At 27.9% G+C, this 72,089-nt stretch overlaps 5 protein-coding genes and 1 long non-coding RNA gene across 22 annotated transcripts; 3 read left to right on the plus strand and 3 right to left on the minus strand.

Annotated features, from left to right (window-relative positions):
• Positions 1-9,790: 9,790 nt before the first annotated feature.
• LOC124956195 (hemocytin) lies at positions 9,791-27,178 on the minus strand. Its single transcript, XM_047511666.1, has 46 exons — positions 26,195-27,178; positions 25,945-26,064; positions 25,723-25,850; positions 25,434-25,593; positions 25,235-25,362; positions 25,046-25,141; positions 24,602-24,921; positions 23,951-24,533; positions 23,589-23,870; positions 23,005-23,435; positions 22,644-22,905; positions 22,333-22,563; positions 21,985-22,210; positions 21,671-21,876; positions 21,225-21,590; positions 20,766-21,104; positions 20,329-20,667; positions 19,873-20,207; positions 19,539-19,775; positions 19,232-19,460; positions 18,841-19,149; positions 18,637-18,759; positions 18,313-18,550; positions 17,956-18,228; positions 17,436-17,833; positions 16,876-17,316; positions 16,595-16,769; positions 16,104-16,450; positions 15,788-16,001; positions 15,291-15,649; positions 14,764-15,179; positions 14,335-14,633; positions 13,943-14,228; positions 13,738-13,845; positions 13,397-13,648; positions 12,965-13,301; positions 12,528-12,881; positions 12,303-12,413; positions 11,992-12,216; positions 11,601-11,899; positions 11,198-11,476; positions 10,841-11,104; positions 10,587-10,742; positions 10,367-10,481; positions 10,142-10,294; positions 9,791-10,018 (listed from the first exon to the last, which is right to left on the minus strand). The coding sequence occupies exons 1-46, from the start codon at positions 26,293-26,295 to the stop codon at positions 9,864-9,866; spliced, it is 11,805 nt and encodes a 3,934-aa protein (XP_047367622.1). The 5' UTR covers positions 26,296-27,178; the 3' UTR covers positions 9,791-9,863.
• On the plus strand, positions 23,841-24,960 carry LOC124956197. The gene is made up of 3 exons (XR_007103157.1): positions 23,841-24,244; positions 24,334-24,756; positions 24,912-24,960. It is a non-coding gene; the product is annotated as an uncharacterized LOC124956197 (long non-coding RNA).
• A 1,761-nt stretch (positions 27,179-28,939) lies between the features above and the next one.
• LOC124956196 (calponin homology domain-containing protein DDB_G0272472-like) lies at positions 28,940-54,497 on the minus strand. 14 transcript variants are annotated; one of them, XM_047511675.1, is made up of 9 exons: positions 53,153-53,234; positions 43,162-43,222; positions 40,793-40,849; positions 37,632-37,696; positions 37,180-37,303; positions 35,649-35,805; positions 34,884-35,472; positions 29,223-34,793; positions 28,940-29,042 (listed from the first exon to the last, which is right to left on the minus strand). In XM_047511675.1, the coding sequence occupies exons 5-8, from the start codon at positions 37,208-37,210 to the stop codon at positions 30,462-30,464; spliced, it is 5,109 nt and encodes a 1,702-aa protein (XP_047367631.1). In that variant the 5' UTR covers positions 37,211-37,303; positions 37,632-37,696; positions 40,793-40,849; positions 43,162-43,222; positions 53,153-53,234; the 3' UTR covers positions 28,940-29,042; positions 29,223-30,461. The 14 variants fall into 14 exon arrangements, with proteins under 14 accessions (XP_047367631.1, XP_047367635.1, XP_047367633.1 ...); XM_047511679.1 differs by having other exon boundaries at positions 37,180-37,306; XM_047511677.1 differs by having other exon boundaries at positions 53,149-53,230.
• Positions 54,498-57,519: 3,022 nt separating this feature from the next.
• LOC124956275 (ATP-binding cassette sub-family F member 2) lies at positions 57,520-62,906 on the plus strand. Of its 2 annotated transcripts, none has more exons than XM_047511833.1 (9): positions 57,520-57,676; positions 58,396-58,583; positions 58,763-59,166; positions 59,282-59,445; positions 59,518-59,745; positions 59,825-60,212; positions 60,285-60,476; positions 60,612-60,815; positions 60,915-62,906. In XM_047511833.1, exons 2-9 carry the CDS (start codon positions 58,403-58,405, stop codon positions 61,056-61,058), a joined length of 1,905 nt encoding a protein of 634 aa, XP_047367789.1. In that variant the 5' UTR covers positions 57,520-57,676; positions 58,396-58,402; the 3' UTR covers positions 61,059-62,906. The 2 variants fall into 2 exon arrangements, with proteins under 2 accessions (XP_047367789.1, XP_047367788.1); XM_047511832.1 differs by lacking the exon at positions 57,520-57,676 and adding an exon at positions 57,869-57,984.
• Positions 62,907-64,438: 1,532 nt separating this feature from the next.
• Positions 64,439-66,409, minus strand: LOC124956279 (transmembrane protein 98-like). Of its 2 annotated transcripts, XR_007103199.1 has the most exons (5): positions 66,033-66,409; positions 65,816-65,925; positions 65,587-65,719; positions 65,108-65,474; positions 64,439-65,067 (listed from the first exon to the last, which is right to left on the minus strand). XR_007103199.1 is itself a non-coding variant. In XM_047511837.1 (4 exons), exons 1-4 carry the CDS (start codon positions 66,186-66,188, stop codon positions 65,199-65,201), a joined length of 675 nt encoding a protein of 224 aa, XP_047367793.1. In that variant the 5' UTR covers positions 66,189-66,409; the 3' UTR covers positions 65,075-65,198. The 2 variants fall into 2 exon arrangements, 1 of the variants encoding a protein (XP_047367793.1); XM_047511837.1 differs by lacking the exon at positions 64,439-65,067 and having other exon boundaries at positions 65,075-65,474.
• A 408-nt stretch (positions 66,410-66,817) lies between these two features.
• Positions 66,818-69,717, plus strand: LOC124956278 (ubiquitin-conjugating enzyme E2 J2). Of its 2 annotated transcripts, none has more exons than XM_047511835.1 (4): positions 66,818-67,392; positions 67,517-67,649; positions 67,867-67,995; positions 68,184-69,717. In XM_047511835.1, the coding sequence occupies exons 1-4, from the start codon at positions 67,268-67,270 to the stop codon at positions 68,409-68,411; spliced, it is 615 nt and encodes a 204-aa protein (XP_047367791.1). In that variant the 5' UTR covers positions 66,818-67,267; the 3' UTR covers positions 68,412-69,717. The 2 variants fall into 2 exon arrangements, with proteins under 2 accessions (XP_047367791.1, XP_047367790.1); XM_047511834.1 differs by having other exon boundaries at positions 66,819-67,392; positions 67,517-67,751.
• Positions 69,718-72,089: the final 2,372 nt, after the last annotated feature.

A 72,089-nucleotide genomic window follows, 5' to 3' on the forward strand; every position in this document is an offset into this window, starting at 1 on the left:
GAGACGAAGAAAAATTCTATGCATCTGTCAGACGACTTAGCAATTCGTACGACAACGTCGTCCGGTAATACAAAAATATTTTTATGAGAATAAAAATAATAAAATAAATAAATAATAATGATGACGATGATGATAATGATGACGATGATGATGACGATGATGATGACGATGATGATGATGATGATGATGATGATGACGAAAAAATCTCGAATCACTTGTTTAAAAGTATATTTAATAAAAAAAATAAAATTGATTATAATATTTAATTGACAATAAGTATTATATTATAAAATTATTAATAGAAATATGATATTATGATATTTAATTAATAGTAATTATTTATTATAGGCTTATTGACAAGAAGGATAGTTATGATTATTTAATTATTAATAAATATTGATCGTGAGTCTATTAACAAGAATACAGAATAATATTGACTACTTAATATGTAATAAATATTTATTACAAAAATAGTATTCAATTGTCAATTATGATATATATATATATATATATATTATAGACTTATTAACGAAAGAATAAAACTTTGTATTAATTAATAATAAATTAATTGATAATAAATATTTAATGTAGTCCTATAATTGATAACAGGTCTATGATAACGACAAAATAGTATTGACTCCATTAATAGACAATAAATATTCATTATAGGATCTCATTGACGACAAAAAAAAAGAAAAAAAAAAAAAAGAAGAAAAAAAGAAAAAAAAAAGAAACCGAAACAAATTTCGATAGAAGGAAGAATTCGTGGGTGTTGGATAAAAGTGTCGTAAAAAGACAAAAAAAAAAAAACAAAAAAACAAAAAACAAAGAAGAAAAGTTAATGAAACGGATAACGTCCAATGGTACTTCAACAAGATTTCTAAATAAGAAAATATGAACAAGTTAAAATGAAACAGTTTTACGACGTCGTTATTTACTTAGAGAACAAGAATAAACGTTTTCCCCTTCCTTTAGTAGTAAGAATGGATTTTAACGAGCGAACGAAGCACACCTGGAATCATTTTCAACCAACTTAGAAAGAAGGCAAAAAGAAAGGAAAGAGAAAGAGAAAGAAGAAGTAGAGAAGGAAGAAGAAGAAGTGGAGCGGGAGGGGAGGGGAGAAAAAAAAAAAGAGGAAAGGGAAACATAAGGTACCTATCGAGCACCATAAAAAACACATTTCTGTTCCTATCGACTATATTTTATTCGAATAAAATAATCTAGAAAGAAAGAAGGAACGTTAAAGTTGATTCTAAGAGCTCTCTCTCTCTCTCTCTCTCTTTTTCTCTCTTTCTCTCTCTCTCTTTTTCTCTCTTTCTCTTTCTCTTTTTAACTCTCGAATGGTCTAAACTATTAACAGGATGGTTTTGATCTGGACAACCATAAAAACTTATGTGTTTCACGATCCTCTTTTATGTATCCATTCTAACTTTCAACCATCTAAACATTTCAACGGACAAATTTTATTTTCTAATCTAATGAAATCGTTTTAGAAACTATTCACTATGCTCCTTTTCTTTTTATTCTTTTATATATATATATATATTTATATATATATATAAAATATTTATTATGTTATAAAATAAAATATTTAAAAAAATGTATTCTTTTACATATATATAATTTATGGAAATAATTTATATAGAAATGTATATGTGTGTACGTGTACGTGTGTGCACGTGTATGTGTACATTTTAATTAAAATGATAACACAATCGAAAATAGAAGTAATTTAAATTGAATGTTTTTAAAAATGATTGAAATTAGAAACGTTTATATTTATTATTATAATAACTTGAATTAAAATAAAAGAAGAAAAAAAAAAAAGAAAAAAGAAAATTGTAATTATATATATACACACATACACACACACACACACACACACACGCGTACAAACATATACTGTATAATAAAAATATTAGAAGCATTTTGAATTTATTCCAATACGATGACGCAATTAAAATTTTTTTAATAATACAAATCGAACGTATGAATCTTCGTATGTACGAAAGAAAAGAAAAGAAAAGAAAAGAAAAGAAAAGTAAAAAAAAAAAGAAGAAGAAGAAGACGAAAGAGAAAGAGAAAGAGAAAAAGAAAAAGAAAGAGAAAAAGTAAACTCGACGAGAGATTCAATTAGCAATGTTCCGATACCCGTGTATGATGTATAATAATTGACAGAGAGAGAGAGAGAGAGAGAGAGAGAGAGGAAACAAAAGAAAAGGAAAAGAAAAGAGAAAACGAAAAAAACAAAACAAAAAAAAAGAGAGAGAAAAGAAAAGTTACAACGCTTTAGTTATTCCTTTGAAGTTAACAAGGGTGGTGAGAGATAAGGGTTGCGTCAGGGTTGGGAGGGAACGAGGCAAAGGGAAAAAAAAAAAAAAAGAAAGAAAGAAAGAAAGAAAGAAAGAAAGAAAGAAAGAAAGAAAAAAAAAAAGAAGAAGTGTCATCATCTTGAACACGATCGTCAACGATGTACACACGGTCGCTGGCGATGTACGGTGCGGTGTAAATAAGCCCGGTGGCTATAACAACGTGGCAGAATGTCGTCCCTTCGACCGGTAACCTGCATTCTACGTGCCGTGCTCGTTACGACCCTGTTGGCCGTGCGATAACTTTCAGGTTACTGCCACCACTTACGTACGTTCTGCCCATGAACGACACGCCATTCGTACCACCATTGGACCATTGGTGCCGATTTCAAAATGAAAACGCGTAACAAGCCTCGTGATCGTGATTATAGGAGATCGTTAAAATTATCTCTCTCGTTCTAATCGACATTAAATAATAATAATATTTTCCTTTTTCTTTTCTCTTCTTTTTCTTTTCTTTTTTTCTTTCTTCCCTTCTTTTTTTCTTCTGTATATATATATACGTCCAATATCACGTGGTATAATCTGTACAGATAAAGTACTCATATATTCAAATTGAAATCTAATATATGATATATATATATACGCAGAGTGAATGAAAGGTTTAGGTAAAATTATTTAAAATTAATTAATTATTATATTTCCTTATTGCTTTGATTCATAATTAGACTCGTAGTGTTAAAAGATACGATTTGGAAAAAAAAAATATATATATATATATATATTAAATATACTTTATATTAAATATATATTAAATATACGTATTTCTACGATTTGGAAAAAAAAAAATATATATATATATATTAAATATACATATAAATAAAATATATAATAAAAATATACATACATATATACATATATATATAATCAATAAGTTTTATATATTATATATAAATATTATATATATATATTTATTTATTTATTTATTTATTTATATAATCAGAAAATTTTATACATTATATATATATATATATTATATATATTATATATATTATATATATATTTATATTTACATATATAAATATTTACATATAATATATGATATATATATATGCAATATATATAATATAATTAACAAGTTTTATATATTATATATATTACATATATTTATATATATCAAAATAAAATAATGAAAAGATCGAAGTTGATCTGATAGATACAATAATTTGATAAATGTAATGAAAGATCGATTGATATGATAAATTAACGATAATATATATATATATATATAAGACGAAAATGCGTATGTATCATATAGAGTCACATACCATCTAAGTCCACGTGCGGTCGTCCACGAGTTCGGTTTAGGCGCGTGCGAGTCGGATTTATGGTCCCCCATTATGACGTTGACGTATCGCCTTCGCGCGCGAAGGGTCCTAAACCAAAACCCAAGGCGTATCTAAGCGCCGTGTATCTAAACCGAAACAGGCTAGCCACACAGTTCGGTCACGACCACGATGAGAATATTCCAATGTGATCCTGGCTTTTAACCATTATAAACCGACCCTGTGTGTGTCCCTGACCGATAAAGTTGAATTCGACTTTGACCTATCTATGACGTTTGACGTGTATCATCCTCGTTATCCTCTTATAAACTAATTCTAATCTCTCCTTCTAACATAAATTATCACATATATTATTCACTTTTTATATAAATGATTGATCTATTAACGTCATCTTTCTTAACGATATTTTAACTACTTATAGACTTGAAAATTATGACACGATTTATATTAATATAAATTGTATTAACGATAACGAGAACGATTGGAATTAAAATTTTTCAAGATTTCTTTAGCTTTTTCAAGCTTTACGAATTAATTCGTGAAACAATTTAAAATCATTATCCATGGGAAAGAAAAAAAATGTCGAAGAAAGAAGAAGAAGAAGAAGAAGAAGAAGAAATTAATTTTTACAGATAATATTTACAATTACAAGATAACATATCTATAATTTTCTCGTGATATGTACATAAAAAAAAAAAAGAAAAAAAAAAAACATAATTTTTTGAAAAAAAAAAAAAACGCGATTAAATAATAAAAATAAAAATAAAAATAAAAAAATTAAACCTAAGAATTACGAATCGGAAAGAAATAATCGAAGAAAAAACGAAAAACAAGATAAAGAAGAAGAAGACGAAGACGAAGAAGAAGAAGAAACGGATTTGATAAATAAGATTTACGATAGCGTAGAAAACTATATCAGTTATATATCCTAGGGAAAAATACGTGAAATAGAAGTAAGAGTGGAAAATCGTGAGGGAGAAATTTAAGTGGCCCGTCGCGCCAAAGTTATTGGCATTTTCCGTTCTGTAATGGTTGTCCGGCTTTGCAGTAAAACCAGAATCGAAAAGGGATGAAAAAGAAAGAGAAAGAGAGAGAAAGAGAGAGAAAAAGAGAGAGAAGAGTTTTATAAGGAGAAAAGGAGAGGAGAGGAGAGAGGATAGAGGGACGTAAGGAAGGGTGGTCGAAGGGACTTACGTCACGGTCTCGCGTCGACGATTTAAAGGGCGTGCGAAGTCGGTTTTGAACGTTTTGGGACGAGTGCAATGCGATCCTGATTCAATTTATATTCTTTCTCTCTCTCTCTTTCTCTCTCTCTCTCTGTTTGGCGACTTCCGGTTGATGGGACATATCTTACGGAATTGCGCCACTCAGTCTGGTTTCCGTTAAAGATCTCCTTGACATTTCTTTCTTCGTACGATGAAATACGAGGAATGGATTTCGATCGGTTTATATATATATATATATATATATGGTGTTACCATAGAACAATAAACTATTTTCGAAAAAGGGGAGGGTGGGAAAAATAACGTGGGAAAGGACGGGAATAAATCTTGAAGCATAAAGGACAACAAAAATCTATCTCGAACGATAGATACGAGTATAACGGCGACGTTATAATTGACCAACGTCACGCGTCGTCGGTTATCAAAACACTATGTCGGATCGATCAATCCCATTTTCGAAATGATGATGGACCGAACATTGTAAAAAGATAAATACGTCGTATATAATCACAAAGTTAATCGGATTACTGAGAGATCATTATCGTCGTTCTCTCTATCGTTCTCTCGATTTATTTTGTTTAAGGAAAAAGGAAAAAAAAAAAAAAAAGAAGACAAAGAAAAGAAAAGTAAAGAAGATTTAAGTATTGTTACGAGTGTTCCCTTCATTTTTGTTGAAAGTTATTTTTTAATGTGTGTTTTTATTTTTTTGTACTTTTTTCTTTTTTTTTTCTTTTTTTCTTTTTTTTTTTTTTGTCATTTAATATAAATTTATTTTAAATATGTATATATATATATATATTTTTTTTTTAAACATATATTTTTTTATTTAATTTATTTTTATTTTGTTTAATATATTTAAATATATATATATTTTTTTTGTTCCAATTTTGTAAAACTAAAAGTATAATTTGTAAAAGTTCTATTTCTTCGATAACCATTATAGTATAATTACTTTACAGGATACAAATACACGAACATTATACTTTTACGTTTGTTGTTTATAAAAAAAGAAAAATAAAATGAAATAAAATAAAGTGAAAAAAAAAGAAAAGGTAAAAAGAAAAAGAAGAAATTAATTCATATATAAATGCACGTGTACGTTCAACAAAAGGATAAGAAAGAGGAAAAAGAAAGAAGAGAAAAAAAATAATTTCTAAACGTAAAAGTATATAAATTGATGCCGATCACATAAATGATAATAATAAAAGATGAATAAAATGATATCGTCGTTCAAGACAATTTGAAATACTTCAGCTTAAATCAAAAATAACAATCGAAAAAATCCTTTTCTTTCCTTTTTTTTTTCCTCTTTCTTTTTTTTCTTTTCATTCTCAGATCTGTCATCCGTCTTGCGAAGAGAAAGAGAGAAAGAGAAAGAGAGAGAGAGGAAGAGGGAGAAAGAGAGAAAGAGAGGAAAAAAGGAGAGATTCGAAAGTTGCGGAAAGTGGATAGAAAACGTACGCTGACTCGAAGCCAAATACTCCCATGGGGAAAAAGCTGGAGGATATTGAATATCAGATCGCGTGTCTCCGACGTGTATCTTCGTTCGACGTTGAATCCCGCGTCCCGAGGAAACAAAATCCAATGCCCGAGGGTATTGGACACGTTAAAAACTCTAGTTTTTAACGTGTTAAAGAATTGATAATGTATCATATACATTAAACTCTAATATCAATATTTCAACTATATCACTGAAAGTCTTATCTCTTTACGACAGTTTTTAAAATCAATTTTCTTTTTCCTTTTTCTTTTTTTTTACAGTTTATAAGAAGGATAAACGTTTCTTCTTCTTTGACTTTTTTATTATTTTTTTTTTTTTCTATCGAAGGAAAATAAATAAAAAAATTGTCTTTAAATAACATCGACGATCGACGAAAACTCGAAGAAATAAACCAATCGATTTTACGATGTTCATGGTCACGATGAATAAAAAGAAAAAAAAAGGAAGAGAAAAGAAGAAAAAAGATAAGAGGAAGCAAGAAAAAAAGTTTCGTTTAAATAATAGAAATAATAAGGCAAAACAGAAAATAATAAACTATTCGCCATCAATAAATAATACTTTCCATTGACAATAATAAATATAAATATGAATTAAATTCGAATAATTTTAACGAATAATCTTTACGAATAATCCTTACGAATAATCTTTACGAATAATCTTCACGAATAATCTTTACGAATAATCTTTACGAATAATCTTTACGAATAATCTTTACGAATAATCTTTACGAATAATCTTTACGAATAATCTTTACGAATAATCTTCACGAATAATCATTATGAATAATCATTACAAATAATCTTTACGAATAATCTTTACGAATAATCTTTACGAATAATCTTTACGAATAATCTTTACGAATAATCTTTACGAATAATCTTTACCAATAATCTTTACCAATAATCTTTATGAATAATCTTTACGAATAATCTTTACGAATAATCTTTACGAATAATCTTTACGAATAATCTTCACGAATAATCATTATGAATAATCATTACAAATAATCTTTACGAATAATCTTTACGAATAATCATTATGAATAATCATTACAAATAATCTTTACGAATAATCTTTACGAATAATCTTTACGAATAATCTTTACGAATAATCTTTACGAATAATCTTCACGAATAATCTAAATTCTCGTTTAATTTTCAATGTGATTAATAATAGAACAGAAAGAAATAAATCCAATTGACAGATTCAACAAATTTCATTGTAGCGAATTACTCCAAGAACGTTCTCAATTCCATTAAAAAAAAAAAAAAGAATAAAAATAAAGATAAAAAAGAAGAAGAATAACAAAGTAAAGAGTTGCAAAAGATAGAAAAAAAAGGAAAGAAAAAAAGAAAGAAAAAAAAGAAAGAAAGAATGAAAGAAAGAAAGAAAGGAAGGGATTAACGCTCGTTCGGTATCGCGGCCGCTAAAAGTCCATAAAAGGACGAACGTTAAAAGGAACTCATGGTAGTATCGCTTAAGGTAGACTTTTATTCGCCCTCTTCTCGCGGGATCACCGAACAGAAGGACAGAGTTAGTCCTCAAACGATCTCCCGTTGTTGGAATCCAAGCTCTATCGAGAATCGACCCTCTTCGAAAGGCATCAAATCGAGCTTTCTACTACGTTTTTACGGAAAAAAAAAAGGAAAAGGAAAAAAAACAGGAGGGGTAGAGAGGAGGAAAAAAAACGTACGGTAACTCGCATCTTGTCGCTTATATCTACGCGACGTATATGTGTCTGTCAGTGTGTGTATGTATGTGTGTATATATATATATATATTTATATACGGGGGGAGACAAATGGCATCGATTATTTCGAAAGGTCGACATGAAAGTAGTAGTAATAGCAAAAGAAGGATAGAAATATGGGTATAGTGTGACTGAAGAGAAAGAGAAAAAGAGAGAAATAGAAATAGAAATGGAAAGAAAGAAAGGGATGAAGTACTCGAAGTTGTAATAGTAATAGTAGTCAAAGTAAGAGAGAGAGAGAGAGAGAGAGTACATGGAGATAGATAGATAGATAGATAGATAGGTAGATAGATATAAAGAAAGAGAGAGACAAAGAGAGAGAAATGTTAAAGAAGGAGAAAACGAAGAGAAAGGGCGTGGGCGGTGCTGGGTAAGGAAGATGGGATGAAAACATCGATTGCAGGGACTTGTAACACCGCGGTACGAACAGAGGGATCAAGTTGAACGATAAAGCAACCGGCCTGGAAAATGCCGGATCAGCCGGCCGATGTTTCAGCAAAAACTGTCTCCAATCGAAACGAAAAGACAATGTAATAGACATTGCTGCTATTCTATTGGATTTACTTCCTAAATTCTAAAGGAAATATACAAGATTTAAAGATAAAACTTTATAGATCTTTTATCCCATTTTAGATACTCTTCGATCATTCTTATCTTTAATTGTGTTCTATCGTTAATTCGAAAATAATACCTTAGTTCTAAATATCTATGATTATTTTTACAATGTTATTTTTATTATGAACAATAAAAAAAGGACAAGAAAAAAAAAAAGAAAATCTTAATACGATTGGAATAATAAGAATGTTTTATTAATGTTTTGTAATATATGAATAAATGAATGATTGAAACCTAAAAATGATTGATACCTAATCTAAACTAAAGTTGAGATTAAAGTAATAACATTGTAAAAGATAAATTTAAAAAGATCTTCTTTCGGAATGATAAAAAAAAAACATTCTATTTTCTTGATATTTCATAATTTATATTACATTACGTTTATATTATTAATTATAATCAATAAAATTAATTGCATGAATGAAAGAATAAATTAAAGAATTAGAAGATATACATATATATAAATAAAAATTAATCACAATCGACAATAGGAAAAAAAAAATTATAACATTATTGATACTTACTACGGTTATATTTTAATTTGAATAAATGCTATATTTAAGTAAAATATATAATCTCTTAATAATAACTTACGAAGATGAGAAAAAAAAAGAAGCGCTACGTACGGAATAAATCTATACTATATCATTGTTAGTCGGTATATTATCGACCAGTGTAAAATAGAGTGTATTCACTTAATCGATAAAACAGTTATCTGTAATAATCAAAAAAATTTACCGACCGAAGATAAACACCCTTTGACATTTTTTTGCTCGAAAGGTAAATGAATTTGATGATAAAGTAGAACAAAATATCAACTACAAACGCAATGAATGAACACTATAAAATTATAGAATAGATCCATAAACCTACGTAGATTACAGCTCTCTATGAATATATGAAATATAACGATCGAGTTTGTGTGAGATAATAAGTAATATATATTAGGATGGTGCGAATGAAATGTCGGATTCTTAAGTGAATATATTAAAGAAAATCCGACATTTCATACGCACCAACCTAATATATATATATACGATGCATCAATTTGTTTTATTATTCATATATTATATAAATAAAATATATTATATAAATGTATTAAATGATCTTAAATCGTTAACTATTTTATTGATGTACACATATTACAGGAGCACGATATCGGTAGAGTTACTTTCTTTGAAATCTTTCTTCCATTTTCACAAGTAAGCTCTACAATAGAATCACTATATTCTTTGGGTTGACAACAATTGCAATCATTAGACTGACTCCATGTCTCTATAATAAATATATATATATATATATATATATACATATATTATTAATAATTAATAAATTATTAATAATTATTATTAATAAATGTAATTTATTCTTTGAATATATCAAATTGATTTACTTTACCTTTATCAAAATATGTTCTAGAGAGACAAGTTCCAACACAATTTGTAATTCCTTCTATAGGCTCTAAATTTTTACAAATACCAAATACACCATTTTCTTCGATAAGAATACCAATGGTATCGTTCAAATTCATTTTGTTAACAGTACAAGTACCTATTGAGAATTATTATAATTGAAAAATTTTCAAATAATGTCAATTTGCAATATTTCTTTTATTATACTTACCCATTTGATTAAGACTTGTTAAATTACATCGTTTGCAACAGCCATCATTGTATATTGATTCTTCTGGACAATTTGTAATCTTAGGACAATCTACGGAACTCATACTGACCATAAACTGAAATTATCCAAAGAAATATTTTCTACTCGTTTACGATAGAACTTATAAAAAAAAAAAAAAAAAAAAAAAAAAAAAAAAAAAAAAAATGTTACATTATAATACCTGATCATCTTTTTGCATACACGTATATGTTGTACAATTATTATTCAATAATGACCATGTTGCACCTGGCTCGTAAAGAATACTTTCATAAACGCAATATATCTGTTTACAATCACCACAACATTTGTCCTCTATTGGTGCTTGATAATTCCAACCCTTTTTAAAGATATAACATCGAATATGAAAATTACGTAAATTAGATTTATACTTTTATAATAATAAAAAAAAAAAAAAAAAAACTGATATAATCTTACCATAGGACATTCTTCGGAACAAGTTTCAATTTCTTGTTTTTTCGTAAGTCCATTTGTTTCTAATACGCATATTTCAGTGATACAATTATTATTCGATTGTTTCCACTTTTCACCTGGTTTATATATTTGATCATTATGACGACAAGCTGTTTTAACAATATCCGGACAACATTTGTCAGGTAAAGAATATCTCTCAATTACAAATTCTTGTTCATCCATTGGATCGATAGGAGGACAGTATACAGTTGCTGAATTTATATATATCTAAAAGATATTATGTCAAATGCAAATGTTTATGTTAGTGTACGTATTTAAAAAAAAAAAAAAAAAACCAAATTACTATTTTTATTCACTTACACTTCCATTCATAGATTGACAAGAATAAGTGATACAACTGTCATTGGAATACCATTGTTCGCCAATATTTTTAATTTCTTCATTTACAACACAACCAATTGGTATACACTCTCCGCAACAATAATTACTTTTATCATTAGATGGCCGATACTCGTAACCATAATCACAAGAAATATTACAATCCTGTATTATTATTTGTTTTTGTATAACACTTGCAACTTCTACACACTCTTTTGTTATACAAGCATTATCCTGATCAGGTTTCCACATTTCACCAATCTAATCAATAAACATAGAATATATTATATATATATATATATATATTGTATATTAACTAAAAATGAAAATCTAATTTATTATACTAATTTTAATGTGACAAGAATCATGAGAAATAATCTCTTACATTATAAATTTGATCCCCTTCCTTGCATGCTACACGTTTTAAACTTGGACAACAATCATCGTTTATCAAAACTTCTTCCATTACAAAATCACTTATATCTGGATGAATTTTAATGTCAGGACATTTTATCATTGTACATTTTATGTCAGGACCCATATCTGTCTTCTCGCAAATGCACGTACGACAATTATTTTCTTTCCATTCTTCTCCAATTTCTTTTGGTGTTACATATTGTGATCCTGATATATTTTTCATATTTGACGACGTTGTATTGTAAAGACAAATATCTTTTGGAGGATCTAAAATTAACACAATTATTTTTCATAAATTTATTACATATCTATGTATATATATATATATATATATATATTTATTATATACATATACTTACTACACTCATAATCTGGACAGCATGCATTTGTTAATTGATTTTTATTTAATGTATAATAATCTGGACAAACTGGTATTGAAGGACATAACTGTGGATTACAAATCTCATCGAATTTTGGACAACAACCACTTGTATTCATAACTTTCGTCATACCAGGTTCCTCCAATATTTCAACTTCTGTATCAACGTATTCAAATGTAGGACATTCTTCCGGTGGTAAACATTCTATAACAATTTATTTCTCCATCAATATTAAATGTAATTAAATCCAATAATATATACATATAATATATATATTATATATTACATACCACACACGAATTTTTTACATCCTTTAGTATCCGTATGCAATTTCATAATCTGTCCATATCCACAATCAGGTTGCAATGTATCTTCGCATAATGGAGACTCTGTTGCTGCAACTAATATTATTATATAGAATGAAAAAAGAGGAAATTTTATGAGACAATTCAAGAAAAAAAAAACAACAACAACAACAGTAATAATAATAATAATAATAATTTGTGTATACTTACTACAGGAATATTTTGGGCAACATTCTGTTTCCGTACCGGGAACAAGTTTAGGCGTCATACTTTCTTCACAAATTGTATCTAACGTCGAGCATTCTATCTTCTGACAATTAACTCGATTATTATGACAATTGCATGTAGTACATTTGTCCGAATACCAAATATCTCCTTCTATATGACCGTCTTCGTCGCAAATAGAACATTTTTTTCTATTAACACATGTGCCATTATAAAGTACATAATTATCTGGACAAAAGCATCCTTCCTCAAATTGTCCATGACATTTTTCTTTACTTTCTTTGTTAATATCGTCACAAGTTTCAATGCAACCCGAACCGCACGTTTTATATTTTAAATCTATTAAAAGAATAAATAAGAAAATAATTATAGATTTCAATTAATTTTAAATTCTTATATTCTATAAAATATAAAATTCATACATGATGGACATTTATACGGGCATATATCATCTGTTCTCCAATCAATACATAAACTTGCTTCTGAACATTTTCTTGCATATGCCGCTATATTAATACAATAATCACCACCTATGCATAATGTATCCTGACATATAGCTAAATATGGATATGGATCAACAAGTTCATGACATTGTGCAAATATTGTATTTAAAATTTGATTACACGGATCATCTTTTAATATTGTTTTATTACATATAGAATCTTCTATAGAAATGCAATTGTCAATTTTCAGATCAATATTAATTGGTATATTATCGACCAACCAACTTTTTCCAAATTGTTCAATATTATCTGTAATCTAAAAAAAAAAAAAATTGTAATGAATAAAAATTACATATACATAGAAATTGATTATATTCATTATTAATTATTATCCATTTCTTCTACGTATACCTTTCCGTCTTGTTGTTTCAAATCATCCTCTATATCATCATTACAATTTCCACATAAACCTTCAACGGCATCACCAAATATACGAGAGGCAATTCTAACTGTAAAAGCAAAATTAGATTGCATACTAATTATTTCTAATTGAATAGCTGGTATTAATAATTTCATATCTTTCCCAGGTGTTTCTTCCAATTTCACCCAATGCGTTTTATATGGCAATTGTTCCACTTTAATATTATCAATATTTATTTCGAACTGTTATAAAATAAATAATAAATAATAAATATTGTAATAATTTTTAAATATGTATATCAAAGATATTTCGTAAATTAACAAATGCGTACCATTTTTGTAACAGGTGTTCTTTCAATTTGGATAACATGCGATTCATACAAAACAATAATCGCCTTTGTGCAAATACCAGTATCACAAATAGTATTGGAAACTAAGACCTGTTATATACATATATTAGTCGTATATATTAATTATGTTACTAATATTTATTTATAAATATATATATATATATAAAAAAGAAACCATCTATTTTACCTGATATGTATGATTTTTATATTGCGAATTTGTTTTGTCAATAATATCCCTCGACAAAATGTATGTACAATTTCCTTGGAATGTGAAATTTTTTCTATCGAAACTAATAAACTTTGAATTACCAAATCCTTCACAAATACAATTACGGCATTCAGTTGTAAGAACGCAATCATTACCATTACGTACTGTACCCTCTGGACAAAAACAACCCGAGAAACATACACCTTCCATAATCGGACAAGGATCAGCTTCTTGTAAATCGTTGCAACTACGTTCACATTTATTCCTATTTTTTTTTTTGTGTTTTTTTTTTTATAAATAAATAATTAGTAAAAAATATTTATTATTAGGAATTATTAAACGTATTATTATAATATATGAAAATTCTTTACCGGAAACAATCTTTATGTACGTATGGTGCCAAACAATTGTCAGGACAATCATAAATATTTCTCCAAGTTGACAAATCAATATTTTGATTGTTAGCCTGACATTCTGTAACGAAAGTTGTCAATGTACGACAACGACAATTATCGTACGTAGAATTACTGCGTAAACATGTGCAGACAGTCTCTAAGCATCTTGAAAGGAATTTTTCAAAATCTACCACACCAGAACAAACAGCCAAAGATCTGTCTTTTATCATATTACAAATTTTCCATCCCTTTTCTTGAATATCACGTGGACATACCTGTAAAATATAACAAAAAAAAAAAATATATATATAAAATTATAACGATTCATTATATATGAAGGGATTAAATTGAATTTTATATATTTTAAAATAATAAAATAATCGTATTAAAAATTTGTATACAAACTTGAGATTCACATTGCGATGCACCTTCCATTATCCAACTATTTCCAAATTCAATTGTACTTTTAGATTGTTTTCCATCAGGCATTTGTTTATCATTTAATATATATCCATCAAAGTAACCACAAAGTCCATCGACAAGGCTATGCAATTTTTTATTAATACCAATTTTAACATTCATATCTGCATTCCACATAACCCAAAATCCATAATGCTTGCAAGTAAGATATATAGTGTCACCAACGCATGACACTTTAAATAACTTGAATTTTTCACCAAGATATCCAACCTGATTTGATGTAAAAGTATAATCGTTGATATCCATATGCATATCTGGATATAAAACTATTACTTCATCGTCAATAAATATTACTAAATTTCGTGAACATTGGATACCATATTTGTCACACTCTTTTTCCACTGAAAGCAAAAAAGAAAAAAAGAAAAACAAAAAAAAAATGTAATATAAAAATTAAAGAAATCAAATGATCATGATATAAATTATATAATGAAAATATTATATATACTCACACGTTATATACCATTTATTTTCATACATATCTCTTGCTAAAATATGATTGCAGATATCATATTTATATTCTAAATCATCAAATGTATTAAATGTTCTGCCCGTAACGTTGCAAATAGCTTCCAATGGTACTGGTGGCTCGCACGTATACTTTGGACATTTTTCAATCTTATACATACTCATTTTTTCATATTTTATCGTATAATTCGGAGGACATGTTTCTTTTGGACAATATTCCGTTTTTGTTTCATTAATTAAAATCGGTGGATTTATAGGGACACATGTAAATTGTTGACAAATCATACTTTCCCCACTGTTATAATTTTTATAATCAACAGTATGATGACGCGTCCATGATTCTCTAAAAAAAAAAAAAAAAATCATAATTTATAATATCAAAAAAATTAAACAGATTAAAGAGAAAAAGAAAAAAAAAAAAAAGGATAAAAAAGAAAGAAGCCACTTAGTATAAAATATATTATGATAAATTTATATTTACCTGTTATTCTTCTTTTTTATTAACTGTTTTGTTGGTTTTCGTTTACCCTTTACATAACTATTATAATTACTTTTTGTTTTATGAATGTAATTGATTTCTTTATAACTATTACTACTGGTATAAATTGTAGATGTATAATGTAAACTCCACATGTCCCTTATAACTATCTTATATCCAGGAGAACATTTTGGTTCTTCGCATTGGACCGAAGGAACTAAATATACTTTTTTCTTATTATTTATCTCAAGTATATTACTTAGATAATTATTTACCTAAGTTAATCATATGGATTAAAAAGAAATAATTAATAGATTACCTGAAACTGTGTTTATGGTAGAAATTGAATTGGTTGTATATTTAATCGTAGATTCAAAGTGTCCAATAGATGATGTTTCAATTTTTGGACAATTCTTTTCATCGTCAGGACAATCTTGTACCCCGTTACACCATAATGTTTCATTTAAACAGACATTACTAGTTGGACAATATCTTTTACCAAATGGGCAAGGTTTACAAACGCAGCTGCATAATTCTGTGACGACTACTTGCATTCCTGGCTCGGTACATGGTTCACATTTCTTTGATATACAAGAAGATATACCACCTAAGGTACAAGAACATTTTTGACAATCTTCTGATTCATAGATTGATCCAACAGCATATCTAATATAATTAAAAAAAAATATATATATATATATATATATATATATATATATATATATATATATATATATATATATATATTAAAATAATTATCTGTGCACATTATTAGACTTTATATTATATTATTATTTTTTTTTTCCTTACGTAATATGACCAACAACGCATGGACAATTTTGTTTTGAAACGCAAGTTTCTCCATTCCACCATAAAGATTGATCGCATTTACATTTAACATTGTTCTCTGTTAATATACCCTCGCATATATTACATACGGATATATTTGGTTCCGTTGGACCAGGCAATTCTGTTGTTACTATGGCTGAAGAGAAAGAAAAAAAAAATCAAAGATTATTTTACTTTAACAATAAAAATAGTTTTTAATTTTTTATAATAAAAATGTCTGTAGAAAAAAAAGAAAAACATACGATACGGTAAGAAACATCCGAGTAATTCAACCTTTAATCCTATATGATCGTGCCATTTTATCGGTTGTATACGTAAAAATCTTGTTCGCAATGGTTTTTCAAATAAATTCGTTTTAACATTGTTGGAATCGAAATTTCCTAAAAATTCTATTTCATTGTCATTGTCATCAATGATTGGATTCCATTGACGACCATCAATGCTATAAAAAACTTTATAAACAGTCGTCCATACATTATTATCTCCTTTTGTTATAATTCCTGTTACATTTCGTGGTTCCAAAAAGTCAAATTGAACGTATTGATTTAAATTATCCAATCTTGGCCTCCATAAACCTGATCCTGATAATCTGATATTTGGTAAAAGATTATCGAACGAAGAGGATGCTGAGATTTGTGCATCTGACAATAATCCATCATCCAGGCCCATGGTATCATTGCACACTGTTATAAGATTTAAATCAATTTCTTTTCTTAAGTATATATTATTAAAGGGTAGGAGAGGGGAGGGTGAGAGGAGGAGGGAGGGGTTAACAATAACAATTAATAAAAACATATTTTACCTGGTTTTATAACTTTTTCGGTATATCCAATGGTCGTTGATCCAAAGAATTCTTTTATAGTTGTTGATAATTGTTCGGTCACAATTGTACTTTTAATCGTAACTTCCTCGCAACCAAGTATTTCGGCTTTAATAGCAATACCATTGTGCCATGTCAAAGGATATATTCGAATAATTTTTGCTTCGATGGGTTCATAAAATTTTTGTTCAACCGGCTTAATGCCATCGACAGGTCCTCTAAATATACGTGGTTGTTTTGTAGTATCCATTACGTATGAGAATGCATGGCCATCATCAGAGAAAAGAATTTGATAACTTGTTACAAATTTGTCGTCACTTGGTGAACCTTTCAAAATGATACCATAAATTGGTAGAGGATGTTGAAATTCTATAGCAAGCCTAAAAATATATATTAGATTTTAAGAAATCAAGAGAATATTTTTTTTTTTAAATACTTGAGGGAACGGGGGTGGGGAAAGAAAAAAGAAAAAAAGAAAAAAGAAATTAGTAAAATGTCAAACCATTGATTTCTGTCAACAAATTCTGGTTGCCAACTTTTAACAGGCTCCATTGATATTTGACTATCGAATAATGCATTTTCAGGCTGAAATTCAACACCATTACTGCTACTAGCATAAAAAGAAATTTGATTTGGCGTAGATTGTTGAATTAATGGTATATATCTATCACTATCACATTGTTCGGGTGGAGTTACTGTACTGGATACAATAATTATATTCTTTTCTTCTGGCTTAGAAGTTGAAGATTCTGTTTCGTAATTGTATATAAGTGTACTAAAAAATCAATTATATTTTATTAATAATATATTATTATCTTTTATAATAATAATAAAATTTTTCAATATGAAATTTACTCACGACGGTGATGTTTCTTCTTCGATTTGATGAGTAACATTCGTACATATAGTTTTATCGCAAGTATAATAATTATTAATACATTGACATATTTCACATTCGGTTTCTTTAACAACGGTACCTGCTTTTACACTCTGTCCCTCGTGAGATTTGCAAGTGCAATCAATTTGATCAACGCATGTATCATAGTCCTTCCAAAATTTGTACAAAGGACATTCTGTTCTTTTTAATGATACACATCCTATTTATGAAAATTCATAAATAATATTTATCCATTAATAAACAACAATTTGAAATAAAAATAATTTATAATTAAGTTTTCTTTACCTGGAATGCAATCTGTATCTCCTTTACAAAAACCTTGCTCTAATAAAGAATAACGATAATATTCGCAAGTTTGACTACATTTAATAGAACAATCGTTCCAATTCTCACCAATTTCACATAATCCTATTGAAGAAATAAATTTTAATAAAAATAATATTAATAGAAATAAAAGTAAATTATATACATTTTATTAAATTTGTATACTTTTAGTGGTAACGTTTTTCTCATAAATTGTTGTGAACGTGCTTTCATAAGATGTAGTAATCTGTTCAGTTTCATTACTTGAGGTTGTTTGTTTAAGAGAACATTCAGGTTTTATGAGTCTAACATTTGCTGGCCAATCACATATTTTAAGATTCGGATTGTAAAACATATCTGGACCACATGTTTTTTCAACCCATACATTTTGATTAATTGTAGGAGTACAATGATAAAAAATATGACAATCCGTTGGATGTGCTTTATAAGAATTTGCCAATTCGCAAACGTTCTCTTCTGGTTCTTCGGTAATGGCTAAAAATTATATTATTTTTAAGAATTTAAAATATATCAACTTTTTTATACCTATCATAACAATTATGATATTATTTCTTACTTGAAATTATAATTGATGTTTCTGTAGTTTTTGATGTACACTGGCACAAAACACTAATTTCAAAATCTATGCATGGAAAATCTGGTTGTGATTTACAATGAAGGCCACGTTCCAAGCTACATTCAACATCTAAACCAGTTTCTTTTGGAGTTAAATGATTCTTTACGGATCGACATTTTATATCAATCATTCGTTCCTTTGTACAAACGGCTGATCCCTCAATCGATGCCTTTAATATATCATAATGTAAATAATATCTTTAGATTGACATTTATATAAATATAATAATATCATATTTATTTTTTACCAAATCAGTCCAATTTGGTAATTGTTCAATGTCATTGACCATCTGTCCTTTTACGTTTTTATCTTTATTTATCCAAGCCGACCAGCCATCTATACATTTTTGTGGTTCTTCCATAGGAATCGTAGGTAATGTTGGAGTAGTTGTACATGGTCCACCTTGACATATTATTTTACCACGACTACAGAAACAAGTTTGACAATTATCACTGCTAACTTCATCGCCTTCCAAGAAAACAGTCTGAATATATTAAAAAATATACGAATTAAAATACATTAGAATTTTTCTATTCTTAAAAAAAAAAAATATATATATATATATCAATTAACAAACATACCCCATTAATTTCTGTGCATATTGGCTTACATGTTGATTTAGGAACACATTCTGTATAATTATTATCTTTGTAGATATGATCATTGGCGCATGCTTTAAATAAACAACCTTCTATACAAGCGTCTTGTGAACATAAATGTAAATTATCTTTAATAGTTAAAAGATTATCACAAGTTTCATAGGGACATGTTGAAATACATGGAGAATAGGTACTACATTCTTTATCGCATTGCATTGGACATAGATCCTGGGAACGCCATTTTATAGGAACACCTTTTGCATTACATTGTTGAGCATATGCTGCTAATGATGTGCAAAGGCATTCACAGTCGCCACCTAAATTAAATAATTATTATTTAATACATTCTAGATATTTTCTTTTTCTCTCTTTTTTTTTCCTTTTTTTTTTCTTTTTTTCATTCGAAAATATAATAATTAATAAAATAAATAGAATTACCTGTATCGCAACCGCATGCATCGAAAATACAATTTCGTATATAAAATTCAATATCCACTTCAGAGTGACATGGCCGGAAAAGATCAGATTTCAAAATATTACATTTTTCAATGGCCCATATTTTTCGTTCTGGATGTTGTTCGCATGGATCTTCAATATCTTTAGGTTCAGGACAAAAATCGTTTATTTTCCATGAGTCTCCAAATAAGATAGAAGAAACTTCAGAAATGCCACCAGAAGGTGTTTTAAAATCATCCTTGCTATTATCATTATAATCACCACAAAGACCTATTGTATGCCCTTTCCATTTTGGATCTAATCTAATATAAACCCTAGTACCTAAATTAAAACGACGATTTAGAATTAAAATTTTCTAAAAATTATATTAATCGTAATAACAAAAAAAAAAAGATATATATATATATACATATATTTACCTTTATCCCATTGTAATACTAAACCTAAATCAGGCACATCAAGGAACACGTATAAACCTATTGTCCTAATAGCAATCCTTTTAAAATTTTCTTTAGGCAATCCTTTTCCTCTTGTTAATGTAATTATTTCTTGATTAGCACTATGTCCCACTTTAAGTGTTACGGACTTAGAACAGGATACTCCGGTTGTTCCACAAGGAACATTTTGAATAGAAATATAAAATGTTTCTTCTTTGCTCAAAACACCTTTCGCTAAAGTATAATCGCATACACCTTGGAAATTAAATAATTTGCCATCAAATGTTTCATAATGAGAATCACCCCATGCGGAACAAACGCCTGGAAAAAAAAAAAAAAAAAAAAAAAAAAAAAAAAAAAGAATTAATTGTATAACTTTTGACAATTTAAAATTAACATATCTCAAATAAAATAAAATATTAAATATTCTAAAATGATTACCTGCGCATATTCTGTCCGTACAATTCCATTTTCCGCTTGTACATTTGCAGGTATTACAATCACTCTGTATAATCGATCCCTCTTTATAACTTTTTCCTCCATGATGACAAGGGCATTCTTCTTCTTTGATACAAACGCCATTTATTACATCCAAAACATAACCAGTTTTACAAATACATCCTGGTTTACAAGTACTACTACTTTCTGTAATTGGTATATGCATATTATGACATGTTTTTGATTGTACTGGCTCACAATCCGTTAATATTAAATTCTTAGTTGCAGAACAACTAACTGATGTATTATTAAATAATTGATATTTTTCAATCTCATTTGATGTAGCAAGTCTGCAATTCCATTTACCACCTGTAAAAAAAATAATATTTATATTTATGAAAATTCATCCTCACAATAATTGTATGTGTGTGTGTAATTAATTAATATACCTGTACAAGTACATAAATCCTGTCCTTTTTGTCCAGGTCGTAATTCTTGATAACCAGCTTTAAATTCAATATTTGAATGAATACAAGGACATTGACCAATTGGGATACATTCACCCATAATATCTAATGTTTGACCTTCAGGACAATTACAACCTTCAACACATTCTTCTTTACAATCTGGATTAAAAGATATGTCACTGCACGATCTAAAAATAATATCATTTTATATATCAAATATATTTTCATTTCACTTTCGATTCATTATAATCCAAACTTGTGTGTGTGTGTGTGTGTGTATATATATATATAAGTACCTTTTACAACTATTTCCACAAATTTGATATTCTTGACCTCCAGAGCAATGAATGCTACATTCTTGAATTTCTTGACGCCATAATAATTTTATTCCTGCTTCTGAACAATCCTTTGCATATGCCGATAGCATAGGACAGAAACATGTCTTAATATCAGCTGTACATGCACACATATCATATAAACAATCTTTGTAAAATACTTCAGGTTCAACATACCAATGACAATCTAAAATCGAATTTAATTATCATTATCACTATTATTATTATTATTATGTTTGTGTACTTATAAATATTATTTTCTATAAATCAAAATAACCAGATATAACAAAAAGAATAAAAGAGAATTACCAGAAAATATATCAGTATATAATTTAGAACAATATTCTTTTGCAAAAGCACGCTTTTGTGGATTCAAATCACAAGGATGCATTGGTTCACTATCATGAACATCTAAACATTGTTCATTTGTTTTCCATTTATTAGCAAACAGAGTTACTATTTTTTCTATATCACCATCTGGCGTTATAAAATCATCTTTTTGATTATTAGAAAATGTTCCACAGAGTCCTCTTGTATTACCTGATAAGTAAAATTAAAAAAAATTATTCCAAAAAAAAAAAAAAAAAGAAAAAAGAAAAAAAAAATTAGATATAACATACCATGAAATTCTGCTGGTGCATTAATGTAAACACGTGACATACCATCCCACCAAACTTCTAAACCATTTAACATACGAACCACTAGAAATATGCTACTAGCAGCTTGTATTTTTATTCCATTAATAAAAAGTGGTAATTTATTTACATCTTCACCATTGATTACTATTTGCTTATTTTGTTTTAATTTGACAGTATCTTGATTTATTTTTATTGTTACCGTTTTTGTACAAGAAGGTGTATCTGACGTAATGAAGCCTAAATACTAAAAAATGAAAAAAAAAAAATAATGTTTTAATCATTTGTATAACTACATGAATGAAATGTGTATGTAATATCTATATTTATATAAAAGAGTACTAACCTCTGATATTGCTCCAGAGCATGGAACATTTTCACTTTCAATGCTATAATTCTCACCTTTTAACAGATAATATTTACATTTACCCATAAAATCATAGTGTTTACCATCAAAAGTTGTATAATGCGGATCGCCAATGATAGCACATCTAGCAGCACATTGTATTTGTGTGCAAATCCATTTGCCAGAAGTACAAGTACAAGTATTACAATCTTTTGCCACGCTTTCTCCAGGTTGAAATAATTTTCTTCTTAATCTACAAGGACATTCTTCTTGTGGTATACATTTATCTTCATGCATTAAAAAACCTTCAGGACAAAAACAACCTTCTTCGCAATCATCGTCATTTATATTAGAATCAATATCAAAACCACAAGAAGGTTGTGCTCTTGGTCCACATTTCTTATATATACGTCCTTTTGTGCATTGCATTGCTATATAAATAAACATTTTAATATAATAAAATATATATATTTTTAATAATAACAATTGATATATAAAATAATAAATCTAAATTCGTATCTATTTATATTATTTTGAAAAATATTAATATAGATTTATTTTAATTACAATGATTAATTACTTACGACAAAAATTTTCATTTCTCCAGCCTGACAAAGGAACAATACCTTTATGAGCACATTGTCTTACATAAACATTCATTGTATCGCACGCGCATATCCTTCTATCTAAATCATTACAAGTACAATAATCCCAGATACAAGCTAATTTCATATCTGAAATCTTTAATGTACTTGAACAACTTCGAAATTTATTATCTGACAATAATTTTGTACAAAATTCATCAGCTTCTTGAGCATATTCTGATATGCAAGAATGCTCTACTTTTGGATATTCATTACATGTTTCTAGAAAAATAATACATATATATAAATATAATAAATTATATTTAATATGTATTTTGATAGTTGAAAATATCCAAACTCACCGCCAATATTCTCAACTTGCCAACTATTTGCTAATACTTCAATATTAATCGGATGATTTCCAGTTTTACCTATCAAATCATCTCTAGCATCGCCATTCATTCTTCCGCACAAACCTGCTGTTCTATTCCACATAGTTTCAGATGCGTCTATCTGTAATAATAGTCCTCCATCCCATTTCAATTGGACTCCTAATGAGTCTAAATAAACAATAATGAAGTGTGCTGACATATCAACACGTAAGCCTGGCAAACGAACTGGTATTGGAAAAGATTTTTTAATGTTACGAAATTCAGGTATATCCCTCTCATTCCGTGAAAGAATATATTCCTTTCCACCAACGAAAAGTTCAATAATTCTAAAGCAACGATTTTCCATTCTGCAGGTTGGACTATTTCGTACAGTTATCGTTAAAACAGCATTGCTCATCTCTTGCAACATAATGTGACTGCAATTATCTTCAAAACTAAAAATTTGATCGTCAAAAGTTTTATAATGTGCACCACCCCAAGTAAAACAAGTCTTTGGTTCAGGTCGTTTCGCTTCAATAAGAACATAGTTATTATTTAATGACCCATACATATCCTAAAAAAATATATATATTGCTTAATTTGTAAGCTATTTTTTCTAGCAAAATATTAAAATATATTTACCTTTATCATTTGGTCACCTCTAGATATTGGAAAATCAATGGTATTATTTTCCACGGTGGATATAAAATTACTATTAATGGACCATGTATGATTAGACTCATAGGCAGTGAAAATATCTATATTATTATCATCTTTACATTGAGGAATTGGCTGTGGTAAGAAAATTCCTGTATCATAATTACAAGTATAACTAGATGCTGGTAAAAATTCAAAATTTGTGCCAAGTGGACAATTTAATGTACAGGAATTTATATTCTCTGAGCTAATACAATAAATACCACCATTGAAGTTTAGTTTTTTACTATTACAGACATCCTGTGCTATAAAAAAAAAAAAACATACAATTAATGTAAAATATTACAAATTGTGTATATTTGTGGAATTAATTTTTTATTTTAAAAATAAATATTATTAACATTTTATAAAAATATAAAAAATTCTTACAATATTGACATTGAGGTCCTCTGAATTCTTGTGGACATAGACATACATTTGTTGGAAGACATTGACCACCATTCTGACACGGTGGATTGCAAACAGCTATAAAATTAAATTAAAATCTGTATATTAAATATATAGAAAATATTTAAAATAAGTGTATATAACAAATAATACAATTTTTTGAAGTCTTACGTATGCAATCTGGAATTGATACCCAATCTGTCCTAGTTGGTACCCAATTACCATTATTACAAACCAGATTGGCAACTGCCGACCCATCTGGATATACAAAATTTTCCATACAAGATATAGTACAAAATCTAAAAGTAAAATTTATATATAAATATTTTCTTTTTAATAAATGAATACAAATGAAGTACAAGTCACTTACTTAGAATTACAACGTTTATAAGAATTAAGAATAAGTGGTGCAAAATCCAAACATGGTTTATTTTCAAATTGGCATTGTGGGCCAGAAAAATTTTCAGGACAGTTACATTGATGCGGTGCAATGCAAATTCCACTATTTTGACAATTGGGCATACATATTGCTGAGATAAAAAAAAAAAAGAAATATTGTAACTATTACATTATCATTATCTATATAAAATATAAATTTTATAGAAAAAAAAAACCAATTATATCAATGATATATTAAAAAAAAAAAAAAAAAAACATACGTTGGCAATGTGGTATTGTACTCCATTCTGTACCAACAACATTCCACTTTGCATCATTACATATTATAGCCAGTTGACCTACTCCATTTGGAAACATATAATCATATTCACAGCTGGCAATACATCCACTACGAAGAATAATAAATTATAAATAACTTCTCATTTGTTATTACTTTGTCATATGATAGAGATAATATATATATTTGCCATTTAAAAGCATACCTGTCTATAGAACATTTTATTTTCCCATTAATTGGTGGATCTGGCCTTTCAATACAACCACCAGCATATACTCCCTTTCTTTCAATTTTCTTAGTTTTAACATTTTTATGAACTACATTTCTAGATAAATAAATTTTATTTAATTATTATATTTAATTATCATGTTGTAAAATATATAAACAAATTAAATGAATTAAGTTGCAAAAGAAAAGGATAATAAAAAAAGGATTTTCATTCTATAGATACTGACTTGTTATTTTGAAAGGATTTTGTAGATCTATCTTCTTGTATTGATATACTCGTAGCAGTTACTACTGCTATTGAAACTAATATTAAATGCCACAACAACATTTCAATAAAAATAATCAAAATTTTATATTCATTATGTGAGATGAAAACTAATTAAATTATGCAACAACAGTACACACCAGTAAGTAGACTTTTTTAATAGCTATGATAATACTTTACTTCTTTTATATACCTACCTCTAAAAGGAAACGGATAACTGATAAGTGACGCTTACGTATCGCTTTATTTGATTTACAAACTATTATTATCTCTTATATTATTATCATATTTGTGTTAATTTAGATCATTTTATAATTTAACAATATAAACCAAATCCATCCATGTCTCTCTCTCTCTCTCTCTCTCTCTCTCTCTCTCTCTCTCTCTCTCTCTCTCTCTCTCTCTCTCTCTCTCTCCCCCTCTTTCTACCTCTATCTCTCTCTTACACTATAATTATTCATATTTATGTAAATCATTATGGTCGCTAATTAGGTAGATAAGACAACATTGAAATACCACAACGGATATTCTTATCAAATAATTATGACCATTTAATTGCTAATAGAGTAACACTTTGTATTATCACTCTTGATATTGGTAGAGTGACTGCTTTAAATTAAATATATATATATCTAAAATGTTTTCTTTAAAATAATAAAAACATGATATAAAATACATGGAATAAATTCTGAAAGTAACAAATATTTTTAAATATTTTTTATTATGTCATTATTATTATTATTATTATTATGATTATTATTATTATTATTGTCGTTGTATTGAATAATACTGTATAACATATTAACCTATTTTTTAAGACAATATTATAGAAAAGCACTTAAATTTATAAATTAGTACAATAATAGTTCTTATTCTTATAAAAGCGTATTTAATACTTTGTTAGAAAAAATATATGTAATCTCTTTTTTCATATAGAAAATAACAAAATACAAACCTATCTTTTTTCTACTCCTTATTTTAATGATAATTTATCAGATACTTGACTTCTAGATTCATAAGCTGTTAAAATAGAAGTTAATACATTTGAAGTATTACGATAATTTTTTAAAATCAATTGCTCGGGTTCAGAATATTTTGAATGCCATATTTCATAATATGCATCACTAGAAATTTCATTCAAGTGAGTGATATTAAATTCTTCTTTTAATGCAATCTTCCATACCTACAATTAATAATAAGTACAAATAAATTTTATGATATATGTAATGTAATAAAATCTATAAATAACTATATTTATATGAATAAATATTTTTAATTATAAAATAAAAAGAAAAAAAATATATATATATATAAATAAGTAAATTATTGATCCAATAAATCTTACATCTTCTTCAGGTAAGGATGTGGGAGCACGTTTATTTCCAAAAACTCCTTTCTTAGTAAAGACATGTAAATTGTATAACAAATAATTGAAAGTGAACATTTTATCAGCTTCAGTAGCACTGAATGTCACAGACATAGAAGAGCAACATTCTTTTTGTGGAGGATATAAAGCATGCGTCCAATAACTACCAGGTTTTGCAATTCCCCACAATAAATTATTTAAAGCATAACCATGAAAAGTTCCCCTTAAATATTCATCCCTTGTATCCATAGGAAGAATACCCATAGATGATAGATGTTTTCCTGTACATAACATTAAAATATATACATATATAATATACATATAACTATTATTCATTTTTAATTAATTTATTTACCAAGATAATAATCCTCTTTTTTCCAATATTTTCCACCAGCAGCACATTTTTGTGACGTATTAAACATTTCTATCATATTTTTAAGTGACCCTTTGCTTAGTACATAACCTGCTTGAGCAACATTGTACGGTTGACCCCACATTACAACGGCATGACCCAAATAATAATTTTCTTCATAGTTTAACGGAGCAACTATATAACGTAAGTTCTCCAAGATTACCATCATATCATCTTTTACAAAAAGTATCCATTCCTTGACCTCATCATCTTTCCATATATAATTCATAATTTCACATAAAAAGTGCCAAGAAGATTGAAATTTTATAGTAAAATTTATAATTGGTATTTGGGAATCTTGTATACGTTGTCCAAAAAAATATATTCGATTGCAATGACTACCCCAAGTATCTTTTATCGATTTTGCTAATTTAACTTTCTCCACAAAAACAATACATGTAATAAATATTTTAGATTTTAACCAATCCGATTCCAATGTTACAAGTTTTTGCGATATATTATCTGATTTTGGTTCATATAAATAACGATCCATATCAATTGCATTTCTTTGCAAATTATATGTTGCAAACCACTTATTGTATGATACATTTTCTAATCCCTTTGTCCAATTACTTTTGGCCCAATTACGAAATTTAATTCCTCGAGAGAGCAAATTTATAGGTGTCATCCATACTATAGATAAATCATCAGAATAATGTTGATATTGCCACTTTTTCTCATTATATATAGTACTTTCATTAACAAAACTTCCTATGAAGTAAAATAAAGAGGCTAGAAAAAAGCCAATTCCAAATCCAATTAGAAATGTTGATTTACGTTGTAATGGATAGAATGACATGGTAACAACAAAATTGTTATTTAGCTGGAAAAACATAAATTTCTATTTATAAATATTCTAATAAAGTCATTGTAAATATCACAAAATTGTATATATAATCAAGGATATATGAATTTAATGGAATAATAACCTTTTACTCAATGTTAATGTCAATCCATCTGTTTGTATGTCACAGAATATACATATAAATACAATTGCAAATAATAATTTCTGACAGCATCATGTAACTGAAACTTAAAAATGATTACGTTTATTTTAAACCGGTTTGGTATGAATCATACACAAAGTAGAGTCAATTAATCAATTAATAATCATAATAATTGAAAGTTATTACTCAATATATAAATTACAGTTATGAACTTATTACGTCTCATTAAGAATTTCATTCTTTGATAAATGAAAAGATTACTTACAATAACAAATACAAATATCTATTCGTTCTAATCTTTTCAATCTCATATCATTACCAATCATTATTAGTCTTATTTATGTATCAAACATATAAGTCGTATCCAAGCAGATTATCCAAACTTTTATATACGTAAAAAAGAATAGCCTACAACATCAACTGTGTTCTTATATAGCTAGATGGCGCAGTGATATATTGGTGTAGTTTCCTTATTTGAATGTGTATGTAAATATTCATCGCAAGTACGTCACAGGGAACATCTGTTATGTTAAATATATGTAAGTATTGTGCACATATATATATATATATATATATATATATATATATATATATATTTATAAACAGGTAAATGATTATCGGGAACAAATCTTTATTTATGAATATTATCATCATTGCAAACGATATGTATGACACGTGACATAATTATGTTTGCATGCTTATAATAGCATTTTAAAACAATTCATTATTAATTCCATGAATTAGTATGTACAATGAATCCAAACATAAAGTTTATGATAATTAAAATCTATAATAGCTTTTCTTTCCCAAAATAAAAAAATAAAACTTGCAATTATAACTGCATGTTTGCAGTCAGTATTCTATTTATCTATATGGTCAATTAAAAAAAAAAAAAAAAAAAAAAAAGAAAAACAAACAAACAAACAAACAAAAAGGAGAGAAAAAGAAAAGGACAATAGTATTCTTTAATAAGGCAATTATGTTATCACATGACTCACACATTCATAAATATCAAATATAAACAATTTTACATCCTTTTACAAACCATTGCCTATGCAACATAGGAACCGATATCCTTCAGTCATTAACCTAAAATCTCATGAATATTTTTCCTGATCAAAAGCCAGGTAAAATCTTATTAATGGTATTATATCACTTCTTACTCTTGAATTTGATATGGTGTTGTTGTTTTTTTTTTTGTTTTTTTTTGTTGTTTTTTTCTTTTTTTTTGTTTTTTTTTTCATTTTGTTTTAATATATATGATTAATATAATTTATAAACGCATCATATCAGAAATTGCATTAATTTTAATAAGTGTGAATCCAGTGCATTTACTCAGAGTTATGGCAATGCTTAGAAGAAGGATTCTCCTTCTAGGGATCTTACATATTAAATTAAAATTATAAATATATTAAGGAGTCCTAGGATTCACGAATTACTAAAATCAATAGCAGAAGATAATATGGGGACGGAGATGTATTGACAAAACAAAAAATGTTCTTATTTACCACAGTCTATTAGGGCACTTGGTACTTTTAACGTCATGCTGACAACTTTGACTTTCTTCGTCAAAAATAGTACCTTCTTCACAGACAAAGCGAAAATCTAAAACCTGCTTTGGAGTAAAACCAGGAGAACAGTAATGAAATAGTCGACAATCTCTCACGTCACCATAAAATCTATACATTTCTCTTTCCAGGCAATTAAAGCTGCCATATATTTTTGAAATGGAGAATGACTTATCTTTCAATCGCCGTGTCGTTTCTAATAATGGAATTTTATCCACATTTTCAATTATAGTTGAACTAGGTGTTGAGATTGGATGATTATTAGAATGTATGTTTTCAGTTGTTGTAGCAACTGTTACATCATTATGATAATAGCCGGTAGTCACAGAAGTTGTAATTTCCATTGTCTCTGTATGCTTCTTTTCATCTATGTATTCTTTATCTATTACAGTAGGAATAACTGTTGGTATAGTTGATATATCCATGGTGTCTTCATTTATTATATCTCTTGTAATTGTACTTGTTTCTGTAGTATCTGAATTGTTATTACTTGTATCACTGTTTAAAGAAGTAACATCTGTTACTGTAGATAATGTTGATAGTTTTGTTGATGGATATGAAGTGAAATTTTCAATATTTGAATTTAAAAATTGTGAATCTGTACTATCAGTGGATGATGCGACAATTTGTGTTGCACTTAAATTTTCTACGTATTTCGTTGTCGTACTTTCAATATTATTTAATTCTTCGCTCTTTTTTATAGTGCTCGTAGGCATAGTAGTAGGTGGTCTTCGAGTTGGTAAAGTTATTTTCCTAATAACTGGCTTTGGTACTAACTCATTATAAGATTTTGGCGGTTTGGCTGGTTTTGGATTAAATAGAGGTAGTCTCGACTTTATGATCACTGGATTTGGCGTTGTTGTTGGAGGGATATAATTGTAATTTTTTCTAAGTGAAAAAGGTTTGAAAAGATTGGGTACAGAACGAGTAGTTGTGATTGGAGTTGTTGTTGGTAAAGTCGTAATTGATGTAGTCGTTGGTATAGTCGTTGTTGGTACAGTCGTTGTTGATACAGTCATTGTTTGTACATTTGTTGTTGGTAGAGTTGTTGTTGATACAGTCACTGTTGGTACAGTCATTGTTGGTATTGTTGTCGTCGTTAGTAAAGTTGTTTCTGGTGGTAAAACCGTTGTTGTTGATGGTAAAGATGTTACTGATAATGTAGTTGATGACATTGTTGATGATATCAATGTTGATAATGTTAATGGCTCTATTGTACTCTTTGAAATTGGTACAATAGTCATTTGTTGTTCATTATTTTCAATGAATTTAGCAAACTCTTTAGTGTCCTTTTCTTGTGTTAATCCTTCTTTTTCCATTTTAATATTATCCACTTTAATATAATCTATATTCTTTGATAACTTTTCATTAATATTTACAACTTTAATATCTTTTTCAATCTTATTTGGATTATCAGTATTATTTATTAGAGACTCTTGTTCCTTATAATTATGTGGCTCATAATTATCATCAACATAATCTTGTACAGCAGGTTCAACAGAGACAATATCTTTTTCTGTATTACTTTCTGTTTTACTTATTCTTGGTAATTCATCAATAAATTTTAAAACGCCTGTCGTACTGTCTTCCTGTTCAATCGATTCAGAATTTTCCACTTCTGCAGAATTAGTTATAGTTTCATACGACTCTGTTACTTGTTCATGATTGTCAGATTCTATCGAAGCTGTAAAATCTTCTATACTAACAGATTCTTTATAGTCGTCTATATTATCCCAGGTATAATCTGATTGATTCATAGGATAATCATATTCAGGGATATCTTCATTTAAAATTGTACTCTCTATATCTTTAATCGTAGAATTTTCATGCAATTGAAATTCTTCTTTATCTGTGTCTGTAATATTTTTATAATTTTCTTCCAATTTCATTTTTGTTCCATCATGAGAATGTTTTTTACTTTCTAAATGTTCACGTTCATTCTCGTCAGAAATTTCACTTGAATTTTTCTCAAATTCTTTATCCTTACCATTCATCGTTGATACGTCATTTGTAGTTTGATATTGTTCCATTGAAATCTCTTCTGTATAAGAATTGACTTTTGTATTGGTGACATCTACTTTTTCTTCAGAATTTTCTAAAGAAATATACGTTGCTTCCGTAGTTTCACCATTTTCTTTATTAGATTCATCTTTATTTTCTAGACTTTCATTCGATGATACTAATGCTTCCTGTTTATCACTTGGCAATCGATATTTACTAGAATTATTTATTTTTCCTAAATTGTCTACATTCGTTTCTTCGGAATCATATTTGACTACATTATTAATTTGCGTTAATTTTTTCCCAACATTTTCTTTATTAGATGTTATATCCTTTGCAAATTTAGAACTATATTTTATCATAGAATCGATTGCTTTTACGTCTCGTATATTAGATTTATTAGAATCATAATTATCTATCTGTTCGTTAAAATTTCTTTCAAAATGAGAGGTAGATGTATTTGTCGATAAGTATCCTTCAGAATCTTCAGAATCGATAATATCAATCTCACTGTCATATTCTTTTTGATCCTTTCTTTTTGCAGACATTTTTCTTCTAGATATTCTCGAATGAAGTTTCTTTGTATGAATATCAGTTTTAGATGTATCAACGATTTCGGTAGTAGCAATTACATCTTCTATTATTCTCGAAGAAATTATCTCTTCGTTATTTGATTTTTTATTATCAATTCTATCTGAATTATTTTCCATTTCATCTGCCTCTTCATCGTCATACAAATAATCTTTATTATCATTTATTATTTTATCTTTTGAATTATCATAACTTGTTTTTATTTCTTGTTCGTCTTTATCTTGTTCTTTTTTATCCATTAACAAAATACTTGAATTTGTAACAATACTCAAAGATTTAGCAATTTTATTTGTTTTATTTTGTTTTTTATCTACAATTTTATTACTATCCTTTTCCAACGTAAATACATCACTATTAGTGATATGTTTAATTCCAATATCAGAAACAATTTCAATTTCCCTTTCTTGTTCATTTTTATCCGATTTATCTGTATTGTTATATGAAATCATCTGTGAATCATCAACATCTGGAGTTTCAGTAATATTACTATCCAAAAGCCATGTTACCTCAAAACTATTGTCATCGTTTGTATTGGTATTATTAATTGATTCAGTTAACTCAGTTGTTGCATCTAGATTGGAATTTGTTTCAGAATCTACATATTCATTGAGATCCAATACTTCTATATCATAAGTATGAATATTATCTACATTTTCATCAGATTCTTTTTGAACACGTTCAGATATTTTTTCATCCTGATTATTTTTCTCCTCTTCCTCTTCCTCCTCCTCCTCCTCCTCCTCCTCCTTCTCCTCTTCCCCTTCCTCTTCCTCTTGTTCCTCCTCTTCCTCCTGTTCCTCCTCTTCCATCTCCTCTTTTTCTTCTTCTTCATCTTGTTCATCGGAATTTAAATTTATATGACGAGAAGCTTTAGTTTCTAAATCTTCAAAAATATGATCATTATTAATTCTAACATGCGACATCCGTTTCTCAAAATTTTCATTCATATTTTTATTATCTATATCAATTTTTCTATCTTCTTTCGATTGTCCATCATCAAATATATCCGTATGCCTTTTTAATAGTCTTAAATTTTTATCCATTGATTGTACACCATGAATTTTTGAATTAAAATTCGTTTCTTTATGAATCGTAGAAGTATCATCGATCTCCGTTAATGATCTTTTTCTTCTATAAACTTTTTCAATTTTACGTCGTACAATAGCACGACGATGATTACGAAGTTTAGGTACATCGCGATAAAACGGATCAAACGATTCATCTCCTTCCTTATAATCATCATAATTAGCAGGAATAGTGGGAATAGGTATAGTTACTAATTGCGTAGTGTTAAGAGGTCTTCCTGTTTCATCGCTAACACTTGCTTTAGCTGTAACAATCACTCGTGATTGGGAAGGTAACAGGGGTGGTGGTGGATTTTGTATGATCCTTTGAATATCCGGCGGTGGTAGATTTATGGTGATATGATGGGGCTTTAATTGCGGAACTGGTATAGGTGGTGGAACATGAATATGTTGAATAATTTGTCCATTAGAGGATGTTGTTGATGCCGAGGGTTTTGGTGATGTCCTTGGTGTTGGATAAAAAGATTTAATCGTTGTCTCAACGCTAGCCGGAGTAGGAAGTATGTTCGAAGATATTCTTTGCTGTTGAGAAGTTTGACTATCTTTTTGTTCCTCTTGTGATGGTACCGGAGATATTGACAATTTAGAAACCTACAAAACATAATCGATATTAGATGTTTTCTTAAAAAAAAGAAATATCTATAATATAAAAATTTATAATAACATAAATAATATTATTACCTTTCCTTTGTTGGTTGATTGGATAGCTTCTAATGGTGTTATACTACGATGTTCATTGTCACGATACTCAGATGTATCACGAGGATTATGCACATTAAAAGATTCTGTAGTACTGACTATTCCATGATTATTATAAATTGGATTTATCAATGCCGGATTACTTGGATTTCTATCCAATAAAGTTTGAATGGTTGAAGATGTAATATGAAAGATTGGCGATATTGTTGACGGTTCGTTACGAATTATTTGTGGATTTGGAGTAGAACTGAATCTAATTTGATGAGCCTGAGGTACTTCTTGGACTGTTGTAGAACTAACACCTTGATTACTAAACAATTGATAGGAAGTCGCTTGATTATCATTTCTTTCATCATTATGAAGTATATATTGATGATGATATCCTTGTCTAAATTGTTGCTGTGGATATCCAGTTGAGTGTTGGTATGAACCTCTAACTGTTGTCGTAGATGGTTTAGTTGGTCGTGATGTTGTTGTCGTTGTCGTACCAACTGTAGGATGTGCCGAGGTAGTACGTTGACTATTTTCCACGGAATCTGAGGGGTTATCTTCGTCATCGCTCTCATGCAACCTAAAGAACAAAAATTTTTTAATAGTAATATTATACGAATAAATAAGTTTTATCACTTTTCTTTTTCTTTTTTTTTTTTTTACTTATCTATTATACGTGATATATATATATATATCATTATATTAAAATATTAATGTAATAATATAAATGATATTTCTTACATTTCTTTATCTTACCCAAATGTGACGGCATTGTTGCCATAAAGCTCCAAATTCAGATTATAAAACTGCTCGCTCTTACTGCAATCGACCTCGTCGACACGTTCACAGACTCTAGTCTCCTGATCGAAGATGGTTCCATTCAAACAAAGGAACCTTATGTCCATAATCTCGTCTGAAACGAAGTCTCACGGTGAAGAAGAGGAATATTATTCGGGGATGCTCATATATATGTACATTTGGGTGGTAGTTGTGCAATTGATCGACACTATTATTTTTTATTTTTATTTTCTTTTTTTATCCATTATTATCATCATCATCATCATCATTATTATTATTATTATTATCATTATTATTATTATTATTATTATTATTGTTATTATAAATTGCAGATATCATCAAACATATATTTAATAGTAATAATTTGTTAAGACAACAAAATAGTATAATAATTTCTTTATACTTTTTTTTTTACATTGATGATACTTTAATCATACAATTTATTGAGAAACTCATCTTTAGAAGGTCATAAGTTCATTAATCTTCTCTATTCTGGAGGAAAAAAAAAAAAAAAAAAGAAAAAAAATAGCTCATAATTTACCGTTGAAACTTTCAAATATTACTCAAAAGTGATTGTGCAAAGCAATATAAACCTCAGCAATTTCTCTGAACATATAGATCGCAAAAAATTCCGATTCTTTTTTATATGAACACGAGGAACATGATAGATGTTTCAATTAATTTATATGATAAGAAAAATTTATTAGAACAAATAATGATGATCCATTAATTATATTAGAAATCCAGATTTATCGAGATATGATCGAATTTAATTGAAAAGGTCCCCCCTTTTAATGGCTCCTCAAGCGCAAAGCTAAAGTTTTGTAATAGATCGAGAGATCACCCGCGGAGAATGTCACGGTCGTTGAGGAACGTTTACTGACCTAAGTCGAGACTCAAGAGTGTCTGGTACTACCGTCTCGTCGCGAGAGAGTCTTATCTCTCTCACCCTATTACTTTACATATGTATGTATGTATATACGTGTACATGTACATATACATGTACATTAATGGTCAATGTTTTTTCAATATAACGATTTCAAGACAATTCTATTATATATCGAAAAAAAAAATTTATATGGATTTATTATATAATTATATTTTTATTTATATATATATTATTTATATAATTTATGTATTTGTATTTTAATTTATATATATTATACAAATATATATATATATATATTTTTTTTTAAATCCATGTAATATATACAAACATTAATTTGTTAATTCAACAAAATCTTACTAGAAATATTGATTTCTAGAAAAGAAAAAAAAAAAAAAAAAAAAGGAGTAAAGTTTTTTTCTGTCAATGAATAGATCTTGGAAATAAAAGATCCATATCGATCATATCGATTAACAATCTGATCGACAAATAATTGCTATGCATACGGGGTGTGGCATTAATTGAAGTAACTTATCTATATATAAAAAGAGATATATATATATATATGTCTATTAGGAGATCGCAAAAGACATTCTAAATTACCTTTCTGACCGATCGTGCATACATGAAACATTTGACATCCAGTTTCGAGATCCGCATAATAACCACCGATCACTTTTCCTTGGCACGAAAAGTTAGTATCCGGCAGATTATGGAAGTCCAAATACTTCTAAGAACATTGAGATAATTAAAAACTATCATCGAGATTTTTTTCTTTTTCTTTTTCTTTTTCTTTTTTCCCTTTAATTAATTCTAATATCAACAGTATGAATTTCTTATTTAATTCCTTACAATCCAATATTTCTTGGATATTCATATAATAATATAATATAAGAAAAAGAAAAAAAATATTATGGTAACATCGCTTATATTAATATTATTATATTATATATATATATATATATATATATATATATAATTATAGATAAATGTTATATGTGAATAATTATATGGTATTATATATAATAATAATAATTAATATTTGTAACACTCACGATAGCTTCACTTGCGCTGCACGGAGGTAGTAAGCCATGTTGAAAATTTAGAATTGACAAGAAAGCTAAAACAAAAATATACGATAAATGACATATATGTGTGTGTATGTATATATATATATATATATATGTATATATTTTAAATATATTATAGGTAATAATATTTATGATATAAAGTTGAACTGATTTAAACGGTGTACTACCCTTATGCGTGATTGCAAGCATTTATGAATTAGACGTAAAGACGTAATTATATATATTATATGTATATACATTATACTTATAATATATATGTATATATATATATATATTTCTTACACATAATATATATATATATATATATATAATGTGTAAGAAAGTACACGCAAGAGACGAATACACGTAGTCATTGTTATTCGAGGCCTGCCACGGGAAACGGAAGTCCTCCATTATCCTCAAGATACCCGGTATATACCGAGACTACGAGACATTCTACATTCATGTTGATCCCGAAAAAAAAAAAAGAAAATTTTTTTATCACTAAATATCGACGATGAATCGTTAAAAAAAAAATTATTTCCTTCTTTCACATGTATATATATATATATATTTCATCTTCTTGAAAATATTTCTTTATTTCTTTTTATAATTATTTTATTTTTATTTTTTATTAGATTAATTTTTCTCTCTCTCTCTCTCTCTCTTTCTCTCTCTAGTTTTCTTGATGAATGAATAAATTATTCAACAAAATAATCTTATTTCATTATTTAATAATTACAAATTTATTTACATATTATTTTAATGTAAATTTAATTTATTATCCTTAAAATGAAATCCGATTAATAGAATATTTAATAAATTGTGAATTTTTTTTTGAAATGTTTATCCGAATATTTTAATTTCTTTTTCCTCTGTTTTTCCTTTTTTGTATTATTAATTACCTTAATATCCATTATACAAAAGTCTGCTTAATTAATAATAAACCTATAATGAAAAGTTTTTTTTATTGTTATTAATGAAACATACATGTATGTACGTTGTCATTGATCGGTGAAAGCTCAACAACGAGTTAGACCTTTAGACGAGGAAATCATTAGGAAAAAAAAAGAAAAAGAAGAAAAAAAAAAAGAAAAAGAAAAAAAAAAGAAAGAAAAAAAACCATAAAAAAGAAAAAAGAAATAGAAATAATTACTTAATTGTATGTCACACATACATTCATATATTCACATTGAAAAATTGAATTCTCTTGGTATGTGTAGAACATTCGCGATGCATATGCAACATATGCAACGAATGCTCTATATCAACTCGCGTGAAAGGCAAACGGTAGCACAAGATATTTCCTTTGATTCGTTTTAATTAAGAAACGCTCGAGATAGCGATCAACTCTTCGATGGAAAATAATATTATATCTTGTTTTTACTTATGTATTAAGAATAGAAATAATATATCTGATTTTACTGAATATAATTTTTATAAATCATTATACTTATTTTTCTTTTTTAAAAAAAATTTCGATTCTTCATATTTATGTATATAATCTTATATACTTTCCAACATTTTTCTTATACCTATAGAATAATTATATAATGTCGAAATTAGAAATCTTTTTTTTTTTTTTTTTTTTTTTTTTTTTTAATAAAAATCGTATAGTTATTCATTCTAATACGATTATACCATACAATTATACACTAGCAATTATGAAAAAAAAAAAAAAAAAAAAAAAAAAAGAAAAAAAAACCAACCAATATGAAAAATTAAAAAAGATATAGATAAAACACATAAGTCCTGTAAATTTGAGAGATACAATGTATTTATAAAAAATATCAATTTGTAAATTATTATCGTATAAATAATATGGAAATTTTCATACATATAAGTATCATATACCCTTCCTCTTGTTAATCATCACGATCATTTAAATTCAGCTCATTACAATAGGTTCAATGAATGACGTAAGATGTAAAAGAGAAGAAAAAAAAAAAAAAAAAAAAAAAAAAAAAAAAAATAAAGAAGAAGAAGAAGAAGAAGAAAAAAAATAAGAGTCAGCGTTCCGTCGTTATTCATTAGTCGACAAATGATACACCAGTCCTCTTAGAGAAGTATCTCCACGCGTACTTCTATGCGAACGAATGAATTTCTGTATTTCCTGGCTTTGCATCTATGAATTGTAAGAAGGAAAGTAGTAACGTTTGAGTTAAGCTATGAATTGCGAGAAAACGTAGTGAACCGTGACGAAATTTCCTCGGTAAGAAAATTCTCTTGCGGAAAAAGCAACTTTCTGGTTAACTCGTGATATGCAAAAAAAAAAAAAAAAAGAAAAAAAAAAAGAAAAGAAGAAAAAAGAAGAAAAAAAAAAAAAAGGAAAATTAGAATATGTCCGCGTGAAAGGTTCGCAGCAAAAGCTGCAAACGTGGGGCGACATTTCACGTTAGATTTTTATTTCTACGTAATAACCGATGATTGAAAATCTTTCGTCTCTTGGGATCAACGTACGAATTATACTGTGTGCAAATTATATTATATATTGAGTATGAAATAAAAAAGAGAAGAAAACGAACGTCTCTCTCTCTCTCTCTCTCTCTCTCCCGCTCTCTCTCTTTCTCTCTCTTTCTTTCTCTCTCTCTCTCTCTCTCTCTCTCTTTCTCTCTATCTATCTCTCTTTCTCTTTCATGGTGTGATATTTGTTCTCATGGATAAATAACTCAATACGAACCATGCGTTGCTATTTTCATTTCTAACGAAGAGAAATTGATATTGCCGAACGACGAGAAATTCCCATTGTATTTCGTTAGTTAAACATTAATTAGCACTGGCCTAGATAGCGTGAAATTTTTCATAGGAAACGCGATGTGATAGATTCGATTCATAACGTTGTCAAATATGAGAGTCAATGGAAATAAAACAATAACCGTACGCGTGCATACAAAATTATAATATTCGAAATCATAATAGCATTGATATATGTATGTTTACCTATCATAATTTTTGATCTTTTATATAAATTTAATGAGAAATTCCTGTGCGATATATATATATATATATATATATATATATATATATATATATATGTATATGAATAAAAAAATTATCTATACTAAACATCCTATTATCATTCAAATGAATACCGTGCCCGTTATATACTCGTTCTAACGTATAGAACCTGATGATTAAATCCTTACCCTGATATTCCCGGAAGCCCGATTACCCGGCTCTTGATTCACCGTAACTCCGATTATCTGGACAGACAACAACATGCAAATCTTGTAATCGAATGTACAAAGTTCGAAAATAATTATGCTAAATGAGAAAGTGTGAGATTTCAAAAGTGAAAGTTTATTCAAAATAGAGTTCACTCCGAGAGAAATAGAGAGAGAGAGAGAGAGAGAGAGAGAGAAAAAAAAAAGAGAGAGAGAGAGAGAAAGAGAGAGAGAGAGATCCCAATTTGTTAAATTCTCTAAATAAAAATAATTTTCCCGCGAAATTATCTCTCTTATCAATATATATGTATATATGTATATATATATATATATATATATACATACATATATATTAATTATTATTAATATTCGTCGTTCTGTTGTATGTGCACGCGTGCATGCATTTCTTCTATTGCATTGATAGAAGTTTGAAAGATTATATAAATCATTCGTTGTTATGGATAAAAATGAAATGCGACGAGGAAAAAATGAATGAATGAATGAATGAATGAATGAATGAATGAATGAAATGAAAAAATGAATGAAAATGAAGCGAAGCAAAGAGAGGCTCGGGAATGGTGGGAGGAGTGGAGGTAAAAAAAAAAAAAAAAAAAATATTATCACGAAATAACCCAAATGGTTTACGAGCTTCTACTAATATATTTGTCCATTTCGTTCTTCCCAAGTTCAATCGCGCTAAACTCGCGTTGTTACTTGCATGTTCGAAAATAGTAACGCGCGTCACCAAGGTTTGCCATCCGGTATGAGACCGGTTTAAGGATGAAACTAACGATACCGAAGCCTTTCATTCCTTTGGAAGGTCGCTTCAAGGATGAAAGTAAAGATAGAAGATCGTAGAAATTACGGATAAACCATAAATTGATTGGCTGCCAAACAATCTTTTTTTTTTTTTTTTTTTTTTTTTAATAAACTTAACTAAAACTCAAAATAAATTCGAAATTGTAATTATAATCTTGATCTTAATCTTTTTCATAAGATGATTCAACGAATGACATCAGTTAATAAAAAACCAACATTAATTCGATCGTTTTTAAATGTAACGAGCGATTGATTAAAATGGATCTAAGAAGAATAAGAGAAAAGAAAAGAAAAGAAAAGAAAAGAAAAAAAAAATACAACAAAAAATGAGAGTGCCTTTCGAACTCGTCGTCGTTATCGTCGTCATCGTCATCGTCGTTGATTCTTTTTTTTTTTTGTTGTTTTTTTTTTGTTTTTTTTTCTTTCTTTCTTTCTTTCTTTCTTTTTGCTCGCGTATAACGTAATTATTCGGCCAACGTGAGAGAGTGAAATTAAGATCGTGACTGAGTAATGTGCGTCTTACGTGACTTCGGCACCAAAGAGACACGCTTCGAAAGGTCTAACCGCATCCTTGCGCCCGGAGTCACGCGATTACATAAGGAGAAAAGTCAGTAGAGAAAGAAATGTTCAGAGTACTTGTATATATATATATATATATGTGTGTGTGTGTACGTATATATATATATATATATATATATATATATATATATATATACATACATATATATTGATAGAACACTGATTTTGATTCAAATGGTAGATATATGCGAATGGTAGATCAATAAATTTTATTAAGTTCCCTTCTCTTCTTAACGATCGCTAAAACATTGTTAGAATGAACGTCACTTGATACATGTATGCGTATATATATATATATATATATATACATGTTTAAAATGTATGTTTCTTAATCTAATCTATAAAAAGAAAAAAGAAAAAAGAAAAAAAAAAAATAAAAAGAAAAAAAAAGATAACAAGATAAAAATAATAAAACAATAAATATTAATTAACGTATCGATGATAAATCCGATGATGCATATTAGATTTATATTAATTCCAAAAGTCATCGAAAATAAACGTAAGTCAAATGAATTCGAATAATATAACTCAAAGAGATCGTGAGTGACTCTCATTAAACTGATCATTTCTAATCCATTGATCTACAAACATTTTACAACGAAGAAAAAGAAAAAAGAAAAAAAAAAAAAAAGAGAAAAAAGAACATATCGATGATATTGTTTAGATAAAATATTGTACATGATTATTAGGTTCGTAGTAACGCAGAAGTCATTGAACGAACATAATCAATTCGATAATAATTTATGAGGTGTGGCCTTCGGTCGCTCTAATCATATATATTGTTTTCTCGTTTCGAACGACTCTCGTTTCTTTCTTACAGCTAGAATTATTCACAAGAATTAGTATCGATTAACAATGAACATATTATCCATCAATTTGTCAAATCCAATGGATAAATCATTAAAACGATCGAATAGTTGTTAAGAATATCGTGTAATATCGTTTTGTCTTACCCTGTAGTAGAAGTCCATGCAGCGCAAAGTTCATGGCTGCGCTATAATCGAATCCTTCGACCTATAAAATAAACAAAACAAAAAAAATAAAAAATAAAATAAATCAAAATAAATAAATGAAAAAAAAAAAAACAAACAAACAAAACAAAAAAAAGAAAAAAAAAAAGAAAGAGAGAAAATGTCGGTAAAAATTATTACGAACATTTTAATGTGTATTGTTATACTTATATGTATGTGTGTGTATGCCTAAAAGTTACTTCGAAAAAAAAAAAAAAATAAAAAAAAAATAAATAAATAAATAAATAAAAAATAATCTTGGTAGTTTACAAAGAACGTTCTTTGGATTATTTCGACAATTTCCTTTTCTTTCTTTCCCTCTTTCTTTTTTTTCTTTCTTTCTTCCTTTTTTTTTTTTTTTTTTTTTTGGCTATCCACTCAAAAGTCTCTGGCAAATGTGGAATTATTCACGGGTATACCGTGATTTGAATTGAGTAAGGAACGTGACCTGAAATCGTTTCAAACGAAAGCGACGTAGTTGATTTGTTGCTTCGCCTCTCGTCAAGAAACATCGGAAATTTTTGGACGAGTGTATGAGGATATATATATATATATAAAAGAGAGAGAGAGAGAGAGAGAGAGAGAAAAAGAAAAAAGAAATTTGTCGGAAAAATTCCTTTCGAGGATTATTTCGCTTCGAAGATTTCCGGCGTAATCTCCCGCTGTCTTATTTTCCTCATTGGTTACTTTTTGTTCTTTTGTTTTTTTTTTATTTCTTCTTTTGTTCCTAACAATTGTTCTTCTCTTCTTTTTTGTTTTTCTTTTATTTATTTATTTTTTTTTATTTTTTTTTTTTCTTTTTTTTTTTTTTATTTCGACGTATTACCGAATAGTTTAAAATAAAATAAAGTGGTGAAAGTAGTTATTCGCTAGCTAGCTCGCTTGCTAGCGGGTACAATCGGTCGATGAGAGTAACTATGATTTAACGATGACAGGGATTAAGCAATCGTTTCAACCTTCTTAAACCCTCCCATCGTTGAAGTTGTACGATTAAAATGAATCCTCTGAAGTGAAATCATCCTGAAAGTGATATCTAAATAGATTTTATTTTCTTAAAAGAATTTAAAAGGGACAAATTACTTATTTAATTTTTAAAATGTATAAATATAAATTTATGACGAATAGAAAAAAAAAAAAAATTGATATAATTAATCGTGACGTATATAGAGAAAGATGAAAAAGAAAAAAAAAAAAAAGAGAGAGAGAGAGAAGAAAAAAAAAGTAAAAAAATATGTAAGAAAAACGCGATCGGTTATGTTTCGTTCTCTCTTTTCCTTTTATCCCCGTTTTTCTAATTTTAATTTTTTCATCTTTTTCTTTTTCTTTTTTTTTTTTTTTTTTGTCAACTTCTTTAACTCACGAAGTTGATTTCACTTTGTATTGAAGCGCAGCGCAACACGTGTGAAAGAGAAAGGCGTTTCCACATCTTATGCTTGATACCAGAATAGTACTTACTTATACTATTCAAACGAAATTTGTACATACTTTATGAGCCGATGGCTCATAGAATAAAACATGTTCAAACACTATTACTAATATATGTATTCAACAATAATCGCTATCAATTTGAATACACAAATGTAATCTATAAGTGTGGCCCTCGAAACATCACCAATACATATAATAGTTAACTGCATGGCAGAAATGTTCCTTTACGAAAGCTACTCACGTTTGATGTTGCTGGCTTCTTTTACTGGCGGTGTAAATAATGAAATACCGAAGGTTAGCGCATAAACACGTGCATGCGTTGTTATCCGTCATTTTAAATGTCAAGTTCAAAATATTAAGGACACGACGGTGATATTAAAATAAATAAACTTGATATTTATTTAAAAGTATATCTAGAAAAAAAGGGGGAAAAAAAAAGAAAAAAAAAAATATGAAGAACAGACGATCAAAAAAAAAAAAAAGAAACATTGAACTTATCACATGAGAAACACGAAAAGAGAGAGAGAGAGAGAGAGAGAGAGAGAGAGAGATGCCGCGTAGTTAGAAAATTTGCATTACGCTTTCACTGCTCTAAAAAAAAAAAAAGAAAAAAAAATATATATATATGTATGTACATATATATAGCATCGTACACACGTATTCGTTTTCTCCAGAAAGCGATTAATTCTCACGGCGATATTTGGAGTCATTCATACGTAAAAAGCGGCACATCGTCCGCGATTTGTTTCGAAGCAGCTATCAACAGTAACACGACGACGACGAGGACAACGACGACGACGACGACGACAACACGGCTTTCCCCCGATTCTGTGTCGTGAATGAAAGATACGTGTTCGCTGGAAAGCGCCGCATTGCGCCGCGCCTTTTAACCGACTATATTTATCAAACAAATGTAACGATGAGAAAACAGAAAACGCGTATTGCAACTAACTGAGTTAATTACAAATGCATAGTTTCGATTAACGATTTCTATTATATTACGATTATTATTATTATTATTATTATTATTATTATTATTATTATTATTATTATTATTATTATTATTATTATAGATTTCAATTATATATTTTCTATATACTTTTATATTATAATTATCCAATTATAATTTTAAAAAAGAATAAGAAAGTATATCTTGTTTTCGATGTATTGTGTATTGCACAATAGCTATTAGTAATAATAATATATCTAACCATATGGGGGATGTCCAATTATTTTTGTAATATCACAAGAGTAAGTACATCGCAAATATTGTTTCATTAAAAGAAACATAAAGAGGTGAGTATCTACGTATCCTAAGTATGTACGTATTCTGAGTATATATGTATGTATCTATGTATGTATCTATGTATGTACATACATACTCCTTCCGAACGATCTTCTTTGATCACTAATTACATGTTGCAATTCAACGAATTCGGACGTTTAACGTAAACAGTATCATCCTTGACACACTTTGCGTTACTCAAAAAAAAAAAAAAAAAAAAAAAAAAAGGAAAAGAAAAACGAAATACATCAATCGACTGACTAATAATGCGTGAGTTAGCTTTCAAGTAGTTGAGTGGATCATTAAAAAATAAAAAGAAAATAAAAAAAGAAAAAAATGCAATAGAAAGAAAAAAAATTAAATTGATAAAAGAAGAAAAAAAAAAGAAAAAAAATGAAAATGCGCATACTCGAGATATGGAAGGATATTTCCGATGAAGAAAAAAATTGCGTTATTATATTAATAAAATAAGAGAAGGAAAAGAAAAAAATCGCGTAATTATATTAGTAAAATAAGAAAAAAGAAAGAAAAAAGAAAACAAAAGAAAAAATCGCGTTATTATATCAGCAAGAAAAGAAAAGAGAAAAAAAAATGTATATATATATATATATATATATAATTTTGTTTCGCGACACCCAATTTAGAATTAAAGCAACTAGAAACGTTCATAATCGGCAGCGCCTCAAGCGCATCCTGAACTTTCTAAACCTATCACGGTTGCAGCAATGCGATCGTCCAATCGACCATAGCAGTTCATTCCCTTTCATGGTGAGTCACGACCGTCTTCTTCTTCTTCTTCTACTTCTTCTTCTTCTTCATCTTTTTCTTTCTCTCTTTTCCTTCTCCGCCTTCTTCACCTCATCTTTGCGCATCTTTATTTCTAAGAAAACTATTTTCCAAATCCATATTAAAGTTATCATCCAATGATTATGATCAGACATATCTTAACATATATTATGAATACGATACGATCTTGTTCGCGATTACGTTAACGTAACAAGACAGACATTTTCTTATTTCCGTCTCATCAATCTGTTATATCAACTTTATATCAACGTACTATACAATCATGAATTGCACGTCGGTAGTCATAATGTACATTAGCAGCGGTCATGAACGGTCATGAACAATCAACTATTTCTTCACGATCATATTCGATCTTAACACACATATATATATATATATATATACACAGAGAGAGAGAGAGAAAGAGAAAGAGAGAGTTTAACACAATTAACACAAATACTAATTAATCGTGTTAATTACATTAAGTTAATGACATTAAGTTAACTAACCAACAACTTTATTGTACCAATTATAAGAAGTGACTTCGTTGAAATTGTTTTTCTTTTCTCCCTTCCTCTTCCCCCTCCCTACTCTCTCCCTCCCTCAAAGTAATAAATCAACGTCCGAATTACGAGTAAAATAGCTTCTTCAAAAAAAAAAAAAAAAAAAGGAAAAGAAAAAAGAAAAAAAAAATAAAGAGAGAGAGAGAGAGAGAAACTTGACTCAATGTTTGTGGGAACCATTTAGCATACTCGTGGTAATGCATTATAATCATTTTCACCTAATAAATCATTCTCGTTTGTCGGCTTTTTCGTATTGTTAAAAAAAAAAAAAAAAAAAAAAAAAAAAACTAACTTTTTACTCGCAAACCACGCAAACTTTGGATCCTCGTTAAAATCTAAAATCATATATTTTTTTAACATAAACAAAACCCAGTTCAAATTACTATTTAAATGGTAAACGCAAAGTGATATAAGAGAGAACACACACTCAAACACATACTTTTTCATTATCGCGATTTACCGTGGTTGAAAAAGATTTATAGTTTGATGCGTGGGTAGGAGGACGTTTTTAAAGGCGCAATTACGTAATATGCTTTCAATTATTATTGATCCTGTTCAACCATTGACAGAATATAACTATTAACAGAAGAGTCCAATTTTTTTTTCTTTTTTTTTTCTTTTTTTTTTACGAGATAATAATTAAATTAATCGACGAGATCAAGCAAGTTCGACTTAATAAACTTTTTTTTTATGATCAATTCATTTTTTTTTTTTTTTTTTTTTTTTTTTTTTTTTTTTTTTTTTTTTTTTTTTTTTTTTGTTAATAATCTATACAATTTGTATATATATATATATATTTCTTTTTTACTCCTCCTTTTTTTTTAATGATTCCCAAAACGATTTCGTCCTTCCAATGAATGGCGCTCGTTTTTCGAAAGACAAGATTTTTTTCTGATTAATTCTTTTTTTTTTTTTTTGGTCAATCTATGCGATTTGTATAATTTATTTTTGTATTATTACTCTTCCTTTTTTTTTTCTTTTTTTAATTGTTCTTTTTTTTTTTTTTTAATTATACCTATTCGAAAGGTAAGATTCTTTTTTTCTTTATCACGAGAGAAAACGTGCAATCGATACACAATAGTAATCGAAACCTAGGATCGACAATACTTTCCAGATCGTAGGTACGATAAACGAAGGTATGGATTTTTTTTTCATAAAAAATTATTACCTAACGCATACCCCATGTATATATAATATGTACTTTTTAATATATCGATATTGAATCTCATGGATCGATTTATAATGTAAATGAGAAACCATAATTGACCTTCGTTTCAATTAAACGTCATTAATGCAGATACGTAACAAGGATCTATAATAATGTTAATTAAAATTTTCATTTAAACGACACGCACATTAATCATTATATATATATATATATATATATATATATATATATATATATGATTTATCAATGAATTTCAATCATTTCATCGGATTATGCATTGCAATTCAATTTAACAATTGGAGACACCATTATAGATTATTATTTAATATCATTTATATAATAACGAAAGACAATAAGGTAGATAGAAATCTTGAAAGAATCGGTACGACCATTGAGATATTCTCAAAACGTTTTATGTAAACTTGCATAACTTTATTAGAAATGATAATTTCAAATGCAACGATTATTGAATGTTAAAGCCTGCACGTTGATTTTTCTAAAATACCAAGAGTGGTTTTCGATAGCAAAATCAACGGGTTTTAGCTTTCTCGTGTTAGATAATAACTTCGTGAAATTACGAATATAAAAAAAAAAAAAAAAGTAATTATTTTTCCGTATTAAATAAATCTATTCGAGAATGTTAAACTAATTAAAATGTTTTCGATTAGTCCTCATAAAAATAGGGAGAAAAGTGGCGGGGGAGGATGATAATAATACGTCATTCAATATACAAATGTAAATATGTAAATATGTAATCCGAAGAAAATTATATGTATTATATATTATATATTATATATATATATATATATATATATATATATATGTATTAGATATTTCATTTAACATTAACGTTATGATAAAACTTTGTGTCAATTAGAAAGGTATTACATAAACGAGTTTAATGGAACACTAGAGGAAAAATAAATACAACCTATCGTAGTTCCGCTTGTTAGTATAGGACAGAGAACGATAGGAGAGGACGAGAAATAGCGGTACTCGCTGCTGGTCAAGTCACCACGTCCAGTTAGTTTAGCTTTCATTTTCGATAACTAGCGTTTCATTCGAACGCTTGAATTCTTCATAAAGGTCAGTAATCGTTGGTAAAACCTGTCCTCGATAAAAAAAAAATACAAAAATAAAAAAATAAAAAAATAAAAAGAAAAGGACATTTAAAAGAAAAAGAAGAAGCAAAAAACAAAAAAAAAAAATACGCATCGACCAGGGAGAACATTTATTACATACTTTGTCGGATTAAAATTGATAAGGTAAAAACTTTTCACAGTAGAATTATTCATACATTGAAGAGAGAAGAATTGGGGGAAAAAAAGAAAATAGGGAAGGAAGGAAGAAAGGAAAGAAAGAAGGAAGAAAGAAAATTCGAGAACCGAAAGGAACGAATTTAATTGAATCTTAAACGAATTTTCTCGCGTTTTAAGGGGAAAAAACAAAACAAAAAAAAAACAAAAATAATAATAATAATAATTATTATTATTATTATAAAACATTGACATTCGAGAATAGACGAAAAAGAATTTAATTTTCCTGGGGTATCTCGAAAAGCGCTTATATATACATTGACACGGGAGAAATGTTCAAACGCACGATAATAAAAAAACAATACCAATACCATGGAAAAAAAAAATTCTATTAGCGAGTTCGTATTATATCGCCATTTTATAATTTAACGATTTAAGCAACGCATTATTTTTTTCTTATTTCGCGATTGGAAACTTTCGTTGAAAAATAAATCGCTAAATAAACGATTGGAACGTTGATTATTGAAGATATGAAAAAAGAAAAAAGAAAAAAGAAAAAAAGAAAAGAAATTCTTTTCCGACGAAGACGACGACGACGACATTATAAAGAGAATGAAAGAGAGAGAAAGAGAATAACGTTACACTAACAGTTATTATAACATTACATTAACGATAATAAAATATTACAATCCATAAATCAGATATTTCGAATGACGCGCCGTTTTATGCTCGGCCAACTGTCCGAGATGGTATTTGAAACTTGCCGCGGTGAAAGTTAGAAGCTAAACAACATGTGTTTTTACATTGGCTGATACAATTTTACGATATGGTACTGAATATATTTATAAGGAGTTAACACGCGATTTCCTTACGAAGTAAACCCTTCCACATAACTTCTTCCTTCACCTCCATCTCCTCCTCCTTCTTCTCTTCCACCTCTTTTACCATCAATCGTCGCTTCAAAATCATGATCTAAGATCTATCAAATATTTTTACTCGACCGAGCATGAATTTTCCTTTCCCAATTTTCTCGCCTTTTACAACATCCTCTCTCTCTCTCTCTTTCTTTCTCTCTCTCTCTTGGTTTATCTATCAATCTATCTATCTCCTTCTTCCTATCAATTTAAAACATTAATACGGAAAGTATTTTGTAGGAAAGACGAAGAAAAAAATATACCTATATGATTCTATTCTCTGTCTCTGTCTCTCTATCTATCTATCTATCTATCTATCTATCTCTCTCTCTCTCTCTAACACCCTCTCATAACACTTTCATTTGCACACGTGCCATGCTCGCATAGTACGCCTACGGAAAGTGCACTACGGCTGCCTGCCCCTGTCTGCCCCTTGCCTGTCCCTGCCTATTCCTACTTGCCTTGTCGAATCGTGTCCAAGTATTTGTTGTTATCCTCGACGTAATCGAGAACTTTGAATGAGAAGAAAGTGGATACCGTTCGATTTCTATATATCTTTCAAGTAGAGAGGCTAACGAACGAAGATCTTTCTCGAGGAACGAGGAAATCGATATATGTATGTGTATGTATATATATATATATATGTATGTATATATATATATATACATATATGCAGGTGTATGTGTGTGTTTCGTATGATGTGTGGGAGAAAGAGAAAGAGTGAGTGTGAAAGAAAGAAAGAGAGAAAGGGAGAAAGATATAAAGAAAGACACGACATAACAAAGGAAGATTTCTTATCGTGTAATAACCAAACATCTCCTTTTGCTTTTCCAATTGATTCGATTACGTATACGAAAGAACATGCTTGCTATGAAAAATTTTCAATCCGGTTGTTCCTTTCCCTTCAAGTCAGTCAGTCAGTTAATCTCTCTTTCTCTCTCTCTCTCTTTCACTCTCTACCTGTATCTACCTCTATCTATCTCTCTCTCTCTCTCTCTCTCTCTTTCTCTTTTGCTCTCCCTCTTTCTTTTTCCTTATTGTCAATTTACGTTTCTTCAAATAGTAGTAGTAAATAGTAATAGCAGTAGTAGTAATAGTAGTAGTAGTAGTAGTAGTAGTAGTAATAGTTTAATCGCATAGTAGAGCTCGACGATGAAAAAGAAAAGAAAAGAAAAGAATTTGCGCGTTTGACCGTAATAAGTAAAGGCGCGAGAGTAAATCGAGCTGCCACGTTCGAGACTTTCGTTTAGGTTGACAACAGTGCTCTATAAGCCCTTTCACCTATATCACAGCCTATATCATTCGTTACGCCACTGGACGTAACACTAGGATTCGAATGGGCGTTTTAACATAAATAGGCCGAGGACGTCGAGATATATATATATATATATATATATGTATATATGTATATATATATATATAATTCTTATAACGAACTGTCTATGTCTCTAATGATAATAATATATTTAATGTACTTGACTAATCGTTAGAAATCATTCGAGACAATTACTCGTTTTTTTCTTTTTTTTTTTTTTTACATTGCAACGAGAATAAACGTATTCGCAATTATATATCCGAAACGATTCGTATTTTCTTGTAATAACGATCAGAGAAATAACTTTCTAATAATTCATTCGAAAAAAAAGTTTAACTTCGATTACTAAATCGAGACTTCAATGATACGAATATATGCATATATACATATATATGTGTGTGTGTGTGTGTGTGTGTGTGTGTGTGTGTGTGTATGTGTGTGTGTGTATGCATCTACTTACGTATACGTTTAATAACAGTAACGATTTACCGTTACATCGACTGACCTTATATGAAGATAACATTCCATATTACTTTACAAGATATGTAACACGATATTTCAATACTTTTTGTCATTATTATTATTATTATTACTATTACTACTATTATTATTATTATTATTATTATTATTATTATTATTATTATAAAATTCCAAATGGTAATTTTATAAACACCCTATATAAGAAAGCATTCCCGTGTCGTCGTTACCTAACGGCGAGAAATCCGAGGCCCGTTTCACTTCACAGCTGTCCGATATAACACCACTGAGCTTATACTATCGATAATGACGCGGATTTCTTATTTTACCCTATTAAAATCCTATTTATTATGAACATTTGGCCAGACACAATGATGCTCTTTCAATGGATTTATAAATGTATAATATATTTCTAGAAAAAAAAAAAAAATATATATATATATATATATATATATATATATCTTAATCTTTAAATAAAACGAACTAGGAAATATAATGAAAGATCATTATAATCCTATTTACATCCATCGAAATATTATGAATCCATCGTCTAATGAATCTTACAAAACGATCTTAATGCACGATGTTACGTAATAAATAAATTAATAAATTAATAAATAAATAAATACAAAAGAAAAATCGTCGAATATAAGAAAAAGGAAAGAAAGAAAAAGAAAAAGAAAAAGAAAAATGTGTATAATATAAATTAATAAAACTATATAAACAATTATAACCTACCTACCTACCCGTGCTGCCTCGTTATTCCGAATGATCAGAGCGATCTTATTCTCAAGATCTATCCTCGATCGATCGACGTTCCTTGGACAATGATCCTCTTCAACAGATATCCGTTTTGTTGTTTCTCTTTGTCGAACTATCATTCTCCATCGAGGCCCGTAAACTCGCACACGTTGTTGATCGATCGATGATCCAGGCCGCACATACGAGCTCTCATTCTGAATTCTTTTCCTTGGATCTTTTTTTATAAAAAAAAAAAAAAAAAAAAAAAAAAAAAAGAAAAGAACTAAACGTACGAAAAGCAAAGACGGTTGACTATCCGTTACAACCAATGCTCGCGCACCCCTCCCCCTCTTTCAATTATTTTCGAAATTTCACGAGAGGGCCTCCCCCTCCTACACCTTTCCCCCCTCCGCCGCACTCCTTCCTCCTTCTATCTCTTTCTTCTTCTCCTCCTCCTCCTCCTCCTCCTCCTCCTTCTTCTCCTACTATCTTCTCCTCCTGTGTTACCTTTTAACGGCACTTGGAAAAGTTCGCGACAAGAATTTCCAACGATTACTATGAATTTGTCGTTCGCAAAATAAAAACAAAAAAAAAAAAAAAAAAACAAAAAAAAAAAATTTATATTACTCGATCCTTTCCGTTTGGGCGGGAAAAACTTTTCGAATTATCGATTGATATAAATTTCTTCAGTGTACGCTTTTCTAATTTCTTTTCTAATTTCTTTTCTTTTCTTTTTCTTTTCTTTTTTTGTTCCCCCTTTTTTCTCTTCTCGCGTTGTATATGAATTATTTTTCCTCTTCTTTTTCTTCCTTTGTTTCTTTTTCTTTGTTTTTTTTTTCCTTTTTTTTTTCTTTTTTTCTTTTTTTTCGACGATAGTTTTACGAACACGACACTACGTAATACGTTTTAATATCTATCGGTTGACTTCTTTATTCGATTTTTCTGTTCTTTTTTTTTTTTTTCTTTTTTGGTATTCTTTCTCTCTGTTATTTTTTTTTTCTTTTTCTTTTTTTTTTTATTCTTTTTTTTTTTTTCTTTCTTTTTCTGTTTTAATCGATCATCGAATATTCAAAACACGTACGATGACTCGACCGTTAGCCGAAACACATAGAAAATCATGCCTAACCTCACGCTTTGGATGCGTTCGTAAGACTGAAGTCGTCGTCCCTCTAGTGACCGAGTACCTACTCGGCTTTCTCATCCCTTCTCTCTCTCTTTTTCTCTTTCTCTCTTCTTTCTCTCTCTCTCTTTCTCTCTCTCTCTCTCTCTCTCTGTCTTCCTTTTCCTCCATCCTTTCTCTCCATTCCTTTTTCGTGCGATCTCTCTTAACAACGTCGCGTTGAACATGTCGAATGCAAGGATACCGGAAGGCCATCAAAAAAGAAAAAAAAAAAAAAAAAGGAAAAAGAAAAAAAAAGTAGAATTAAAAAGAACCTTCGAAAAATTTATAAAACTTTCACACGACGAAAAATATATTATTATTTTTACATTTGAAATTTTATATATATATACGTATGTGTGCGTTTGTATGTCGTGTATGCGTGCGTGCGTGCGTATGTGTGTGTGTGCATATATATATATATATATATATATATATATATATATATATATATATAAAAAAAAGAAACTACACAAATGTATTAAAGTTACAAAGGATACAATTACGTATTTGTCAACGGATATAATTATTTCTAATCGAAACTTCTTAGTCGATGATCGTTCATACGTTCTTTTCTTTTCTTTTTCTGCCTTTTTTTCTGTTCTTTTTTTTTTTCTTCATTTTATTATATACCTCATAAACACGGCATTCCACTTCACTCCACTTCACTTCACTTCGATCATTTCATTTTTCTTATTAATCGTTTTGAAGGAAAGGGAAGAAAAGAGAAGAAAGAGAAAAAAAGAAAACAAAAAAGAAAAAAATAAAAAAAGAAAAAAAAAGAAAGAAACGAGACTGTAAAATACTGTTACTTTCAAGCTCTATCTTTAAGGTGGAAGAGAGACAGAGATAGAGATAGAGATAGAGATAGAGAGAGAGAGAGAGATAGAATGTAGACAAAAATAAAGAAAACCAGACTGGATGTGGAGTATCGGTTGGTAGTATCGTATACCACTATGCATAAGTAGTTGGCCAATGATCGTCTATTACGCAAGTTACAAGATAGATGGAATATATATATATATATAACATTATAGACATAAGAGTATAAATGATATAAAAATGATATTAATAAGTTTACAATAATTATTAACTCGCGAGAATTTCCGTCGGTAAAAAAAAAATAAAAGGAAAAGAAGAAAGAAAAAAAATATAGACATGGAGATCAATAATTAGAGAGAGAGAGAGAGAGAAGAAAAAAAACATTTCACGTTGTAACACAATTTTTAATATAATCCATTTTACGTATTATAACCTATATAAGTGGACTTTTCTCAAGGTCATTATGGACCCCGTATCGAAATCCATAAGAAGATTATTACTTGGACTCGATCAGAAAATGAAACTTTCGGAAAAAGAAAGGTGAGACAGGAGTAGGGAGAAGAGATTGGTGCCGAGAGAAAAAATATATAAAGGAGAAGGAAAAAAAAAAAAAAAAAGAAAAAAAAATGAGCGTCGACCTTCGTGACAATTCACTGGTTGTGGCGTTCTTTTTTTTTTTTTTTTTTTTTGTTTTTTTTTTCTTATCCCTCTTGTTCTCTTTTGTTCGAATTTACTTTGTGGTAAGTGTATACAAGTCACAACTTTCGATCGACTCTGACCGATGGATGGAGAGTAAAAGTGTTGCAGCATGTACAAATTCCATCGAAGAAAAAGAGAACAATTACTTATGTCGCTCGACATGATCCAAAATTATATCAGAAATATTCTTATTAAATATCGTTCTTTGATTTTAATCATTATAGAAACGTAATAAGATTAGAGGATCTAATTTCTTTTTATTCTGTTTTATTCTCCCTTTTTATATATTTTTTTTTACTTATTTCTTTTTTTCTTCTTTTTTTTTTTTTTGTTTTTTATTTCTATTTCTTTTTCATTCCCCCCCCCCCCCCATCGAATTCTTTATTGAGATCTTGAAAAATCATACTCGTCCATATACATGCATATATATGTATGTATGTATGTATGTATGAATATATGTATATAAAAGCTACATTAAACTCCAGTTATAATAGAGAAAGGCAACCACCCACTGAATTACACAACTTCTCGGTTTAGTTATTAATATGTGACGTTTATCGAGTTATTCAACCAGACAAAACTGTATCACGATAAAATTGTCACACGCATATCGTTATCTTTAAAAAGCTCTATATAATTTAAAATTAATTTCATTTCGTAATAATTTAATTCGCGATCACGAAATCTTATCTCTCTCTCTCTCTCTCTCTCTCTCTCTCTCTTTTTCTCTGTCTATCAAACACTTTAGATATTAATTGAAAATTATTCGTACGAGATTAATTCAGTTTAATTCTTTTTATATTAATCGTACGATGGATGACGATGATTATGATGATGATGATTATGATGATGATGATGTCGATGTGTGATTTCATTGCTTCATTAATGGTAATAACGAAGGCGAATTATTCTTAAATCTACGATGACACATTCGTACGTAGGCAAGACAGAAATGCATTGCTAATGTATCCTTGCTACAACATGCACGACGCGGAGGCTGTAGTAGCAGCAGCCTGAATTGCAAATTATTATGCTGAGGAAATGTTAAGAGGGATTTTCCATTTGCGGTTTTATCCCATTTCTACTTGTTACTTTTTCCATAAAAAAAAAAAAAAAAAAAAAAAAAAAAAAAAAAAATAATCGATAGAGTTTCACCGTTGAAATTTCATTATTATTTTTATTACATTAATCCCCATAAATCCGTTCTCCATTTTAAATCTTTTTATAAAGCTTTTAACCCCCAATGATTATATCGTTGTTTATATTGATTATTACATTTCTTTATTATTCGGTTCATAAATTATTTCCCTTTTTCTTTTTCCTCTTTTCTCTTTCTATCGGTATATTTGCAAATAAATTTTTTTTTTTTTTTTTTTTTTTTTTTTTTTTTTTTTTTTTTTTTTTAATGCAAATAACGTATTACATATATAATTCAAACTATTAGGTTGGAAACTATGAAACGGGCGTTGAGTGTGAATTAATAACTAAACAAAAACGGCCGTTTCATAGTTTCCAACCTAATATGTACTAAAGTATATATACATTGTATGATATCGTATAGTAATGTACTACTTTATCGACGGCGCTTATTCAGATGACGTATGAGTATTTAAATAATGAAAGAAAGGTTAACTGATAATAGATCACTCTTACTCGATATGTAAAGAAATTAATATATTTGATTACGGGAATCATTAGAAATGTATTTGAATTAAAAAAAAAAAAAGGTGCGTAGATATTTTCTATAAAAAAAAAGAAAAAAAAAAAAGAAGAGCTCGTTTATAAAAATCGTTATTAATAACTTTGAACGTTTAACGAGAAACGTCATTGGATTTCAACGAAAAGGTAATAACGCACGATTAATCATCGACATTTATTATCTTGATATCTTTTATCAAACTATTCTTTTTTTTTCCTTTCTTTTTTCTTTTTCTTTTCTTCTTTCTTTCTTTTTTTTTTGTTTTGCTTTTTCTTCCCCCCTTAAAAATTTCCCCCCCTCCCTTCCAAGTTTTCGCTTGAAAAATTTATACGTATCAGGTAGTACCATCTGTGAGTCAACCTGACAAACTATTCTTCCACTCAATGGCTTTGCCTTTATCCGTGCACGTGTGTTCTGTGTCGGAAGAATCGTTCATTTTTTGGCGCACAATTAGGTGAGCTTTCTAAAATCTAATGGAAAACGATAACTCGATAGAAGTATTTGAATATCGTAGCTTTGATAAATATCGATTATAACTCTAACACCTTAGAAATTAATATTTAGAACGAAAAAGTAATGGATTGCTTTATTCTTGACAAGACAGACTATACTTTGTCCTTCTCGATACTCTATTGGTTTCTCTTTCTTTCAAAGACCAGCTCGTTTAAGACGATAGAGAATATTTAAAATACTTTATTCAATTATATTCTCTTTTCACGTTTTATCGTACATGTGCTATCTCACATTTCTAACCTACGTCTTACATAACGAATTTATCACAACGAGAAATCACAATTTATTAAAATTTATTATATTAAAAGATTATAATATTAATGAAGAAATTATTTTTATTATTTGATTACAGATAAAATATGCCGTCCGACGCGAAAAAGAAACAACAACAGAAAAAGAAAGAAGCCGCTAAGGCTAGACAATCTGGCAAAAAACCAACTATCAATCAAACAAAATCCGCAGAAGATGGAAAGGATCTAAATGCTGCGTCGGAGGAACCTATTCAAAATGGAACTAATGGAACGACTATTAGCGTAGAAGGTAAAGACATTACAATGTATATTATCTTTTAAGTTTACAAATTGATACTCCTGTGATTTATAAAGAAAGAAAGAAAGAAAAAAGATTTGTTACAAAATGACATATTAAATTTTACAAATTTATATTTTTTTGTTTGTTTGATTTTTTTTTTCTTTTTTTTTTTTTTTTTTGTTCTTTAGAGGCATTATGTTTAAAGCTAGAAGCAGATGCTAGGCTCAATGCTGAAGCACGTTCATGCACTGGATCTCTGGCTTCACATCCACGAAGTAGAGATATAAAAATATCAAATTTTTCTATTACCTTTCACGGTTGCGAATTACTACAAGATACTATGCTTGAATTAAATTGTGGAAGACGTTACGGTTTACTTGGTCTTAATGGTTCTGGAAAGTCTACTTTATTGGCAGTACTTGGAAATAGAGAAGTTCCTATACCAGATCAAATTGATATTTTTCATTTGACCAGAGAAATGCCCGCTAGCAATAAAACAGCTTTAGAATGTGTCATGGAAGTTGACGAAGAAAGAGTAAGACTTGAGAAACTTGCCGAGGAATTGGTTGATTGCGAGGAAGAAGATGCACAGGTCTGAAATATTCTTTTTCAATTGTCTATCATTCAAAAAAAAAAAAAAAAAAAAAAAAAAAGAAAGAGTAGACACTTTCTTTTTTTTAGTTTCTCCAATCTTAATATTTTTATAGGAACAATTAATGGATGTATATGAACGATTGGATGATATGGCTGCTGATACTGCAGAAGCTCGTGCTGCTCATATATTACATGGTTTAGGTTTTACTCCTCAAATGCAAAAAACTGCTACCAAGGATTTTTCAGGAGGATGGCGTATGCGTATAGCTCTTGCTAGGTATATAATAATACAAAACTAATATTTACATTATTAATGTGTATATATATTCTAATCATTGAATATATATAGAGCACTGTATGTGAAACCTCATTTATTGTTACTTGATGAACCAACTAATCATTTGGATTTGGATGCTTGTGTTTGGTTGGAGGAAGAATTGAAAACGTATAAACGAATTTTGGTTATCATCTCTCATTCACAAGATTTTCTTAATGGCATTTGTACAAATATTATACATGTCAATAAGAAACAATTAAAATATTACACAGGAAATTATGAAGCTTTTGTTAAAACAAGGTAAAATGATTAATATTTGATTTTTCAATAACGATCCAATAATTTGTATATTATAATTTTTATTAAATTATTTTATCAGAATGGAATTATTGGAGAATCAAGCGAAACAATACAATTGGGAACAAGATCAAATTGCCCATATGAAAAATTATATTGCACGATTTGGGCATGGTTCTGCTAAATTGGCAAGACAAGCTCAATCAAAAGAGAAGACCTTAGCAAAAATGGTGGCACAAGGTCTTACGGAAAAAGTTGTCAACGATAAAGTATTAAATTTTTATTTTCCATCTTGTGGAACTATACCACCACCTGTTATCATGGTGCAGAATGTGAGTTTTCGTTACAATGAAAATTCTCCCTGGATATATAAAAATTTGGAATTCGGTATTGATTTAGATACTAGACTTGCTTTAGTTGGTCCTAATGGTGCAGGAAAGAGTACATTATTAAAATTACTTTATGGTGATGTAAGTTTAAAGAAAAAAGTCAAATCCTAATATTTAAAATACTTATTGCTAATAAATATAATATTGTTTCAGTTGGTCCCTACAAGTGGTATGATACGTAAAAATAGTCATCTACGTATAGGAAGATATCATCAGCATTTACATGAGCTTTTAGATTTGGATATTTCTCCATTGGATTATATGATGAAAGCTTTTCCAGATGTTAAAGAACGAGAAGAAATGCGCAAAATTATTGGTCGTTACGGACTTACTGGACGTCAACAAGTATGCATGAACTTAAAAAGGAAAAGGGAGAGAAAAAAAAAAGAAAAAAAAAAAAAAAAAAAAAAAAAAAAAAAAAAAAAAAAAAAACTTATGTTACAAAATGATCATACAAATCATATAATTATTTTTTAATAGGTCTGTCCAATTCGTCAATTATCTGATGGTCAACGTTGTCGTGTAGTATTTGCTTGGTTGGCTTGGCAAGTACCACATTTATTACTTCTTGACGAACCTACAAATCATCTTGATATGGAAACAATAGATGCACTTGCAGAAGCAATTAATGATTTTGATGGTGGAATGGTTCTAGTATCTCACGATTTCAGATTGATAAATCAAGTGAGCGTTGTTTGAAAAAATAGAAGAAAAAAATAATTTCACTGGAGTTAAGATTATGTTAGAATATATGGAGAATAATTGTTTATATTTTTATTTTAGGTCGCAGAAGAGATATGGGTGTGTGAAAATGGGACAGTTACAAAGTGGAGTGGTAATATTTTGAATTATAAGGAACATCTTAAAAACAAAGTTCTCAATGATAATCAGAAAAGGCAAAAGGATTTTATCAATAGAGGAAAATAATGCAAGGCCCTTTATTATTCAATATATATTAATACATTTCTCCTTTTATCCAGAGCACTCTCTATTACTTTAAAATTTTATCTATGGTCTTGATCGTTTATTGTCACTGCACTTATGCTGCTGTGTAGCGTACCGGTGACACGAGATTACCTAGTTAATTTATTTAAATAATACGTCATTAAAATATACAACAAATGTACACATCTTATGGTTATGAATTTCTAATGGTGAAAATTCTCTTTCTTTCTCTCTCTCTCTCTCTCTCTCTCTCTTTATCTTTATCTCTATCTCTATCTCTATCTCTATCTCTCTCTCTTTTTTTCTCCATGCATTTATCCTTTTCCATCAATTATAAGTTATCCATCAATGTTTCTCTTGCAGCAATGTATCATTATGAGATTATTAAAAATAAATTTCATTTTATGTATGAACAATTAAATCTCTTTTGAAGGAAGAAAAAAAAGAAAAGAAAAATTATAGACATCTTTGCAAAATTGTGATGTGAAACTTATACATACAAAAAAAAAAAAAAAAAAAAACCAAGGAAGAAAAAGAACATGCAACATCTAAATGTTTTAAATAGATGCTTTGAAATTTTTGTTATTGATTATTAAGATGAAATTTTTTTATTGATCATATATATATATATATATATATATATATATATATATAATCTTAGTAATCAATACATATCTTAGAGAGTCAAATTAATAATAAAATTATATATGAAATATTTTAAAATTTAATTCATTATCTTTTTTTAATAAAACCTTTTAATAAACTTGAGTATTCCTTAATGTTATAAATAATATCACGTGGCAATATCAAAAACATTGAAAAAAAACAATTTTTGACAGATATTGATATTTTCTCTCTCTCTCTCTCTCTCTCTTTCATTCTTTCTCTCTCTCACTGTCCTTATCAAAAGGCATGCATTTTATATGCAATAATAAAATATTTAAAAAAAAACCATAATTTTGATATAATTTTCGATATTATTTTCAATGGAAAATTATATAATGTAATTAAGAAAATATACGAAGCATGATATATACAATGTCATAACTATGATCAATATTAATAAAAATATAAAAGTGCTTCGTTATAATTCTTACAAAATATATGATATTTACATTATATCGTATGTAATATCGATCTCGTTTGGGTCTTATCACTTAGAGATTAACTCTTTTTGAAAACCCATGGTCTAACGATGACTATACTTTTATATTATATTAATCATTGTCGGTCAATGTATGTATATATGTATGTATATGAAAGAAAGTTCAAAATAAGCAAAAATAGAATCTTTTCTTCTTTTCATGATGTTAAAAAATAATTTTCTCTTTTTCAATGAAAATATTTTTAATCAATTATTTAAAGTTTATAATTAAAAAGTCTTATCAAGTGAATTAAATGATCAATGAAATGGAATATTATTTGAAATTGAAAATTTAATCTTTATAAATGTTTACAAAGTAAAATGTAATAATATTTTGAATTACAAGGAACATCTTAAAAACAAAGTTCTCAATGATAATCAGAAAAGACAAAAGGATTTTATCAAAGAAAAATTAAATAAATAATCATTAAGAACTACTTCTTATTCATAAATAAAAAATAATCATTAATAACTATTTATAAAAGTTTTTTATTCTTAAAATCTAATAATTAAATTATCATCGATTATTAATTATTAATTATATAATTAAATATTTCATATTATTATTTTATTCATTTATTGCTGCCGGTTAACAGTGGTTTGTTTGTGCGAACAAAGAATTCAGGCATGATAATTGATCGATTTTGACGAACAAGATTGTATTAAAAAAAAAAAAAAAAAAAAAATGAAGATTTAAGCGAGCATTAATTCAACTTTTTAAAATTGTAGAGAACAAGTTTATGCATAAAATAAATCCTTTTTAAAATTTTTTTTAAAAGTTTATGCATAAAATAAATCCTAAATAAATGTATAAATTATTCTCGAAATAAAAGGCGCAATATTTTTGACACCACGATTTTTTTTTCTTCTTTTTTTTTTTTTTTCTTTTTTTCAAAAAAGAAAGTAAGAGAAGATAAATCTTTTTTCAAAAGTTGGAAAAAGCTGAGTAAAACTTTTAACTTTGAAATCTTTCACGAATTATGTCTGAATAAATCGCTAACGTAAAACTATTGTTTTCGATTATTATTTTAAGGGAAATAAAAGTTTTCATATAAGCAACGTCTTTTAAATTTATACAATGAAAAATACGTTAATTATATATCTACAATTGATTTTCATATAAAGCTCGAGTGACCATGAACTAGCCCATGAATGAAAGTGCTTATTAATGTCCGTAAATCGATGCTCCCATTTTCTGATTCAATTCGAAACGATAAATTCGCTTTGTTATACTCAAACAGGAAAAACTATTATTAGTGAACTCGCTCGTCGATTTCATTGATTAATTTGTCAAAAATAATAATAATAATGATAATAATAATAATAATAATAATAATAATAATAATTAATAATTAATAATAATTAATAAATAATAATTAATAATAATAATCAGAATAGAGAGAAAACAAGTTTATACTTAAACATTATATACGTGTGCAATGTGTTCTATATTATATATGACGATGATAATGTACAATAATAAAAAAAAAGAAAGAATATATTTAAACGAACGAGATACAATATGCATAGCGTTACTTAAGGCTATTCATTATCTCTGATTTTTTAATGATTTACATTGATACTAAGATCAAGAAGAATAGACGTAATTCTTAATCGATTTTAACAAACAAAGTTTCATTTCAAAACAAAAAAAAAAAAAAAAACAAAAATAAAATAAAATAAAGCTTTTTCATATGATCAAAATAAAATCTTGTTTCAATAATTAATTGAAAAATTTTATCCTTGAATGGAATATCCAATGTTTAATCTTTTATTTACAATGTAATGTATTATATTTGGTATATAATAAATAAGAAGTATTATTTAATATCCAATATCAAAATATTTATTTATATTAAAGAACATATAATTTTTATGAAATTTTTCTTTTCTTTCTTTTTATATATCTCATTGCAAGATGTATATATATATATATATATATATATATATATATATATATATATATATGTATCTATGTATGTATGTATGTATATATGATTCATCACATAATGAATATATAATAATTTCATGTATACATTGTACTGCGAAAAAAAGTAAGTAAATTATAAATAAATCAATACAATGTACACTCTACTTCGTATTATTACAAAAATAAAATGCAAGTTAGGATATTTATTTAAAACGTAATTTGATTTATTCAATATCATGTTGCAACATTATGAATTAGGACAATGTAAATTGTTAGAAAATATATATCTAATATGGAAGACATTACGTTTATATATAAAATATTAACTACGATATATCATTTATCAATATTTATATAACAATACTTATTATTTTTCATTATTTCGATATATCTTCATATGCCATGTGTATTTCTAACTATAATCTCTTTTTTAATACATTTAAAGAATTCACGTGTAACATGTATTTATATTTTATATATATATATATATAAAAGTTTTATACAATTAACTATAATACTATTAGATTACTATTTGTAATTAGTTTAGTTAATAGTAATTAATTAAAAATTAAACAAATAATTTTCTTTTCTATTAAATTTAAATTTGAATTGAGAGATGATAAATTTGTTTTCAAAAATATACTGTAGATGGCGTTAAGAGCTGTCTTTTCGTATGAGTTTACCATCGCAAATTATTCTCAGTTGATCATTACAGAAAGATTTGTTGTTATACATAATTGAACGAATTATTTATGGGATATCAAAAATATAATAGTCAATCTATAAAGTAGATTATTTCTATAAAACATTTATATAAGAAATCTCTAAAATATTTTAATATTTTTATAAAATAAAATAAAGGCAATAGAAACAGATAGAGTGTGTGTTATGTGTGTGTGCGTGTATGTGTGTGTGTGTGAGAGAGAGAGAGAGAGAGAGAGAGAGAGAGAGAGAGAGAGAGAGAGAGAGAGAGAGAGAGAGAGAGAGAGAGAGAGAGGCCTTTATATAAATACTGTTAATTTTCTGTTCTCCATTCAATGAAATTAATTTAGACCGATGTAGAAGCTGGAATAGAACATACAGCTTCTTGCGCTAATGCGGCATTTCTTAATATTAACAAATGTGAATCCATGTCATTTAATGCCTGATCAATGAATGTTAATTTTCTAGCTTGACTTTTTGGAACACCGTGTTTAGTTACTAACGCTAAATGAGTAACAGCTAATACCAATGCAGCCACTCTTGCTTCCAATAATCTAGCATCCAAAGGTGGATATAAACTTCGTACTACATCATCGACACGAGGTGGAATTCTTCTAGCAACCTAAAAATAATAAAAATATATATTTATATATACATATATATATATATACATATATAGAATATATAATAATGATATATTATAATAATTGAAAGAATATAGAAATTATACGTACATCTACTATTTCCAATGGTACTGTATTGCTATTTACTGTTCCTGCAATAGCAGTAAGACTTGCTGCCAAAGCATGACAAGAACGAAGTACAGCGATACAAGGTGGTGCTAAACCAGTAGCATCATCGACCCATCTATAAATATTTCAATGATCATATCTTTTATATTTTATATTTTTAAAAAACTTTAATAATTTTAAATTTATAAACTTATATGTATATATATTATACCTTTCAGCACCGGCAAGCCATTCTTCACTTTCCCATGTACCCAAACCTAATCCAGGATTATTCTCTCCTTCTAATAAATCTGAACTGAGATCTGGTGAATCTTTTTGATTCTAAAATATTATAATAAGTTATAATTTTTTTTTTTCCTTTTTTTTTTTTTTTTTTTTTTTTACATAATCTTATCCATAAGGATTTAAATTGAATGATATCAACTAACATAATAACAACGTTGTCTACGACAAATGACAAGTAATACTAAGAGAGCACCAAGAAAAACAGCAGCAAGCGCGCCAAGTGCCACTGCCACTACTGTTTCCATTCCATTATTACCAGTTAGCGATGCAGAATTACTTATTGACACTGGTGAACTCATTTTAATTAGAAATATAATTATTATCAATAATTACAAACATATAATGGACATAATAATAACATTTGAATGTATATCAAATTTATCACGTTGACCTTTTTGTAGGAAAACATTTAAAGTAATACGTTTTATGGTTGAACTATCAACAATGCTATCCATTCTCTTCAGTGACAGACGGTGGGAGGCGGAGACTGTCACGGATCTTATGCTCAATTCACCAGTAACAAACATTTCATTATTGGACGCATCAAACATTATATAAGATCATATATTGTTCTGATGTTTAACATATATATATATATATATATATATAATGTACATATACATATATATATTATATACATATATATATACGTTACATATCAAATTATTTATAATATTATAAATATCATCAAATTGAATGTATTTAAAAACAAAAAGGATAGAAAAACATATATAGTATAGATAAGATCATCGATGCTATCTATTGTATGCTCAAATCTTACACGTTCCAAGTCATATATATGCATATATACACATAACTATATATATGATGTATGCATACATACGTACATGTATATATATATATATAATTTTCTAAAAGTCCTACAACGTGGCAGCACTGCATAGAATACTCTGGTAGAAGTATTTCGAAGTCATATGTTTCTCATACGAAAGTAGTGTGAGACGTTACTGTCAAATCCAGTGTCATTCAGTATTATTCATGGACGGTTATATAGTATCATCGAAAGAACGGAGCAAGTTATAATTTTCTTAATGATATTAATATTATCGTTAAATCATTTTTCGATATTTACATTTCCTCATGACAATTAGTTTTATTAGATTTCAATGGATAAATCGTAAATCAACAATTTCTAACCTAATTCTGAGAAATTATTTATACGTAAATTTGTACATTAGATGATAAAAATATTAATATATATTTTTATTATTGAATTAAAATTGAAAATTAATATAGAAACGTTAAATTGATAAATTATTCATGTTCATTTATTCTTATTATTATTATAATATAACGTGAGAAATTAGAAAAGAAAATTAAGGATTGTCCGAAGGTTTTGCATTAAGTTACAGCATATATGGTAAGAATGAACAAAAAACCTAACAGTGCGACAGCTCGCTTAAAGCAGGATTACTTACGTCTTAAAAAGGATCCTGTGCCATATGTTTTGGCAGAACCGGTACCATCTAATATATTAGAATGGTAATGGATAAATATTTTTGAATTATTTCGAATGGTTTTCTTTTTTTTTGAACAGAATAATGAAAGTCATTTATATCTACTTTTTTTTTTTTTTCTTTTTCTTTTTCTTTTTCTTTTTTCATAGGCATTATGTAGTGAAAGGACCAGAGAAGACACCCTACGAAGGAGGATTTTATCACGGAAAACTTATATTTCCAGGAGAATTTCCATTTCAACCTCCTAGCATTTATATGACAACACCAAATGGCCGATTTAAGGTTAATACAAAACTTTGTTTATCAAATACCGATTTTCATCCCGATACATGGAATCCAGCTTGGAGTGTATCAACTATACTAACAGGATTACTTAGTTTTATGGTATATAAAATAAAATATAATATTATATTTTATTTATGTGAGAAAACGACAAGGATTGGATTATGATATTAATATATATATATATATATATGTATATTTTTTTTTTTAATTACAGATTGAAAAGAGCCCGACTTTTGGCAGTATTAATACGACAGATTATGAAAAAAGGGAATTAGCAATGCAAAGTTTGGAATATAATCTACGTGACAAAATGTTTTGCGAATTATTTCCAGAGACGGTTGAAGTAATATTCTATTTTTTTTGTTTTTTTTTGTTCTTCTCTTCTTCTTTTTTCTCTCTCTCTCTCTCTTTCTCTCTCTTTTTTCCTTTCTTTGAGTAGACAAGTGATTAAAAAAAAAAAAAAAAAAAAAAAAAAAAAACACTGAATGAATAAAATCATTTCTTTCTAATATTTTTATTATATTGTTGTAGATCATCAAAGTGGAATTAGAACGCAGAAAAGAATTGGAAAAACAGGCAAGGCATCAGTCTACCGCATCAGAAGTTTCTTCCTTGATACGAGATCAATTACATAGAGAACAAAGTCCATTACATGGTGCAATTACTAATCTCGTTGTTCTGATTGGTTTTGCAGCATTTGCTTTTATAGTAAAATATGTATTGAGGAGCATTGCCACAGAATATAGTAAAAGTGAGTAGATTGGGGATTTAAAAGTATTCAATAAGAATAATAAAATGGTAGGAAGATGACTGCATGCATCTCACTTAAGGCTTCTCAAGACTTTAAGACATTTTGTATGAATAATATTGAATCTTAGAACATTAAGAGGAATCTTATTTATATGATTTCTTTTTCTTCTTCTTCTTCTTCTTTTTCTTCTTCTTTTTTTCCTCCCTCGCCCTCCCACCACCCTTTATCACTTTGATTCGTGTTCGACAAATAATTTTGTAAAGCTTGTAAAAAAGTACAAAATTAATATTCTGTCTGTCTAACATCTTTACATATAATGCCTTTATATAATTTATTGTTACACGAAGATACGTTATTATTCATACTATCAAATATAAATTATTTTTTTTTTTTTTTTGAATATATATCATTTATATTTGCGATGATTAGAAAATGTTGAAGCCTTAAGGAAAAAAATGAAAAAGAAAGGAGAAAACAAAAGAAAAGATAAAATGAGAAAAAAGGGGAGGGAAAAAAAAAAGAAGAAAGAAAAGAGAGAATTTATCGAAAATATATGCTACATTGACTTGCCTATTGATCTATGCCGAATTTTTGTGAAAATCATTATTCACTTTGATCAATATGTTAGTAATGGACATTTGATAGATTTTTATATCAGGGGATAATTGTAAGATGCAAATTGTACTATAATCCCTAATTTTAATGACAATGATGATTGCAGTTAGCTACAACAATAGTCTTTCTACCTATAACAATTACCATTCTTGATATAGATATGAAGTCATTTTAAATATACATATTTAGGATATGAAACATCATTAATCAACTAGTGACTTCGTAACTATTAATGAAAATCCAAATTATCATTATTATTTAAACTTCCAAAGGTTAGCCATTGATGATCTAGATTTAATCGTAATTTGAAATATGATATTAAACAATTTAAAATCGTTTAAATCGTAGAGATTTATTATTAGTTAATTTAAAAATTAAAAAGAAAATTGTTTCTTCCTTTTTTTTTTTCTTTTTTTTTTTCCAACATATAATCCATGCTATTTTCACCAACAACTTTGCAAAATATTTTCCAAATAAGAAAATTTCATTTGTTCCGCTGATTTGTTTGATTTCGTTAAATGCTTATTTTAATTATGATTAAATTTAGGCACACATTTGAAATTTTATATAATTAATGAAATGCACAAATTTAAATAAACAACTTAATCTTTGCCTCTTCGATGTGCCAATATAGAATGGATTATATATATATATATATATGCATACATACATATACATATATATATATATGCATACATGCATACATACATACATACATACATACATACATACATACATACATATATATGTATGTATATATATATTTTACGAATGTATTAGTCAAATAAATATTTGATTCATTCGATTATTAGACACAAAATGTAAATAATAATTTATATAAAATCGATGAGAAGATAATTGATAGAGGCAAAGTCGATTCAGTTTGTTTCCATATTATATTTATTATAATTATTGAGATATATATATATATATATATATATATATATATATATATATATATACATATAAATTTCTTCCACTTAAAAATAGTTAAATATAAATTTTAATCTATCGCTTTATAATCAAATATTATCTATCTTCCTTCAAAATCTTATAAATCAATTTAAATATTAATACATTTCTTTTTTTCTTCTATAAGTTTTGGAATCATGCGATTTTTCTAATAATCTATATCATTATCTTTATTACTATTATGTATGTAAATTTTATAGTTATATACTTTTTTCTCTTCCCCCTCTCCTATCGAAAAAGAAAAAGAAAAAAAAAATATATATATATATATAAGGCACACTTCGTTGATAAGAACTCTATAAGACTATACTTGAAAAACACACAAAAGCTTTTATATTCGATTAGATATTTATATCCAAAGATTGATCGATGCTTTTCTCTCTCTCTCTCTCTCTCTCTCTCTCTCTCTCTCTCTCTCTCTCCCTCCCTCTCTCTCTTTAAATATATATATTTCTAATGAAATAAAATCCTTCCTACACCCTCCCTCCCCAACACCACCTCGCTCCTACTTCTCATCCCGATTAAAAATTGTACGTAGAAGTTTGTAATCTCTTTTGAAATTCACGTATTAAAAGAAACGTAAACATAAATAAATTTCTATAGAAAATATTTTAAAAAATCATGAGATCTATAGAAATCGATGATTTTTATATTGATTTTTTTTGAGATTGATTTTTTTTTTTTTTTTTTTTTTTGAAGTACATCTGATCGATGAAATGTGATTGATTTTTTAAAATACGTGGAAAATAAAATTATCTATTTAGAATTGACGATAATAATATTTATATATATATATATATATGTATATATGTATATATATATATATAATGAAGGGTAAAACACACGATAGCAGAAAGAAAGAAAGAAAAAAAAAGAAAGAAGAAAAGAAAAGAAAAGAAAAAAAAATTGCCTACGTAAGAATATAAACGAGCCAATATTAAAATAGCACAGAAATATTTTCGAACATATCAACAACAGCAAGAACAACAACAACAACAAAAAAAAAACAAACAAAAATAAAAAAAGAATGACGAACTTCTAATAGTAAAATCTAATACGTGCACGTTCGTGAGAATGTTAATATTAAAAGGTAAAAAGTAAAAAGAAAATAGAAAAAAAAAGAAAAAAAAAAAAAAACAAAATAAATAAAACAGAAAAAAGAAACGAAATGAAATAAAATAGAATTACAAAATAAAAATAGAAATATCGATATCGCGAGTATTACGATAATACATGCCTAACAACAAATCATAGAAAAAAAAAAAAAAAAAAGAAAAAAAGAAAAAAAAAAGAGAGAAAAGAAAAAAAGAAAAGAGAACAATTTGGATCATTTTATAATTTGATTTGATAAAATGTTTACATCCGTATGTTTACAACCGATTTAAAGTATATAAAGAATAAGACACGATATTCTTGGAGACAGTGGATGGTGTTCGTAACGATAAACCGTTAGTTTTCTCTGAATGGTTCGTTGTCCAAGTGCTCTCGGGAGGAAGGACAACATCCTGTGAACCAGCTTTGGTTTTCTTGTCTGATCCCTTATAACCATATAGCCGTCTTATAAGTGAAAAAAAGAAAGAAAGAAAGAAAGAAAAAGAAAACAGAGGAAAAAAAAAAAGAAGAAGAAGAAGAAGAAGAAACCTTGCCGACCTTTGTACTTCTTCCCTTTTCTTTCTTTTCTTTTTCTTAATTTCTTTTTCTTTCTTTCTATTTTTTTTTTATCTCTTCTTTTTTTTCCTTCTTCTCTCTTTTTCTCTATCCTAAATTTTCCTTCCTCTTTCTTTCACATTCAACAAAATTCGTCTCGATACTTTCGATTAAAATGAAGAAGAAGAAAAAGAAAAAAAAGAAATATAAGGGAAGGAAAAAAGAAATTATAATAATTAATTTATTAAATGATAATATATAATTTGATATATAAAGAAAAAAAAACAAAAAAAAAAAAAAAAAAAAAAGAAAAAAGAAATAAAATATTTACAAATAAATAAATAAATCAATCGATAAACAATTTAAATAATTTCGACGTTTAACATTTCGTTTTGTATGATACGAACGTGTACATAATACATAAAAAAACCAATGAAATAACTTATATTTGT

Source organism: Vespa velutina, chromosome 21, assembly GCF_912470025.1.
Source record: "Vespa velutina chromosome 21, iVesVel2.1, whole genome shotgun sequence".
Lineage (NCBI taxonomy): Eukaryota > Metazoa > Arthropoda > Insecta > Hymenoptera > Vespidae > Vespa > Vespa velutina.

Coding starts and splice junctions, on each gene's coding strand:
- LOC124956195 (XM_047511666.1), bottom strand. CDS start 26,295: ATGTTGTTGTGGCATTTAATATTAGTTTCAATAGCAGTAGTAACTGCT. Junction 12,217..12,302: donor ATGTAAAAAATTCGTGTGTG/GTATGTAATATA, acceptor AAATTGTTATAG/AATGTTTACCACCGGAAGAA. Junction 11,900..11,991: donor CTGTCCAGATTATGAGTGTA/GTAAGTATATGT, acceptor TGTTAATTTTAG/ATCCTCCAAAAGATATTTGT.
- LOC124956196 (XM_047511667.1), bottom strand. CDS start 53,291: ATGATAGTTCGACAAAGAGAAACAACAAAACGGATATCTGTTGAAGAG. Junction 37,307..37,631: donor GCAGCGCAAGTGAAGCTATC/GTGAGTGTTACA, acceptor CAATGTTCTTAG/AAGTATTTGGACTTCCATAA. Junction 34,794..34,883: donor AATCAACCAACAAAGGAAAG/GTAATAATATTA, acceptor TATGTTTTGTAG/GTTTCTAAATTGTCAATATC.
- LOC124956275 (XM_047511833.1), top strand. CDS start 58,403: ATGCCGTCCGACGCGAAAAAGAAACAACAACAGAAAAAGAAAGAAGCC. Junction 60,477..60,611: donor GACTTACTGGACGTCAACAA/GTATGCATGAAC, acceptor ATTTTTTAATAG/GTCTGTCCAATTCGTCAATT. Junction 60,816..60,914: donor ATTTCAGATTGATAAATCAA/GTGAGCGTTGTT, acceptor TTTTTATTTTAG/GTCGCAGAAGAGATATGGGT.
- LOC124956279 (XM_047511837.1), bottom strand. CDS start 66,188: ATGAGTTCACCAGTGTCAATAAGTAATTCTGCATCGCTAACTGGTAAT. Junction 65,926..66,032: donor GTAGACAACGTTGTTATTAT/GTTAGTTGATAT, acceptor ATAATATTTTAG/AATCAAAAAGATTCACCAGA. Junction 65,475..65,586: donor TACCATTGGAAATAGTAGAT/GTACGTATAATT, acceptor TATTATTTTTAG/GTTGCTAGAAGAATTCCACC.
- LOC124956278 (XM_047511834.1), top strand. CDS start 67,268: ATGGTAAGAATGAACAAAAAACCTAACAGTGCGACAGCTCGCTTAAAG. Junction 67,393..67,516: donor CCATCTAATATATTAGAATG/GTAATGGATAAA, acceptor CTTTTTTCATAG/GCATTATGTAGTGAAAGGAC. Junction 67,996..68,183: donor TATTTCCAGAGACGGTTGAA/GTAATATTCTAT, acceptor ATATTGTTGTAG/ATCATCAAAGTGGAATTAGA.